The sequence below is a fragment of the Meles meles genome, chromosome 5, assembly GCF_922984935.1.
Source record: "Meles meles chromosome 5, mMelMel3.1 paternal haplotype, whole genome shotgun sequence".
Classification (NCBI taxonomy): domain Eukaryota; kingdom Metazoa; phylum Chordata; class Mammalia; order Carnivora; family Mustelidae; genus Meles; species Meles meles.
In genome coordinates this window covers 91,290,449-91,351,396 of record NC_060070.1, presented here as the reverse complement: position 1 = coordinate 91,351,396, position 60,948 = coordinate 91,290,449, and the positions used below count along the sequence as shown (strand labels likewise).

At 48.0% G+C, this 60,948-nt stretch overlaps 5 protein-coding genes across 9 annotated transcripts in view; 1 reads left to right on the top strand and 4 right to left on the bottom strand.

Moving 5' to 3' along the window:
* Nucleotides 1-437: 437 nt before the first annotated feature.
* CNPY3 (canopy FGF signaling regulator 3) lies at nucleotides 438-9,825 on the bottom strand. The gene is made up of 6 exons (XM_046004898.1): nucleotides 9,579-9,825; nucleotides 5,162-5,285; nucleotides 4,387-4,483; nucleotides 1,784-1,906; nucleotides 1,405-1,522; nucleotides 438-1,055 (listed from the first exon to the last, which is right to left on the bottom strand). The coding sequence occupies exons 1-6, from the start codon at nucleotides 9,739-9,741 to the stop codon at nucleotides 841-843; spliced, it is 840 nt and encodes a 279-aa protein (XP_045860854.1). The 5' UTR covers nucleotides 9,742-9,825; the 3' UTR covers nucleotides 438-840.
* A 2,301-nt stretch (nucleotides 9,826-12,126) lies between these two features.
* Nucleotides 12,127-17,460, bottom strand: PTCRA (pre T cell antigen receptor alpha). Its single transcript, XM_046006073.1, has 5 exons — nucleotides 17,403-17,460; nucleotides 15,050-15,082; nucleotides 14,122-14,442; nucleotides 13,185-13,229; nucleotides 12,127-12,539 (listed from the first exon to the last, which is right to left on the bottom strand). Exons 1-5 carry the CDS (start codon nucleotides 17,458-17,460, stop codon nucleotides 12,127-12,129), a joined length of 870 nt encoding a protein of 289 aa, XP_045862029.1.
* Nucleotides 17,461-29,253: 11,793 nt separating this feature from the next.
* C5H6orf226 (chromosome 5 C6orf226 homolog) lies at nucleotides 29,254-29,874 on the top strand. Its single transcript, XM_046005990.1, has 2 exons — nucleotides 29,254-29,354; nucleotides 29,394-29,874. The coding sequence occupies exons 1-2, from the start codon at nucleotides 29,321-29,323 to the stop codon at nucleotides 29,609-29,611; spliced, it is 252 nt and encodes an 83-aa protein (XP_045861946.1). The 5' UTR covers nucleotides 29,254-29,320; the 3' UTR covers nucleotides 29,612-29,874.
* An 872-nt stretch (nucleotides 29,875-30,746) lies between these two features.
* RPL7L1 (ribosomal protein L7 like 1) lies at nucleotides 30,747-38,226 on the bottom strand. 2 transcript variants are annotated; one of them, XM_046006626.1, is made up of 7 exons: nucleotides 37,853-38,214; nucleotides 37,118-37,226; nucleotides 36,281-36,444; nucleotides 34,137-34,274; nucleotides 33,268-33,377; nucleotides 32,861-33,075; nucleotides 30,747-32,439 (listed from the first exon to the last, which is right to left on the bottom strand). In XM_046006626.1, the coding sequence occupies exons 1-6, from the start codon at nucleotides 37,891-37,893 to the stop codon at nucleotides 32,867-32,869; spliced, it is 771 nt and encodes a 256-aa protein (XP_045862582.1). In that variant the 5' UTR covers nucleotides 37,894-38,214; the 3' UTR covers nucleotides 30,747-32,439; nucleotides 32,861-32,866. The 2 variants fall into 2 exon arrangements, with proteins under 2 accessions (XP_045862582.1, XP_045862583.1); XM_046006627.1 differs by lacking the exon at nucleotides 30,747-32,439 and having other exon boundaries at nucleotides 32,563-33,075; nucleotides 36,281-36,441; nucleotides 37,853-38,226.
* Nucleotides 38,227-45,535: 7,309 nt separating this feature from the next.
* The window catches only part of BICRAL (BICRA like chromatin remodeling complex associated protein), a 92,972-nt gene continuing 77,559 nt past the window's right edge, over nucleotides 45,536-60,948 (bottom strand). For all 4 annotated transcript variants that reach the window (XM_046004599.1, XM_046004601.1, XM_046004602.1 and 1 more), the window contains 7 exons: nucleotides 59,969-60,074; nucleotides 59,055-59,155; nucleotides 57,235-57,296; nucleotides 56,094-56,239; nucleotides 55,021-55,115; nucleotides 53,087-53,189; nucleotides 45,536-49,439 (listed from right to left, as the gene is read on the bottom strand). In XM_046004599.1, coding sequence (XP_045860555.1) covers nucleotides 48,652-49,439; nucleotides 53,087-53,189; nucleotides 55,021-55,115; nucleotides 56,094-56,239; nucleotides 57,235-57,296; nucleotides 59,055-59,155; nucleotides 59,969-60,074 — 1,401 coding nt within the window. In that variant the 3' untranslated portion in view covers nucleotides 45,536-48,651. The remainder of the gene's footprint in view (nucleotides 49,440-53,086; nucleotides 53,190-55,020; nucleotides 55,116-56,093; nucleotides 56,240-57,234; nucleotides 57,297-59,054; nucleotides 59,156-59,968; nucleotides 60,075-60,948) is intronic.

Here is a 60,948-nt window from a genome sequence, read left to right as displayed (position 1 = left end):
TCAGGGAACAAGGTTCAAGACCAACAAGTAGAGCAGATGGAGATGGGAAGGAGGGCGGATCTGGTGGGGTCATCAGTAAACAGTTTACACAACAAATGGGAAGGCCTTCCAGGAGAGAGGTGAGGATGGAAGGCAGCCAGGTGTCCAGGGCACAAGGGAGGCCTCTCCTGGCCTGGGGAGCTCAGGGAGTCCAAGGCAGCTGAGTGGGCAGCTGAGGGGCAGTCCAAAGCCCTGTGTTGGGCCACATCTCAAAACAACCCAGGCCCTCCCTGCACTTGCCGTTCCCCAGAGCAGACAGGCCAGCCTCGGTGATGGGAGGATGGGAGCTGCCGCTTCGTCCTCGGCCCCCCAAGGCTGGAAGGTAAGGGGCAAGGAAGAGCAACAAGGGCTCCAGGCCCCTCTGAGGAGCTGGAGGGGACTCAAAAATTGGAACAAAAAAGGCCAAAAGGTTTTTACTCTGTGAGCCCTGGGGAGGGCTGGGCAGAGTGCCAGGTGTCCACAGGAGGGGTCAGCAGGGGTGGGGTGGCCTGTAGTCTTGCTTCCCCGTCGGGAAGGTGAAGGCCAGGGTGCCCTCCCCATGCACCCCACACCTGCCCCTCCTGAGTTCACACCGGAGTCCCCCACAGGCGGGAAATCGAAGGGCCTGCCCAAATCTGGGGTCAGGAAAGCCGCTTGGTGGAGGGAGGAGGCGAGTTCTTCCCTGGCCCCGTGTCTTTTCTGGGGGCAAGCTGCCCGGCAGGGATGACCTGGAACAGGACAGCTGTCCGCCAGCCAGAGCGGGGTCCCGGATTCCTCAGGTTCCAGGTCAGGGGTCTCCGTTCAGGGGCCACTGGGTTAGGCTCAAAGCTCATCCGGGAGGCTGTGTGTGAGAGGGGACGCCTTCTGGATGCCCTCATCCTCATCGGGGCTGGGGTCTTCCTCCAGGCCACCTAGCTCCTTCCTCTGTTTGCTGCCGCCGCCCGATGCCTTGACCCTGCTGCTCTTCTTTTTAGACTTCTTCCCTCCCAGGGCGGCTGTGTCCCCCTTCTTGCCGGACCACTGCTCTGCCAGGCAACCTGGGGTGAAGAGAGACACCCGCAACGGATTGGTTTGTTGGGAGCAGAGCACTGACGGACAGGGGGATGAGGGTGGGGGCGGGGGTGGGGACACGGTACTGGCACCCTGCCAGTCCCTGCCGCCTGCCTCACTGAGGCCCTGGAGGGGTATCTGCATCCCCTTCCTGTGGTTCCGCACCTGCTTTCAGTACCTCTTACTCCACCCTGTCCCCTCAAGCTCCCCAAGGGCAGAGCTGCGAGGACGCCTTCTATTTCTTATTTCTCTCCCGACCTCATACCCACCTCCCTGAGGGGGAGTAAGCGGTAAAACGGGGGGCCCAGTGCCCTGCCCTCTCCCGCTGGCACTCACTGGTGTCCTTGCCCTTCAGCACGTGATCGGCGCAGAGGAACTGAGTCAGGTCTTCCTCCTGGTGGTTCCTGTACCAGTCCTCGATCACCTCCTCAAACTCTTCCACCAGCACGTCGCACTACGAATCACAACACGACGCATTGGCAAAGCCCCAGCACTGACTCGCTCCCGGGGGGAGCTCAGCTGAGTCTCACAACCACCGCAGGCCAGGCAGGTGGCTGTGATTCCCCTGAGAAAACTGAAGCGGGAGAGATGAGACGACTTGACCAAAGCCCCCCACCCCACGCCCTCAACTCTTGGTGGCCTTCCTCAGCCACAGACTTGGTCCCCACTCTCCCCTGTGAGGCAGGGCAGCCTCTGAGGGCTGAGAGGCCCATACCTGCTTCTTGAGGTCAGCCACCTCTGCAGAGGTCTCGTTCCACAGCTCGTAGGGGATATCCATCACCACCTTGACCCCTTTGTGGACCAGGTTGTGCAGTGTCTCAAAGGTCTCAGACATGCCCTGGAAGAGGCAGCAGGTCTGAGTGGCTTAGAGCGTTCTCCACCCCCCACCCTCCTCTCCGGGTAGTGCTGGAAGCCCGACCAGCCAGCTCTGAGTCAGGGCCCTCCAAGTCTTCTCATACTTGACTTCATCTTCCTCTCCCCTCTTTCAGGCCTGCCCCCCACAACCCCTACACACCTACACACACACACACACACACACCACCATGGCTCCCCACACCTCAACCTTCCAAAAAGGACTGTTATTTGCCTTCAGGCCCTTTGAATGGATACTCCTTTTCCAGGAATTAAGTGTGTCCTGGCTCTTTCCCCTCACTGTGCCCAGGAACACTCCCTCATGTCTAGACCCACTGCCTACTCTGGCTTCTTCCTGGGGCTTGTGTCTTTCCTGGGTCGGAAGGGGGCAGGTGAGGCAATGAGGACGCCTGGTTCTGCAAAAATATTTCTGCCAGCTACCTAGGTCTTCTCCCCAGAGATTCCATCTATACACCGTCCATTTCCTCTTTCCTTCCAGAGGTGATGCATGCAAATACAAGCCAATCCACATACAAATATATCGTCCTCTCTCGCACCCACTTCTTATACAAGTGGCAGTAGGTGTCAGCCACACTATTCTGTCCTTTGCCTTTTTTACTGACTAACAGACCCTGGAGACAATATGAATTCAACTCATAAAGAGCCGACCTCATTCTTTGTCCACCAAATGGCCATATCAATATATTTAGCCACCGGTGAATGAGTAGGGTGTTTCTAAAATTTATTGCTATGGTCAACAGTTTTAAACTGTTTTAAACATTTTTATATCAAAGCAAAACATGGATTTATTATTAAACAGAGTATAAAATTCGTACAAATTTTATTTTATTTTTAAAATATTTTGTTTATTTACTTGTCAGAGAGAGACAGAATGGGCAAGGGGAGTGGCAGGCAGAGGGAGAAGAACACTCCCAGCTGAGCAAGAAGCCTGATGTGGACTCGATCCCAGGACTCTGGGATCATGACCTGGGCCTAAGGCAGACACTTAACTGACTGAGCCACCCAGGCGCCCCTTTATTTTTTTATTTTTTAAAGAGGCTCCCAGCATGGAGCCCACTGTAGGGCTTGATCTCACAATCCTGAGATCAAGACCTGAGCTGAGATCAAGAGTCAGATGCTTGGGTGGCAGTCAGTTGGGCATCCGCCTCTTGGTCTTGGCTCGGGTCCTATCAGAGTTGTGAGATCGAGCTTGGCATGGACCCCTGCATCAGGCTCTGTACTCAGCAGAGTCTGCTTGAGACTTTCTCTCGCTCCCTCCCTCCAGTGCGTACATGCACTTGTGCTTTCTCTCTCTCAAATGAATAAATCTTAAAAAAAAAAAATTAAAAATTAAAAAAAGGAGTTAGCCACTTAACCAGCTGAGCCACCCACGTGCCACTAAATCTTAAAGATAAAGTCTAAGATTTCTACTGCTTAAGACTATCCCTCTAGGTTCCCCAGGGATTTCTAACTAAAAGACTCCATGAGAAGGGTACTTAGGTGGAGAACTATGTGAGGCAAGTCTCTTACCATACGGGCCTGGCACTGAAAATGTTGAAGCAAAGAACTGTGGGCTTCGTGGTAAGAAGCTTATTCTTTTTTTTTTTTTTTAAGATTTTATTTATTTATTTGATAGACAGAGATTACAAGTAGGGAGAGAGGCAGGCAGGGAGAGAGGCAGGCAGGGAGAGAGGAGGAAGCAGGCTCCCTGCTGAACAGAGAGCCGGGCTCGATCCCAGGACCCTGAGATCATGACCTGAGCTGAAGGCAGAGGCTTTAACCCACTGAGCCACCCAGGTGCTCCTAAGAAGCTCATTCTTCAGGGACAGAGGCATTTGTGCACAGAGTTAATTGCATTAAATGTCACACAGGAACCCTGACAGAGGTCCAGGTGAGTGCCCTGTGGGCCTAAAGGGATAAGGTGATCACTGCTGCCCCCAACCCTGCTGTGTCTTCTGACATCTCCTCTAAACCCCACAGCACTGCACTCTGAGCTCTCCCTGAGTCAGGCCTCCACGGGGATGGGGGGGGCACTTCGGATGGGGAGGGTAAGGGAGGGCCTGGATGGCCCAGTTCACTGGCACCCGGGTGGCTCAGTCGTTGGGCATCTGCCTTCGGCTCAGGTCATGATCCCGGGACCTTGATATCGAGCCCAGTGTTGGGCTCTCTGCCTGGCAGGAGGCCTGCTTCTCCCTCTCCTGGTCCCCCCTGCTTGTGTTCCCTCTCTCACTATGTTTCTGTCAAATAAATAAAATCTTAAAAAAAAAAAAAAAAAAAAGGTACCTATTGCCACTGGAAAGTCAGGGCACTCAGGAGGGGAGAAATGCAAACAGCAGTCGATAAAGATCGGGACAAAGCCAAGGACAGAAGCTCCCTAACCAGGATCTTCAAGTCACAGCCACATCAACAGACCACTTAGATACATGCAGGCCTTGCCCCGTGGGGAAGGACAAGCACAAATCCAACCTTGGCAAACCGGTTGCTGCCGGTCCTCTCCTTGTGCAGGCTGTAGTCCAGGAGCCTCTTGCAGATGGTCTCAGTGACTTCGATTAAGCGTAAGTCCCTGCAGAGACAGGAGCACAAGAGGGACTGAGCTCCTCTCCCAGCCCCAGTGGGTTAAGGGTCCGTCCCTCCAGCCCTGCTACCCCAACACCTGCGCATCTCACCAAAGGGAAGTCAGAGTTGGAAGGAAGATAGGTCATCTGGTCTGGGGGCTCTGAAATGCTGGAACACAGACCAGAGAGACAAAATGTAACAGCTCTATGGGAAGGCATCCTTTATAAAGCAAAATGATTCAATATTTAGATGTTTTTCTAAGGCAAAATGTATTAAATTTTGATGTCAAAATATTTTATTTTGAAAGGATGATCATGGCTGATGAAGGGTTTTTTGGGGCTTATTTTTAATATTTATTCCTGGTAAAATTAAAAGTGGGTAATCCTATATTATCAATTTTTTTTTTTTTAATTGCATTGGCCCATGAAATCCAAGAGTCTGGGATGAGATAAGGTCGAACCATCTTGCTTTGACAGTCTTTGACAAGTCTGAGGCTCCGTGGAAGGAAGGGATTTAAGAAGATACCACAATTAGTTGGGGTAAAACCAGCGGGCAAACTCAGGTGTTGGTGAGAAATGCCTCCCTTTGGTGGGTCTGCCTGGCTGGGAGGGAGAGGGAACTCCACACCACCAAAGCCTCTAGGAACAAAGTAGTCCAGGCCAGTGGGTACCCCGCCTTCACTTACGATTTTGTGTATTTGACGCCGGAAGCCTTCCGATCCAGGATGCCATAGCCTGTGTCGATCACTTCCTTGGTCTTGCCTGTCTCCTCAAAAGCAGACTTCAGCTCCACGGCGACATATTTACACACTGGGGGCGGGAGACACAGGACAGCCCACTGAGCCTATGTGAGTCTGACAGGAAGGAGCCAGCTCCCAGCCAGATATGCCACGGTGGGTTTCTCTCCAGACAGGATCAACACTCAGGGCAGGGAAGGAGTTAGCCCCAGACCACCACGTGGAGGTCACTGGGTGACACTTGGCTCCAAGATTTGCTGCTCCCTGTCCAGTCCCGGCCCTTATCCTACTGACTTCATTTCTCCCAGCTGCTTCCTGGCCCCCCACCCCCTGTAAATCATTTTAAATTTTCAAACATGTAAAAAAGCTGAATGAGTACAAGTAATTATACACCTTCCACTCATTTCAACAGTTTGTTCGTGATCTGCCACAATCTCTCTCCAGTATAAGATATAAAATAACAGGATAATACAGTAATATAGCTCAACAGCATATACACTGTTTTTGCTAAACCATTCTGAAAGTAAGTTGCAGACAACATGACCTTTCACCCCTCAAAATGTCTTCACGCATCTCTGGAGAACAGGGATTTTCTTCTACCAACAGTAAAAACATACTGATCCTCGGGAAATGAACAATAATTCCAATATCGCCTAATACTCAGTCCGTATTCAAATTTCCCCCATTGTCCCCAAATGTGTAGTCCGTCTGTTTTATGACTTGATTTCATATGCCTTTCTGGCACCACCATTCTGCGCCTACCAAGGTCATCTGCTCCAACCCCTCCAAAGGCCTTGTTCCCACAAGCTCTGTTACATTCATCCTCTCTTTCCTCTTACTCTTCCTCAGTTACTAAGCAACCCCTGTGTGCCAGGCACTGTCTGGGGATTCGCAGCTGAAAACAGGTTCCTCCCTGCTACATACAGTCCAATGGAGTGATTGCCGTGCATAAGGAGTGTTGCCACTGAAAGTGAGATTTGCCCGAGGCCCTGGGAGAGTGCTTCAGGCCTTCTATGGGCTTTTCTACCCATTCTCCCAACCTCACTTTTATTATTATTATTTTTTAAAGATTTTATTTATTTGAGAGAGAGCGAGAGACAGAGAGAAAAAGCATGAGCAGGGGTAGGGCGGAAGGGAGGGGCAGAGAATCTCAAGTAGACTGAGTCCAGAGCCTGATGTGGGGCTCAAACTAGGAGCTCGGGGCTCAATCTCATGACCCTGAGATCAGGACCTGAGCTGAAACCAAGAGTTGGCTGCTTAACCGACTGAGCCACCCAGTGCCCTACAACCTCACTTTATTTTTTAAAAAAAATTTTATTTATTTATTTGAGAGAGAGAAACAGAGCACAAGGTGGGGCATGGGAGAGAGAAGCAGACTCCCCGCTCAGTGGGGAGGCTGACACAGGGGACAATCCCAGGATCCTAAGATCAGGACCTGACCCAAAGGCAGACACTCAATTGACTGAGCGACCCAGGCGTCCCACAACCTCACTTTAAAAAACATCCTCCTGGGGCACCTGGGTGGCTCAGTTGGTTAGGCGACTGCCTTTGGCTCAGGTCATGATCTTGAAGTCCCAGGATCGAGTCCTGCATGGGGCTCCTTGCTCTGCAGGGAGTCTGCTTCTCCCTCTGACCTTTCCCTCCTCATGCTCTCTCATTCTCTCAAATAAATAAATAAAACCTTTAAAATAAATAAATAAAATAAAAACCTCCTCCTGGGGCACTGGTTCTCCCTCTGCCCCCCCCCACTCGTTCTCTCAATGGCTCTCTCTCTCAAATAAATAAATAAAATCTTTTAAAAAAATAAATAAAGACTCTTCCTTCTGCAAAGCTTTTCTAGACACCCCCCCCCCCAACCTGCTCTGATTTCATCTGGGTCTCTACAGGATCCATGTTCTAAGAGCCCTTGGTCACGTTGTGTCTCCCCAACTATAAGGGTACACAAAGTGAGTATCATGTATTGGACTTTTTCTGTATTCCTCTAGTCTGGGACTCTGTGTTGGATACTTAAATATTGCCAAGAGAATGTGTTTGTGGTGGAGCAGCTTCTGATGCCTCCGAACAAATATGATCTGTTATAATGCTGACAGCAGAATTTGGTAGAAGACCAATTTACCATCCAAAAAAAAAATCCCCCAAAACCAAAAAACAAAAACAAAACCATCCCCTGAAGGCTTGCTTGGTAAAATTTTATAACATACGCATTTAACAGATGGTTTGGAGAACTTGGAACACATGAAAATTCCATGTGATCTCAGAGTCTGCCATGAATTGAGGCGGCTCACCTCCCTGGCTCTCTAGCCAGGAACACCTGTCCCCCTCCCCCTCTCTGTTCTGCACTCTGGGTAAGCTCATCATTTTTCTGGCTTTTGCCCCCTTCTCCCACGCCCTAAATGTGTAGGAGTCCAGGCCCTGGGGAGCTGGAACCTCCTATCTCTCTTGTGCCCATCAACCGTAACCCTGCTTCTCAACTCTTCCAAACCTTACCTCTTCAAGACTCCCTCTGGGGATCCCACCCAGAACTAGACTTGGAGGAGACTCATGGCACAGACCCCAGACTCTCATGGATACCCACCTACTCTTTTTCCAGGCAGGTCCTCCTCCCTCTGTGCCAAGGCCTATTTTACTCAGGCTTTGGAGCCAGGAGGCAGGCTTTTTGGACCAGACACAGTCAGCATTTAATAATAAAGGTGCAACAATGATAAATAAGAGCAAATACATTATTAAGAAGAACCTAAGAGTTTGCCAAGCCATCCTGTAACTGAAAATCCCTTTAAAATTAATCTTTATCGGGATGTCTGGGTGGCTCAGTCAGTTAAGTGTCTGTCTTCAGCTCAGGTCATGATCCCAGCATCCTGGGATCAAGTCCCCAGTCAGCATCCTGCTCAGTGGGGTGCCTGCTTCTACCTCTGCCTCTCTCCCTCTCCCCTGCAACCTGCTTGTGCCCTCTCTCTCTGACAAATAAATAAATAAAATCTTTAAAAAAATAAAAGAAACTATTCTTTATCTATTACCTACAAAATGAGGCTGGACTAGAATGATCTCTAAGATGTTTGCCAGCTCTATGCTTCTGGGTCTGTGAATGCCTCCTAAGGGAAAGAAATGTGAGGTTCTCAGGCTATGAGAATAGAAAACAGAGGAAGTGTAAGCCCCAAACCATACCATATTGGTTAGGACTAGAGCAAGAGTGAAAGGAAAGCATCCCAACTCTCTGCCTTCCTATTTATGGAAGAGAGGGACAAGGTACAGGCTAGAACCCATACAGCGAGTGAAGTCGCCTCACTTCATCTTTCATCTCTCAAATGAAAGGATTATGTGTCCCAATCCACCCCATCCCCACTTCCCAGTGCTTAGGGAACATCTGGCCTGCTGTACGCTCTGAATTGGGATGAAACGGATTTATAGCCAACTTTCGGAGAGGTCTGGGGTTATGGAGATGGCAAGGAAGGAGTGACTGTGAAGGTTTGGGTAGAAAAAAGAAATGGTGTGCCGGTAGGGGAGGTGTGGGGATGGCGGCGGGGAGAAAAAAAGGTAGCCCATTCATAGTCCTGCATCACTGGCTTGGGTGTTGGTGGTCTTTTTCTCTCTCTGAAGTTCTATGCCTCCATCCCTGTATCTTTGGGATACACTTTCTCCTGATTCCTAAAATCCTCCTCCCTCACCAAATTCTCCCAGGCTAGATCTACTCTTATCCCAAAGTGGTCCTATTTTCCTCCCCATAGGCCTCAGACCCCTCTCCTTCCTCTACACCCACCCACAGCCCCCACTTGTTTGTCTTTATTTCAAAAATATTCCCTGGATGCCCACCAGGCACTGTGTGAATAAATATCTGAGACAAGGTCCCTGTCCTCGAGGAGCCTAACGCTAGTGGTGGAGTCTATCAATTATACAGATAGCTTGTGGTAAGGGCCCCGCCTAAGGACAGTCATACGGACCTTTTCAGTTCCTCAAACTTGTCCTTTGCTTCTTAGCCTGTAGGCCTCTGCATCTGCGGTTTCCTGAGAGACTCCCCCTTTTCATGTCTCTTCGCCCAGCTAACTCCTAATTACTGTTTGGTCCTCCTGTACGAATTCCTGACTTCCCTCTCCACACAGCCTTCCCCCCCCGCCCCCAGGCTAGATTAGATGCCTGGATCGTTAACTGCTTCTTCTGCACCGGCTTGAGAGCTCCAGGTGACCCGAGACCTGATCTCTTCTTGCCCCGCCCCCCGCGTCCCCAGTGTCCAGCACAGTGCCCAGCACACAGTAGCTTCAGTGAATGAAGAGGTTCCTCCTGTTCAGGGAGCCAAGGCCCTTCCATCCCCCCACCCAACTCCGCACGCCCCGCCTCTCTGGCGGGATTCTCCCCGCGGGCCCCGCCCCCTCACCTTCGCATTTGCTGGGAAGTCGAACCCAGTCGGTCTCCTCTGCGTGCGCCGAGCCGGGGCCCAGCTCCGGGGCCGGCAGTAGCAGCAGCAGCAACAGTAGCAGGGAGAGAAGCAGAAGACAGCGGGGCCCGGGCCGGGGCGCGAGCTCAGGCAACGGCTCCATGGTTTAGCCGGACCGGACCCCAGAGGACCCGGCTGCGCTTCCTCCCGCGGCGCGCGCTGGGCAGCTTCCCACTGCCGCTTCCGGGACTGCACACGTGCCTCGGCGTAACCAGGGCAACAGGGAGCCCCCCCCGCCCCCACCCGCTGCGGTCTCCGGCCACCTCGGCCCGCCCCCAGAGCCCAGGAAGGCCCGCGGACTACGCAGCCAATGGGCTTTCCGGGGCTTGCCCTACAGCGAATGGGAGGGCGATCTTTTTTCAGCCTCGACCAATGAGAGAGCCCATGGTGTCCTCAGTGACCTATGGCAGCATCTCTTCCCACCCACTAACGGATGTTCTGGGAGGGCCTGGAGGACTAAGGACGCGGAGGCGGGAAGCAGCGGTCTGGCCCTTGAATGGGAGGTGCGACTCTTGGATCCTGGTAGAGGTGCGGAAGGCTGTCTTCTCGGCCTTCTCCGCCTCCTTGCACGTCACCTCACTCCTGGGGTCGTAATGCAGCAAATACTTAAGCACCTGTTTTTAAATCTTGTTATTATTATCGTTGTTGTTATTGTTGTAATTGCTAATCACTAGTAGGCGCTGCGGGTGAGACCTTGGCTACGCAGTCCCCAGTCTTCAAACTGTCCTAGTGCCAAGTAATCCTAGATTGGTCCCCTGAGAGCTAGAACAAGTCGCCTCCTTTCTAAGCCTCAGTTTCTTTTTTTCTTCCCTCCTTCCTGCCTTTCTCCCTTCCTCCGCAAAGCAGGGATTTGGCTAATGAACGATTGTATTTCCCTTCCATCTCCCCAGCAATATCAGGGTGCCTGACACGAGGAGACGCTCGGTGGGGCCCCATCTTCTGTATCATCAAGAGGAGGACTTTCTGGGTCTTTGGGGCTGCTTAGACTGCCCCTGAGCTGTTGGAGCATAGTTCGCTCTCACCACCTTGGGGGAAAGAAGACTAAGGTAGAACCACTGGTCCAGCCAACTGTCCTGTGCTGCCCAGGGGACACCTAGGTTCAGGTGAAAGCTTCCAAGATTCCTGGGGGTTATTACTGGAGAGAGAAACCCCTGGAAAGCCTGGATCTCCTGCCAGTGCTGGAGAAACAGGCCACACACTCTACTGTGGGGGCCTTATATATTCTCAGCGAAAGAGCCCTTTTCAGGAAACAAAACAAGGGCGTTTGTGTGGCTCAGTCTCTAAGCATCTGCCTTCAGCTCAGGTCATGATCCGGGAATCCTGGGATTGAGCCCTGCATCAGGCTCCCTGCTCAGTGGAGAGCCTGCTTGTCCCTCTCCTACTTCCCCTGCTTGTGTTCCCTGTCTTGCTGTCTATCTCTCTGTCAAATAAATAAAATCTTTTAAAAAAGGAAGAAAGGAACAGGGTGCCTGGGTGGCTCACTTGGTTAAGCAACTGCCTTTGGGTCAGGTCATGATCCTGGAGTCCTGGAATGGAGTCCTGCATCCGGCTCCCAGCTCCTCGAGGATTCTGCTTCTCCCTCTGACCTTCTGCCCTCTCATGCGCTCTCTTACTTGCTCTCTCTCTCAAATGAATAAATAAAATCTTAAAAAGAAAAGAAACAGGGGAACCTGGGTGGTTCAGTGGTTTGGACCGCTGCCTTCTGCTAGGGTCGTAGTTTCAGGATCCTGGGATCAGGTCCTGCATTGGGCTCTCTGCTTGACCGGGAGCCTGCTTCCCTCTCACTCTCTCTGCCTGTGTCTCTGCCTACTTGTGATCTCTCTCTGTCAAATAAATAAATAAAATCTTAAAAAAAAAAAAAAAAGAAAAAAAAATTTCTTTAGTGCCTGACTCAGGCCTGATGCTCAATATTTGTTAAATGAATAATGACCCTTAATTCATTAACAAGGTGTAAGTTTGGAATTAACATCCATGCTCTTGGCACTGTACATGATCCTGCTACCCTGGGATCCTGGCCCTGTTCTTTTCTGTCAAGTCTGTACAAAACTTCATGTGGGGCCCAGCACCCCCATCTTCCTGGCTTCCTGGGCTCCTCGCCCTGACCTCTCACAGAGGCTGGGCCAGGTTGAGGAGACAGAGTGGAGGCCTCGTCTCATGCCTGGCTGTGGGAGGAGACAGAGGTAGGACAGCGTCCTACCCAAACCCCGGCATCACTCTGCAGTTCTAGAGTCTCACCCTCAGGAAGCCCTCTTCCTCAAGGGAGCCTTCCCAGATTTCTGGCTTTTCAAAATTTTCCAGATTCCCTCCTCCCAGGGAAGACATGAATTCAAATGTTTCGTTTGTGTCATTCACGTTCACTTTTAATTGTTCTCAGTTCTCTGCCCCTCAAATGTCTCTACCTGTGGCACACCACCCTCCTCCCTGAGGCCTCAGTCTGGGACGGGAAAGAGCCCTGCCCCGGAAACTTCCATCTGCAGGAGATGGCAGGTCACATACAAATACTGCAAGCCTTAAGGAACGAATTTCGGGGAGGCTCATGAGCACTGGGCCTAAGCTCGGTGGGTAGAGAGCGTCCCTTCCTTCCAGCCTGGGCCCCGGGGGGCTCCTGGCCAGAACGGCGGGGCCTCGGCGCCAGCGGGGCAGGGTCGGTGCGCCCCGGGCCGGTGGCCCCTCCAGCACAGCAGCCAATCCAGGCGGCGGGGGCTGAAGGCCCGCCCCCCGGCGGAGGCTGCGGGAAACCGCCCGGCGCCTGCGGGCAGGTGGGGGGCGCGGGGAGCCCGGGGTCCCCCAGCGCGGAAGGCGGGGCGCGGAGGCGGCTGCAGGTCAGGAGCACGTCCAACAGCAGCAGCTTGAAGAGCAGCAGCCGCAGCGCCCCCAGCCGCAGGGCCTGGCCCCGCGTCCCTGAGGGACGGAGACGAGCGGTTAGGGGTGGGGCCTGCTTCAGCCCCACCCGCAGGAGAAAGTTCTTCGGAGAGCAGGGGCGCTGTCCTCCGCGCTTGACATTCCTTCTCCCGGCCGTTCCCCAAAGCCTGGGAAAGTCCTCCCTGGTGTCTAGCCTCATTTCTAATTGGAAATAGTAACACATTCCTTCCTAGCCTTCATTTTATTTTATTCTCCCAAAACCAGGGGGATGCAGGCCAAGCAGGGATTAGCATCTGACGCAGAGAGTAACCGGACCCCTATTTTCTATGTGCGGAAGTACAACTGGACTCAGTACTCTGTCTGGTGGGTGATCTGGTCTCCCAGGGCTCTGACGCTGACACCATCTATCTGGGCTGCCCAGGGAGAGCTTCACAGAGCCCTCTGTTAGCTGTCGCCTACGCTTTTCAACTGGTGGCCAGGAACTAGTCTGGGGTCAGAGGATCCGCTCCCATCTTCCTGTAGGTAGACTGAAGCCCTGGCTTGTCAGTGCCCCAACCCAGCAAGGCAGCCTCTTCAGGAACCACTCACCAAGCCCCCCCCCCCCCGCCCCCTGCAACCCCAACACCAGTGGGACCATCATGCCAGACCCAAACAGGGCTGAAGATCCTGGTCCCCAGTACTCACCCCTGAGACGCTCCCAGAGGCAGGTCCTGGCTGAGGAAGCCTCTCCTGGCAGCCAAGAGGAAGAGAATGAGTCTTGTGGGATCAGCTCTGCCGTCCACCCAAGCTCTGTGCCCCAGACCTGGCAGGGGGCAGCCGCACATGGCAAGTTGCATAAATGGACAAATGAACAAGCACCAGGAAAGCTGAGCCCATTTGCTACAATGTCTCTGAGGGACTCAGATCTTTCTCTGTCCCCACTGTTCACTATTCTGTGTCCCCTCCCCCACCCCTTCCTCAGGGATGCTGAGGTCTCTCAGCACTTTTAGACGAGGACTTGGATTCTTAGCAGCCTCCTTTGAAAGGCAGAGCATTTAGTCAACAAACATTCCCATTTGGAAGATGCCAAAACTACCATAATCCAAAACAGGAAGCCAGTCATCTAATAATAATAACAGCTGGCGTTGGACACGTCCCTTAAACATCTCTGGCCTGTAAAATTGGGAAAATAATATGATTTTCTTCATGAATGTGAGGTGTTTCCAACAGTGCCTGGCACAGTAGATAATAAGTAGATGGTAGCGTTGTGTTATTTGATTGTCATTTGGTTCTGCTAGGTCGGCTGTCATAGATAGAGTGATATAGATATTAACCTTAGCTACATAAATCTAGATATCAACCCCAGCTAACAGGAGGGAGGTGGTGTAATTAACTCTTGGAGGTCATGCCTCAGAACCTGGATTTGAAGGAGATATTTGGGGGCTGGATATTTGAAGGAGTTGCAAACCCAGGACTCAGGGCCCTGAGGCCACCCTGCTCAGGCATCGCCTCATTCGGAGGGTTGACACAGGGACACCCACCATGCCCCCATGGGAGCCTGCCCTGTCTCCCGGCATATCCCGTTTCCAGAGTGTGTGGGAGGGGCAGGGAGCATCCACAGGGGCCTGGGCTCCGTCCCCACCTGACAGCTGTAGGGGCCGTGTGCTCTGGCTGCGGTCACCAGCCTCAGGCCCTGTGTGGCAGACCAAGTTTTCCCAGGCTGTCAGCTCCTCAGAGGGCAGAGAGAGTTGAGCCAAGCTAGTCCAGGTGCCGTCAGCCTCTGGGGAAGGGCCGTAGGTGAAAGCGTCCAGGGAGCTGCCATTGCCAGCGGAGAACCAGATGGGGCCCCCAAAGCCTGGGGGTGCAACATCGAGGACCAGGCAGACCACCAGTGTCTGCTGCTTCCCATCCACCAGCAGCGTGATTGGCGGGGCCAGAGAGGGGAACGGTGTGCCCCCCACACCTGCAAGAGATCATGCACCTGTGGGGGGCCGGTTTGTCCCTGTCAGCCTCCCATAATGGGCTTCTATCCTTCCATCTGGGTTTGCTTCCATCATCCATCTCTCCTCCCATCCACTCATCCAACCCTCTCTCCTTGCATTTGCCCATCTGTTCATCCATCCTTTCCCCAGAAACCATCTTTCCTACATCTACTATTTCTTTTTTTTTTTTTTTGAGATTTTTATTTATTTATTTATTTTTTTGAGATTTTTATTTATTTATTTGACACGGAGATCACAAGTAGGCAGAGAGACAGGCAGAGGGGAAGGGGAGAGTAGGCTCCCTGCTGAGCAGAGAGCCCGATGTGGGGCTCCATCCCAGGACCCTGGGATCATGACCTGAGCCGAAGGCAAGAGGCTTAACCCACTGAGCCACTCAGGCACCCCACATCTACTCTTTCTACCTTCCATCCATGTGTCTGTCCATGCTTCCAGTCATCCATCCATCCCATCTCAACCTATCTGTGCCAGGAACTGGGGATGAAACACTGATGAAGACATCCCCCCTGCCCTCAAGGAACTCAGTCCCAGGGGAAAGATAGCAGATGCAGCAACAAATTCTTACAATACCTGGTTGTGCCAGCGTCAGGAGGGTGGTTACCACTGGGGGGGAAGGGAAGGAAACAAGATCTGGAATGAGATTAAAGAGGGTTTTGAATGTAACTTTTTGTTTCTTTTATCTGATTCAAATATGGCAAAATGTAAAAATGTTAATCTGAGTAGAATATGCATAGGTGTTTATTTAATCATTGTCAGTTCTTTTCTGTAGGTCTTTTTTTTTTTTTTTTTTAAGATTTTATTTTTATGTAATCTCTACACTCAGCGTGGGGCTCCAACTCACAACCCAGAGACCAAGAGTCCTATGCTGTACTGATTTAGCCAGCCAGGTGCCCCTAAAGTATTTTTTTTTTAAAGATTTTATTTATTTATTTGACAGAGATCACAGGTAGGCAGAGAAGCAGGCAGAGAGAGAGGAGGAAGCAGGCTCCCTGCTGAGCAGAGAGCCTGATGCTGGACTAGATCCCAGGACCCTGAGATCGTGACCTGAGCCGAAGGCAGAGGCTTTAATCCACTGAACCAACCAGGCGCCCCCCCAAAGTATTTTTTAAAGACCTTTGTTCAGATATACTCTATGTACTATACAATTCACCCATTTCTTTTTTTTTTTATTTTGAAGATTTTTTTTATTTATTTATTTGAGATAGTGAGAGTGAGAGAGAGAGCACAAGTTGGAGGGGACAGGCAGAGGCAGAGAGAGACACAGGCTCTCCACTGAGCAGGGAGCCTGATGTGGGCCTCTATCCCAGACCTCTGGGATCATGACCTGAGCCAATGGCAGATGCCCAACCGACTGAGCCACCCAGGCACCCTACAATTCACCCATTTCAAGTGTATGTCTGTATTATTTCATAGTTAAAAAAAAAATTTTAAAGGGCGGGGTGCCTGGGTGGCTCAGTCGTTAGGTGTCTGCCTTTGACTTGGGTCATGATCCCAGGGTCCTGGGATCGAGCCCCACATGGGGCTCCCTGCTCAGCAAGGAGTCTGCTTCTCCCTCTCTTCTCTGCTTGTGCTCTCTCTTGCTAGCTCTGCTTCTCTCTCTCAAATAAATAAAGAAATAAATAAAATCTTTTTTAAAAAAAGGAAAAGAATAAAAGAAAAAAGAAATACCCAGGATGCAGGAAAGGACACTGGAGGATCTTGTGGGGAGGTCAGAGAAGGGTGCTCAGGAAGGGTTTCTTGAAGGTCAAAGAACAGATCTAGAAGCATGTGGACGGTAAGCAGCCTACTCAGGATTTGAACTCAGGTCTCTGATTCCCACTCCCATAGACCACCCCACTTGGAAGGATGACTAAGATTTTGCTACATGACACAGTGCATCAAGCCTGGGACATGGCCTCAGGCAGAGCTGGTTGGACTCCCGACGTCTCTGCTCAATTTACTGAATCTTAATTGCTGCATCAATATAACAAGGTTAATAACACCAGCCAAGTAAAAATTGTTGTGAAGAAAAAAGATCATGAATGTCAAACACCTTGGCAGAGAAGTATTAGTATTATTATCAATGCTGATATAATAAGACATGGTAAACAAAGGGGATAGAGAAAGCTAAGAGTGAGCTCCAGGACCCTCAAGCTCCTGAGCCTCTTCACTTATACCGACACTCGCTCCAGGTTGAGTTTAGCATGTGCCTCCTCCACGAAGCTGCCCGGGATTACTTCTCCTCACCCTAGCTGCCTCCTTCTCGGAGCTCGGACCTCTTGCCATGGGCTCTTCCTGCTCCACATGGATGTGGTTTATCTCCCTAGCAAGGGAGAGCTTGTGAAAATACTGGGGGCCAGCTTTAGATCAAAGATGACCTTCCCCCACCACATACATGCAAACATGCGAATGCTTCTAGTGAAGCTGGAATTCTCTCCTCTAAACACAAGTCCTTTGACCCCATCCTTGATCTTTGAAGGACTGAGGGTAATACCCTTGAGAAGTCACTGGGGCCTTGTCACCTCCCCGGAGAGCCTACTGAGAAGGGGGAGCAGGGAGTGAACATGAGACATTTTGAGCCCTATGGGAATAGGGCAATCTGGGGGCAGGAGCCCGGGACAGGAAGGACAGGAGAGGACCTTACAACATTGCCCTGTCTCAGCCCAGGCTACCCCATCTCAACCCTCCCTGGATGTCTATCCAGCTCGCTGTCATTTCTCTACACCTCCAAGAGGCGACTGCCCAACCAGGGACTCCAACACAGCAGACTCCAGGGAGTGGACTCGGGGCCCCAGAGTGAGGCAGCTAGAAGGCAGATGATGATGGCGAAGGAAATGGTGGGCTTATGATGAGACCCTCGCCTACCCAGGGAGTACCAGAGCTGGGGGTGGAGGGCTTGGGCCAACTAATGGGGCACAGAGTGGGAGGCAGGGAGGGGGCTCACCTGTGGGCAGGGCTGGACACCCGAGGGCCAGGAGAAGCAGCAGCCAGTTCCCGGCCATGGCCCTCCTGAGAGGAGGCAGGATCCAGCTGCAGACTTGAGGTGTGGGCTGTGGGAGGAGGCGCCCACAAGTCTGACTCCCAGGCCGCAGGCCCAGCTGCTCTACCACGAGCCAGAGCCGTTTCTCGGTGAGGAGCCCCTCCTGCCTCCACCCTGGCGCTCAAACTCGGTCCTCTCTCAGGGGCCCAGCAACCCAGGGTGCCCCTCCCACACCCTACTCCCTCCAGGTTGAAGAGCACGGCATGGTCAGCAAAGCCCTTTCCCTGTCACTGGCTCAGCCACCTACGGGATACTGAGCACCAGGCAGCACCCCGAGCCTTCCATTCAGCTCGTCACTCCACCCACCCAGCTGCTGTGAGCTCCGTTGCACATGAGGCAGCTGGGGCTCAGAGACATGGAGTGACCTGCTCGAGGCCACACAGATGGCAGGGGGCAGACTGCCCTTACTATAGCCCCAAAGCCCAACGCACTCATTTCCATGTTATTACAACACTTCATACCCACACCCACCCAGACCCTCCCATTTAAAAACAGAATTTATTTCTCAGAGCAGTTACAGGTTCACATCGAAATTTAGGGGAAATTTTGGAGATCTCCCATACATTCCTTGCCCCTTCCCTTGAACCCCTTTTTAAAAATAAACTCTTGGGAGGTCTGGGTGGCTCAGTCGATTAAGCCTCTGCCTTCAGCTCAGGTCATGATCCCAGGGTCCTGGGATGGAGTCCCACATCAGGCTCCCTCCTTCTCCCTCTATCTGTGGCTCCCCCTGCTTATGCTCTTGCTCTCTCTCTCTCTCTCTGTCATATAAATAAATGAAATTTTTAAAAAATTTTTTCAGTTGTGGTAAAGTACGCATAACATAAAATTTACCATTCTCACTGTTTTTAAGTATACAGTTTAGTGGTACTAAGTACATTCACAGTGTTGTGAGAACATCCCCACAGTCCATCTCTAGAATTATTTTCATCTTGCAAAACTGAAACTCTGTTCCCATTAGACACCAACTCTCCATTCTGTCTCCCCTCAATCCCATGGCAACCACCACTCTGTTTTCTGTCTCTGTGAATCTGACTGCCTCAGTAAAGTGGAATCATAGAGAATTTGGTTTTTTGTGCCTGGCTTGTTTCACACAACATGATGTCATCAATCATGTTGTGGCAAATGTCAGAATATCCTTCCTTTTTTAGGGCCAAATAATATTCCATTGTATGTATATACTGATGTAGGAAAAGACATTAGAGTTCAAACCTGACGGCCAAGAAAGAATTCTTGAGATGTCTTTGGTGCAAAAGGTGATTTTTTTATAGATAGTTTTTTTTTTTTAGAGATTTTATTTATTATTTGACACAGAGAAAGAGATCACAAGTAGGTGGAGAGGCACCAGAAAGCCCGATGTGGTGCTTGATTCCAGGACTCTGAGATCATGACCTGAGTGGAAGGCAGAGGCTTTAACCCACTGAGCCACCCAGGCGCCCCCTTTTGGTAAAATTTAAAAAACATAAAGAGGCTTATCTTACTGAGTCACTCAGGGACCTCAAAAGGTGATTTATATTAAAGCACGGGGACAGGACTCGTGAGCCAAAAGAGCTGCACCGGGGTCATGAGATGTGGCCCATTATATACTCCCAAGTTGGGAGGGGGTTAGGGATAGTATAAATCTCTAAGGAATTTGGAAGCAAGGTTTCCAGGACCTTGATGGGGCTGGCTGCTGTTGGGAAAAGGTAATTTATTACCATCTAATAAAACCTTAGTCACGAGACCCTTCAGATGTATATCGGTGGGCCATATATGCTTGGGGATGATTGCCAACAGGTATCTTGGAGGATTTAGAGATAAAGGAAATTTCTAAAGGAATTTTTATATGTTAAAGTAGACTTACAGGATCCTGGGGGTGGGTGGTGGGGCTAGGATTGCCTTTTGCCTTTAGCAAAGTGTCAACACCAGAGGCAGTTGAGTCCCTGGAGGAATGTCAGTCTTTCTGCCTGTTTCAAGGACTTCTCAATGGGCTGTAGGTAGTAAGGAAATTTAATAATTTCTCTTTTGCCTTTGTTCCCCACATGCTATACCACACTTGGCTTCTTATCCATTATCTCTTGATGGACATCTCTCAACAGTTGCTTCCATGTTTTAGCTATTGTAACGCTATTGTGAACATGGTGTACAGATATCTCTTCAAGACCCTGCCTTCAACTCTTTTTGTATGTGTACCCCGAAGTGGAATTAGATCACATGGTAACTTTGTTTTTAATTTTGGGAGGGAACTGTCATACTGTTTTGCAATTATATTCCGACAACAGTGTACAAGAGTTCCAATTTCTCTACATCCTTCCCAACACTTGTGATTTTTTTTTTCATAGTGGCCATCCCAGTAAGTGTGAAGCATTATCTCAGCGCGACTTCATTCTGCATTTCCCTAGTGATGATTGATGCTGAGCATCTAGGGCTCCCTGATACACATCTGTCATACCAACTTATATCCTACCTCAGTGTATGGAAGGCCACGGAGTCCCCACCAGCATTTGGCATTCCTTAAAAAAAAAAAAAAAAAAAATCCTAATTTAATCAGAAAATGTTATCAGTTCTCTGATTACAGCATTCTTTTCTCATTTCCTTGTTTCCTTCATTGTATTGCTTATTGCCCTCTTGTAGTCCTGGTGTTTTACTAATCTGTAAGGGCTTTCACATAGCAACCACACCAATCCTTGTGTATTGCACTTGCCGAAGCCATTCTTAACTCACTGGTTACTTTTATTTTCTTCATATTATTTTTTAATTTATTTGACAGACAGATCACAAGTAGGCAGACAGGCAGGCAGAGAAGCAGAAAGCCCAATGTGGTCTCCATCCACTGAGCCTGGGATCATGACCTGAGCCGAAAGCAGAGGCTTCAACCCACTGAGCCACCCAGGCGCCCCCACTGGTTACTTTTAATTTCGCTTTTTTTTTTTTTTAAGATTTTATTTATTTGACAGAGATCGCAAGTAGGCAGAGAGGCAGGCAGAGAGAGAGAGAGAGAGAGAGAGAGAGGAGGAAGCAGGCTCCCTGCAGAGCAGAGAGCCCAATGTGGGTGGGGCTCCACCCCAGGATTCTGGGATCATGACCTGAGCCGAAGGCAGAGGCTTTAACCCACTGAGCCACCCAGGCACCCCTAATTTCGCTTTTTTTCTTAACTGACTTTTTTTTTTTCTTGTATGAACCAACGCATCCATCTTTCCTAATGGGAATTATCACATCCCTTTTAAGTCTAGAAAATCCTTCCCTCTCTAGAGATATATTCTACCAAGTCTTTTTGTGCGCGTGAAGTTTAATCCCCACACCCCCACCACCATTTAACTCTATCAGCGATTAATTTTGGTGTAGGATAGAAGATACGCATCTAAATTTCATCCCCCTCCTCAAAGATCTAATCGATGATCTCAGGACTATTTTTTTTTAAAGATTTTTATTTATTTATTTGACAGAGAGGTCACAAGTAGGGAGACAGAGACAGAGAGGGGAAGCAGGCTCCCTGCTGAGCAGAGAGCCCGATGCGGGCCTCGATCCCAAGACCCTGAGATCATGATCTGAGCCGAAGGCAGAGGCTCAACCCACTGAGCCACCCAGGCGCCCTGATCTCAGGACTATTAATTGAATACGCCTTCCTGTCCCTATTATTTGTGAAACATTCTCTACGTTAGTATCTTTTATGTTGGCCGGTTAATTTTTCCTGGCTCCCCGGCTTCTTTATTCTGGTGCCAGCCTCACCCCACTTTCCGGCGGGACGGTTGCTTTAATAGCGTGTGGACTGCATCCTCCGACGTGAGGAGGGAGGCCCGGCCGCGCTGGCCCCGCTCCCCGCGCTCCCGCCCCCCGCGCTCCCGCCCCCTTCCTTCCCTCTGCTCCGCCTGGAGGCCTGCGGCGCCGCGTGTTCCCAGGCGCTGCCCGCGCCCAGGTGCGCTGGGTCCGCGCGGGCTCCCGCCGGGAGGGGTCGGGGGAGGCAGGTGTCCCTAACGACTCTCGCGTCCTCCAGCCCGGGGAGGTGCTGGCCCGGGCTCCGTTACCACATTACAGATGGGGAAGGAATCCTCTGGCCCCTTTAGGGTTTTAAGAGCTTCCCAGGGATGGGGAGGCACTGGACCCCGGTGCCAGCCGCCGCCCCTGCCCGCTCAGCTACCCTCACACTTAACCGCTTTCCCATGCTCCCCGCCACAGGCCGGCTTCCTTGCCCGCTCTCTCATAGGTCTGCTCCTTCCAGGAGCCCCAAGAATCTCCCTCTGAGACCACAGTCTTGCTGATCCGAAAGATGCCCTTGCTCAGGGCCCTGAGGTTGCCCCAGCAAGCCGGCCTTGAATCTCAAAGCTGAAATCCTTCTCCGAGTTCCTCACTCCGGATTAAACCTGCGGTTTGCTGACCCGCTGCTAAGAGCCAGGTCCTGTTCGCAGACCTCTCGTCTGATCCTCACAACCACCCTACCAGGTGTTCGAATCCGTGGTCACAGCTGGGGAAACTGAGACTCAGGAAAACGAAGTCACACGGCGGAGATTGTTACGCAACGAAGCGCGGGAGCTGGGAGTTCACTGCCGGGCCGGAAGTGTTTACAGGTCTCCCTCCAGAGTTCTTTTTAGGAGATTGTCCAGTCGGAGTACCCATCCGAGTCGAGTGCCTGATGCACAACGTATTAGCCCTGTCTCCCCCTTTTTTTGTCAAATAGAAAATCAGGGGCCCTTCTAGACTAAGATGAACCACATAAGACCTGAAAAAGAAAATTAAGGCGATGCCTGGGTGGCTCCGCAGGTCATGATCCTGGAGCCCTTGTATTGAGTCCCACATCTGGCTCCCTGCTCCGTGGGGAGCCTGCTTCTCCCTCGGCCTGCCTCTCCTCCTGCTTGTGCTGTCTCTTTCTCTGACAAATGAATAAATAAAATCATTTTTTAAAAAAGGAAAATTAAGGAAAAGTAGCAGTGTTTATTGGAAAAAGACCACCAATATGACCAAGTGATTACTGATTGCGAATCTAACCCATCCAATCAGAAGATTGCAACCAGTATGTGTGTGTGTGTGCTGAAGTAGCAAGAAGTCTCTTCCAGTTAACACTGACAGGAGCACCTATTTTCACTGATCAGAAAAAAAATCCTACTGTGATAGTTATAGTACAGAATAAAAATCACCTGAATGTTCAGTAACAAGGAAGTAGCTAGGGGTGCCTGGGTGGCTCATTTGGTTAAGTGTCCTGTCCACTCGGGTCATGAGCCCAGGGTCCTGGGATTGAGCCCCACATCCAGGTTCCCACACTCAGCCTGGAATCTGCTTCCCCCTCTCTTGGCCCGTCGCCCAGCCCATGTGCGCATGCTCTCTCTCTCTCTCTCTCTGCCCCTCCTCGGGCCCATGCTTTCTCTCTCTCCCCTATATCAAATAAGTAAATACAAATCAAAAAACAAAACAAAAACAAAAACACCCAAGGAAGTAGCTAAGTAAACTAAGGTGCCTCTATATGATCAAATATTATGCAGGTCTTAAAATATCCTTGTCATTTATTGGTGTCTGTTTTATTCCAGGAATTCGGTCTGGGGATAATAAGACAAAAAGAGATGCTCCCAGCAGTCAAGGAAGGCAAGCTCACAAACAGATCAGGGACTTGGAGCATAGCAGACACCATGACTGAATTGTGTGTGTGTGTGTATAGCAATAGAGAGTGGGGTTCTTGGAGAGGGAGATCATCCTTCTGGAGTTGGTGTGAGCATTAGGAAAAGTGATTTAGAAGCTGACACTTGAGCCAAGTCTTGATTCTTTCTGAAGGGTTTATGATGACATGGGAAAATGTTTCAATTATGATGCTAATTTAAAGAGGATTAAAAGATGCATATATAGTATGATCTAATGTTCACAGAGCCACCACCAGCTTAGGCTTGCTTAACACCAAGTTTAATTTATATGAGGAAGAATTTAGAGTGTTTTATCTTATATAAACTGTTGTTATTTGGGGTTTTCTGATGCTCACTGCCAAAGCCAATCCTAACTAAAATACATATTATAGGGACACCTGGGTGGCTCAGTCAGTTGCACATCTGCCTTCGAGCCCAGCATCAGGCACCCCACTTGGTGTGGAGACTGCTTCTCCTTCTCTCTCTGCCCTCCACCCAACTCATGTTCTCTCTCTCAAATAAATAAATAAAATCTTAAAAAAAAAATAAAAGGACTATTTACAAAGGTGTGAGTAGAGGTTGGAGGAATCACTGGAGCTGTAACAGCACTCGCCAGCTAATAACGGTGGGGTACTGGCACCCGAGGTCTGAAGAGGGGAGGAGGGGGAGTGGTTACTGGAACCCAGAGCCAGAGAGAGCTGTGTGGAGAGGGTGCCTGGTAGTAGATGGGACCTTCAGTTGATGGACATAGTCGGTGTGGATCCAGCAGCTAGGGAAGTAGGAGAATAAATTCCCTGACTTGGGCATCCTCCCATCTTCTGACCCCCAGCTGCTGCCCCCCTTGGATGAATCCAAGTGGAGGGTGTAGGAGTCTTTTGGTGCAGTTCAGCTTCTCAGAGCACCTGGCTGGTGTGTGGGAGGGGTGTGTGGGAGGGGAGTGGTGGGGGCAGTTCTGCAGGGCCTCAGGGAAGTACCTCTTTTTTTTTTTTTTTAAGATTTTATTTATTTGACAGAGAGAGAGAGAGAGATCACAAGTAGGTAGAGAGGCAGGCAGAGAGAGAGGGGGAAGCAGGCTCCCCGCGAAGCAGAGAGCCTTATGCGGGGCTCGATCCCAGGACCCTGAGATCATGATCTAAGCCAAAGGCAGAGGCTTAACCCACTAAGCCACCCAGCCGCCCAGGGAAGCACCTCTTATCTTTTGTCCAGATGAAAGAAATCCATGCCCCTAGCACAGAGGATGCACGGTGTCCCATGTACTACAATATCAGTGAGGGGGATGTCAATTTGACCATGCTCCCACTGAAACCTAAAATGTCATCTACCATAAGGGTTCTTTACCTAAGTTAGCAGGGGACACCTGGGGGTTATGCAGCCTAAGTTCAACTCACACTTGCCTGCTTTCACCCCCATGACACATTCTCCTTATCCTTTGCTGGCACCAGATTCTTTACCTGGTGGGTTGCTCAACTTTTCTTCTTATGGGGTCTGAGTCCTTAGATGGTCTTGACTTTGTTGGGTTGCTGAAGTGTCCTGTTAAGCTGAACTCCTGTTGGAGAACTAAGAAAAGATACCCTGGTGAATCCCCTGGGCTCCAAATCAAGCCCCATCTCAGATGCAGGAGCAGCCTACTTTTCTCTAGTAATTTGGTCTAGTCAACCAAGACATTGCAGAAGTGCCTTTCTCTGCATATTGGATCAGAATGGCCAGGGGCCATCTCAGCTTCCAAGTCATCAGTACTATGATTACTGTTTGGTAGAAGTGTTTCTCCCTTGGGTACTGGGATCACCAAGCTCCCTGAGTCCATTCCATTACTGGAATGGGTAGCAAAAAAATTTCTTCCAGTAGTTGGTAGCCTTGAAGAATAATCTCGAGGCGCCTCCCACTGCCCCTACGTCTTGGCTCTATATGACCGTGCATGGTTGTGGTGAAAAGAATACGCTGCAACCAGTAGGACAGCCCTTGCCTCTGGAAGGTGCAGCTTCTTAGCTATGTTCTAGACAAACCTTCAGCAGGTCCATCCACCATCCTATCTTGCCAGCTGCTTTTGGGTCATGGGGCATATGGTAAGACCAGTGAATTCCTCGGGAGTGAGCTCATTTATACATTTTTTGGCAGTGAAATGCATGCCCCAGTTGGAGGTGATGTGAAGTGGAATGCCATGGTGATGGGTAAGGTATTCATTCTGCCCATCAGAATGCCTGATGCTGGCAGAATGGTGGTGCTGACAGCAGCATTGGAGGCAGAGAAGGTGAATTCATACCTGGAATGTGTTTCTGTTCCCATGAGGGTAAAGCACAGCCTTTCCATGCTAAGGGGGCCCAATCGGATCTGTCCCCAACCCGGTGAAAGTTGTGGCCAATCAGGGACCCAACATTGGGCTGTAAGTCAGATGGGCCCTCAAGAGAGTGAGAGACAGAGAGCACAAGCTGGGGGTGGGGGGCGGCAGGAGAGGGAGAGGCAGACTCCCCGTAGAGTAAGGAGAGCCCAAGGTGGGGCTTGATCCCAGGACCTTGGGATCATGACCTAAGCGGAAGTCAGCCGCTTAACCAACTGAGCCACCCAGGCGCCCCTCCCATGTCTTTACGGGAGGTATTATAGCTACCTTGCCTTTGTCTGTTAAACAACACCACCTGGCCTTTACATGACCAGGATACCATTATTCCCACTGAGATCGTAGACTCTAATTCCACGGATTCATCCAGCACCCCCAGCAGCATCTCCAGCCGAAAGAGGACAGCCATCAGAGCAAGTCAAGGAGGTGGGTGGCTCTCACCAATGCATTTCTTCTTCATTTTCTTTCTTTCTAAATAAACTTTATGCCCAACGTGGGGCTCAAACTCTTGACTCTGAGGACAAGAGTTGCCTCCTCTACTGAGTGAGACAGCCAGGAGCCTCTCACTATTTTTTTTTTTTTAAGATTTTATTTACTTATTTGACAGAGAGCGAGAGTGCACACGCACAAGCAGGGGGAGCAGCAGGCAGAGGGAGAGGCAGAGGAAGGCTCCCTGCTTTCCCAGGGATGGAATCCCAGGACCCTGGAATTATGACCTGAGCCGAAGGCAGACCCTTAACCAACAGAGCCAGCCCGGTGCCCCTCACCAAAGCATTTCAAAGCATTAAGAAATGCTTTGGCGAAGGGAGGGTTTTCTAGACCCCATTAAAATATGTGCTGAGGGGTGGCTAACCAGGTTGCACATAATAAGTCCAATCCAGCATTCCCACCTTCCTGAAATTTTGGATTCCTTCCTCTACAGTACGCCAGAGAGATTCTGGCATTTCATGTTTCCTAACTGTAGGCTACCATTAAGTCCAGGCTTTAATTAACCAACCTTATAGACGATTGATGCCTCTCCCAGGTGCTCGAGCCAACACATTAAATCCCAAATCCTGGATGAGCATCCATGGCATTGCGTTTGGCCAAATGGAGCCTTAACATTCCACCCTCCTGGGTCTATTTCCCTTAGAACCCATTCCCACGCACAGGGCTCTGGCCCCTGCCAAGGGAGTTTAGCAAGGTCTGTACTTCCTTCTGCCTAGGCGTTCTGCTCTCAGTGTGGGCCTCGTGCTTCTCTGCCCAGGCCATTCTGCGATCTAATTTGAGAAGAGCCAGGGAAGATTGGAGGTGGAAAGAGTCCTGAAGCTGATGTCCGGGGAAACAGAGGCACTACATGTCTGCCCAGATGTCCCCATCTCCTCTCGGAGACCCACGCCTTCCCCCTCAGTGCCCTTGTGTCAGCACACTCCTGTGCCAACACTTCATTAGCACTGCCCCTTGGAAACCCTTACGAGGACATCCTGGTGCCAGTCCTCAGCCATATGAACCAGAGCCATCTCGCCTGCCATCTCCCTACCTCAACGACGCAGTACTCTCCACTTGACCCCTGCCACCCCCAAGGAGAATTTGGGTAATGGCCATACTCCTTATGCGGTGGATTACTGGGTGCATTGCTCCCTCGGCAAGGAGGCTTGCCCTGTACTCTCTGAATTTATGATCAGTCTAGTCTCAGTATTCTGCCTGAGGCTGTTCCTGGAGCCAATTTCATTACTGGTGAGTATAGACAGGAGACAGAGGGCACTTGCATATAGGGAAATTTGAGGAGAATTTAATAAAGGGACTATTTATAGAGGTGTGGCACGGTGAAGGGAAATCCCAAGTGACAATGCGGTACTGGAACTGGTAACAGGCCTGAAATCGTGAGGGAAGGGAGCGTTGGCAGGGCCCCCAAACCAGAGAGCTGGTGGAGGGACCCTGAAGCCAGTGGGAATCCCGGGGGGAGGGAAACTGAGGAATAAACACCCTGACCTTCTTCTTTCTTCCGCTGGGGCCCCCACTGGCCAGACCCCAAAGCCAGAGGTTAAGGGAGCCCATTGCAGTGTGTGTGTGGATGTCAGTGTGCAGAAGCTGGGTGGATAAGGGTGGAGAGAGGACATGGAGGGATCACAGAAAAGAGTCCGCAGTCACCCATCTGATCAGAATTTGTGGGCATCCCAAGACATTTATGATACTGACATTTATGAAGCATCCAGGCCAGTCATTTCCAGAATGTCTCTCACTTTGCTTGGTCTGTTCATTTCCTCAAGACTAGATTCAGGGGTGCCTGGGTGGCTCAGTGGGTTAAGCCTCTCCCTTCGGCTCAGGTCATGATCTCAGGGTCTTGGGATCGAGTCCCGCATCGGGCTCTCTGCTCAGTGGGGAGCCTTCTTCCCTCTCTCTCTCTGCCTGCCTCTGCCTACTTGTGATCTCTCTGTCAAATAAATAAAATCTTAAACAAACAAACAAACAAAAAGACTAGATTCAGAGTGAACCTTTCGGCAGGAATACTGAAGAAATAGAGTGTTCCTATCTCCATAGCGTCCTCCTCAGTGGATCACCTCAGGAGATGCAGGGCGCCAGTTCCTTCTGTAAATAGTAATTAGACTTCCATTACATGGAAGGTGAAGGCAGTGTGTGCCAGATCAGGCCAACTTTTAATAAACTTTGAAACTTGAGAATTATGGGCACTGGCTTTGCCAGCAGTCACAGGGACTGCAGCACACCTGGCTTGCCTTCATTTTTTCTCATCCTACTTGTGCACACCAGGAATAGAGTCTCCTTGGCAGGAATGGGGAGAGAGTGGCAAGGCTCTGTGGTGCTGTCGCTTACTCCCAGTTCTCCTGAGGCCACTGGCAATCTCTCTGTTTTTTATGTGGAGCTGCGCAGTCCAGCTGGGAGATGTTCCACTTGCTATGAGTCTCTACATGTGTCCCGTGTGTCCCTGTAGGTGTGTGAAGACAGGTACCTACTGAGGGTGTCTGACTGGCTCAGTCAGTGAAGCATGTGACTTTTGATCTTGGGGGGTCGTGAGTTCCAGCCCCAAGAGATGACTTGTTAAAAAAAATTTTTTTAAGGTTCTATTTATTAGAGAGAAAGAGAGAGCACAAGCAGGGGGAGCAGCAGGCAGAGGGAGAAGCAGGCTCACCGCTGAGCGGGGAGCCTGATGCGGGGTTGGATCCTAGGATCCTGGGATCATGACCTGAGACGAAGGCAGCACCACCCAGCAGCGCCCCAAGAGATTACTTTAAAAAGAAAATAAGGAGCGTCGGTTAAGCCTCCGCCTTCAGCTTCGGCTCAGGTCATGATCCCAGTCACTGGATGGAGCCCCGCACGGGGCTCCCTGCTCAGCGAGGAGTCTGCGTCTCCCTTTCGCGCTGTCCCTCCTCCTACTCGTGCTCTTCGCTGGCTAGCTCGCTCACTCTCTCAAACAAACACATCTTTAAAAAGACAAAAAAAAAAAAAAAGGAAGAAGAAGAAGAAAACAAAAGAGGTTTGTACTTAGTTCCTATGCATGTGTGTCAAATTGGGTCTTTTTGCCTGAATCAGCGTGTCCGCACGTACAGCCGGTTCTGTGCAAGCCTTCGAGTTCCTTCTAAAGGATTGCACTTTGCAGGCTCTGGTGTGAGCTAAATTTTCCGTGTGTGTGAAGGGTTTCTGCGAGGAGCTGTTGTGTGTGTGTGTGAAGGGTTTCTGCGTGGAGCTGGGGTGTGTGTGTGTGTGTGTGTGTGTAAGAGAAGCGGTGTGTGTGTGTGTGTGTGTGTGTGTGTGTGTAAGAGAAGCGCTCTGCGTGGAGCCGGTCGCGGTCTCAAGCGCTCCCCCTTCCTGGGCCAACTTGGTATGCTCTACGCACCCCCCTCCATTTCCTCCGACCGTGGTTGCACTCACCCCACCCGGAAGCGCACGCGGGTCGGACTGAGCGGCCAGGCATGGAGCGGCCCAGCGGTCGGAGCTGCTCGGGCCCTAGCATGGAGCGGCCCAGCGGTCGGAGCTGCTCGGGCCCTAGCCCGGCGCCGGAGGACGCAGCCCCTGCCTCGGTGAGCCTGGCGCAGCTCCTGCAGCTAGTCCAGCAGGGCCGGGAGCTCCCGGGCGTGGAGAAGCGCCACATCGCGGCGACCCACGGCGAACCCACGGCGTCCCGGCTCCCGCGGAGGCCCAAGCCCTGGGAGGCCGCGGGATCGGCCAAGGCCCCTGCGCAGCCCACCCTCGGGTCCGGGTAGAGGAACCGCGTGGAGGGGCCCTGCTCGACGGAGGCAGGAACTGCGCCTTCCTGATGGCACGGAGTGGATTCCTGTGGCTCGAGGTCCTTCGCCTCTTAAACCTGGAAGGCGTGACTGTGTCCTGCATCACCTCGGACCGCGGATACCGGCCCCGGTTATTCGTCTTTTGTGCATTTGCCCCAACCGGTCTCAGCTGGACTTTAGCCTCCTGGGAGCGTCCTTACAGTTGGCTTGTATCCGTATTTCTGGACCATCGTCCTCATTAAAAAAAAAAATTTTTTTTCAAATCCCATTTCAGACCTTGTATTTGGCAAATCTCATCCTTTACTGAGATATATCGATGTGTTTTCATTTTTAAACTACCACTGAGGACACACTGACAGGATCTGGCTCAGGGGTAACAATTCTGTTAGTGACTAGGAACTGACAGGATCTGGCTCTGGCTCAGGGGTTAACAATTCTGTTAGTGACATAGGAGAGTGTCAGTGTTTCTCTTCCGGGTCAGTTTATTCTGGCGGCTGTGGAAGTGGATTTGGGATCCACGTGTTGTTGATTCCAGCCATTCTCCAGATCAGGGGCTAGCAATACAAGATTTGATGATTACACGTGGCCCCAGGACTTCAAAGACACATTAAACCAGTAAAATCCCAAAGCATTAAAAAAGCCGATCAAAAGGGGCGCCTGGGGGGCTCAGTGGGTTAAGCCTCTGCCTTCGGTTCAGGTCATGATCCCAGGGTTCTGGGATCCAGCCCCGCATCAGGCTCTCTGCTCAGTGGGGAGCCTGCTTCCTCCTCTCTCTTGGTCTGTCTCTCTGCCTACTTGTGATCTATCAAATAAATAAAATCTAAAAAAAAAAAAAAAGCCGATCAAAGACAAAATCTCCGGCAACTAGTTGGATCAGGCTTGAAGTTTATAACAGAAGAAAAGCTCCTGCAAGCACTTTCTTAAGTTTGTCTCTTTTAAATAGGCCACGTGGCTCACTGCCCCTACTGCTTCCTGAAACTGAGGTCTGTTTTCCACATACATATAGTACGTGCGGACAGAAATACACGCTGACAGCCATGAACAAGTCACATACACAATCTACGTACCATATGAAAGGACTCCTTTTCCCCAGAAATGACAGTTCCACAACTTGTTTAGGAAATGGTATATTACCATTACACGATACAGCAGGGCATTAATTTTTTATAACATCTATTTCCATAAAATTTAAGTTAAAAAGTATTCTTTTGCTTAATCCTTTGAGCTGCGCTGAGTGAGGCACACACGTTAGACTAGAGAGTCCATTCTGCAGGCAAGATGGAAACATTATTCCTGTATTTAGTATAAAACAGATCTGTGACAGAAACCCTGCGCTTCCACACTCACAAATGCTTTCCCATGGCTTTCTGATACGTCATTTTAAAGTAATTTGATTTCATAATGCTTTAAAGTTTAAGTGTAAGCTCTAACATCTATTCTTGGCAGGTTAACTCTTGCGCCAACCAACCTAATTAATTACCTCACAACCTGGCACATTTTAAGGCATTGTTCTCATTCTAACTCAACCTCACAGCTATGTTTGAGGGCCCCATGAGCCAAAAGTGCAGCAAAGCTGATCTTAAGGGACCAGGGCACACAACGGTTAAGCATGTTTCCAAGCCTTGACCTATACCTGGCAAAGCCTCACCAACTACTCAGATGGCAATTGAGGCAACAAAGTGACAGAAGCAGAGGAAGGCCCACCTAGGAGGGGGACACAGATGATAAACACAAGCACGATCAGATCCCCCTTTTAGGGCTCAGTCCCTGGGAGCCTCGGTATTAGCCTATGGCATAGTCACCAGCGGGATAGACAGCAATACTTTTGCAGTCTAGAAAATGCAAGGAGAGGGTCCAATGAAGCCTAAATGACATCCATGCCAAAGAAAATCTCATCCTGAAGCCCAGCAGAAATAAATGGTGGGCATTTCCCTAGGGTAGATGGCATGGGAGCTCAGAAATCTACCACTGTGTTGCTAATAGGAAACACCCAATTGGCTCCAAGGGAGAAAGCTATCTTGGTAAGCCTTGGTCTTCCACAGGATACGGGACCAGAGGAGACTAACAAGGTCAGGGCCCAGATGACCAATGCAGGTAGTGCAGGACTTCCTCACATAACATGCATGGGTCCCTAAGAAGAGTCTATGAACACAGAAACTTCTAAGCAAAAATTTGAATATATGTATTTTCCTGTGAAAAGGGTCTTTCCCTTCTCACAGACCCAAGAATAGGGTAAGAATCTGAGCTAAAGAAAAGGACTAAGTCAATCACGGGCTAGGCTAAGGAAGCCACCAGATACACCTCAGGGCCATCCAAGTCTGAGACCTTGCAAAGCTGTCACCGAAAAGCGAGAACAGGGACTCACAGCAGAGACAACTGAGCACTGTTTTTGTGCTCTTCTTTATAGTTATATTTCAAGTTCCTTCCAAAAGAAGGCCTTAGAAACCCCCAGGTTCAAGTACGTCCCTGAGCTCAGTCCACTGCTGTCTTGTATCCATGCTGGGTATTCGTTCACCAACTTTCAACCCCAGGATAGAGGATGTGACACAGCAGAACTTCCCCTTCCGTGGCAGGAGTCCTTTGCTGACGTCAGAGGTGGTGGGGGCAGGCAACGTGGAAAACACACTGGAATTTTCCCTTGGAACTGGGCTGTGATGACAAATGCCTGCCACATCATCATCATTTTTTCCCCTTACCCTCCCTCTAGTTTCTGAAGATATAACAAAATAATCTTCTTCGAAGATACTGTTAACAATTCTAAGAGAAAAAACACATGCCACCGATGTGCTGTGCTTTCAGATATGCTGAGGAAGAAAAACACAAGTCTGTTAATTGAAGTTTAATGAAAGGTGGCACCACATATTAGTAGTAAGCAATTTCAAAAAGTTAAGATACTTCCAACAAAACAGATGGGTTAGATCATCACATCCTTTTTGAAATTGGTTTTTATTCTCTCCCCATTTCTAGGCAAATGACCACAGCAATACAGATTTTTTTTGCTACTCAACATTTTCTAGTCTGTAACTGCTGGAATACACATAGCCCCATGTCCTACCGAGGAATTCACTGCCCCAAGTACATTTCTATCTGTTAGACTTGTAGCTAACCATCTCCTCTCTCCTCCCAATGCCAGTCACTTTCAGATACTAGTATATGCAAAAAGGATTTTTAACTGGCAAAGCATGGCCCATCGAAAGTCAGCCCAAGGGCAGTTTCCAGCTTCACCTGGGTTTAATTCAACTGTCGAATGAGCTGATTGATGCGTTCACCTCGATAGCCAGGTAAGCCCACCTCCTTCAGGAAACCCACTCTATTCTTGGTAGTGTGACGGGCCACTGAGAGATGGAAAGGACGTAAGAATGCAGAGATCTCCTGGAAATTCTTCCCCGGAAAGGCAATTTCATGAATGAGGTCTTCCAGGCAAATAACACCATACTTCCCTGGGAAACATAAGGGTAGAGATTCCTTCACTCAACGTTTGGCTCAGTATAAACCATGAGGCTCTTACAAGCCCCAGATGGGCACTCTGGTGGTTTCTGGGGACCCCAAGAAGAATACGACCTAGATCTGACATCAAGACCACCAAAAATCCTTGCTTTCTACCCCTACTGACCCCTAAGTGCAACACTCACCCAGGTGCTCCTCAATCACTGTATTATCTGTCAAAGGGATGGTTTTATTCTTGACCTTGGCTTGTCCACGTTTCAAGATGAGTTCCCGGACAGACTTCAGATTCGGAAACCTATATGAGACCGAATGAGGTACAGTCCCATCAGGCCCCAGCATACGGTGTGGCCCTGGCCACTCAGTCCTGCAGCCTGGCTGAGGAGAGATTCTCCCACCACCCCTTCTTCCCACCAAGGTATCTCCTGCAATCACGATGCAGCCGCGGTGCTTGGAAGTACACAAGTGAAGAGGGCAGAAAACCAGAGTGGCCCTATGTAATTAGAAATTAAAATGTATGGATATAAACATTCACCATGCAAAAAATTTTTACTTTTCTAGGCGAGAATAAAATAAGTGCTGGCTTACAGTTCAGGACTCTGGCCTCGGGTGACCCTCTACCCAAGATGGGGCCAGAGTTTGAAATTAAATCCCAGCCTCTGCCAGGTTTTCATTTCATTTGAAGGAACACAACTTTTACACAAGCATGGCTCTTAACTTGCTTCAAGACTCCAAGAGTTAATTTCTCTTCTACCCGACTCAGCCTTAAGTGAACTTAGCCTGCAAGTGAACGCGCCCTGCGGGGTACTGTTCATGGTGTGTCTGCAGCAGCACCGGTACCTCCTGATCTACCTGCCCCGTGTTCCAAAGTTTCACGGCCAGCAGCTGATTTCTGGTGACCGTGGTCACAACAGAATGTTTCTTTGAAACAGCAATACGAGCTCCTAGGCTTGGAGGACAGCACCCTAGGCATCCTAATGTTCTCCTCATGCTCAAATACAATTTAGTATGAACATACACACACACTCACACACATACACACACACACCTTACTCACCCCCAGGCCACATAAGGCTCCACTACACGCAGCGTTTTTATGGTCTGGGGGGTTACTCTGAAAAAGACACCACTGAAAATCTTCTTCAGGCGAAGCCTTGCAATGGTCCTCTGCACCAGTGAACTCACCCCATTAATCCTGAAATGCAGAGCACAGGAAGTCAGGTTTTATGCAGTTTATGTCAGTCCAGCAAGCACCTACACAATGTTTGCCACTACAGGGCATCCAGAGAGCAGGACACAGACTGTGTCTTACAGGTCACGCCAGGAGCTGGCAGGCATATAGAGAGATCACTCTTACATGATGTGGAGCAACACCTGAGGGCTACAGGAACACAGAGATGGGCCCTGATTCTGTGTGTGTAGGGCTGTGCACGTCAAACCAAAGAAGAAGACTTGCTTCTGTGGGCAGTAAAGGCATGAAAGATTCTAGGTAAAGGATACACTCCATCTTCTTTTTGACAATCACTGAGAACAGCATACGGGGCAAATCTGAAAGTGTGACACCAGAGGCAGGGAAACCCAGTTAAGAAGCTAATGTGCTAGTCTAGGAAAGAGATTCTGGGAAGCGGTAGGAAGGTTAGTAACAACGACTCAAAAATATTTAAAGCCCACAGGTTTCTGGTTTGGGTGACTGGGTATGGGAAATAGGAAGAGGCAGCTGTACATGCAGGTAGACTGAGTAAAGTACAACTAAATGAGGAAAAAGCTTTAAGAACTCTCTCTAGCACTAAATATGCTTCTCTACTTGACCTCAGTTCAGTTCCTAGAAAGACTCCTTGCGGGGCACCTGGGTGGCTCAGCTGGTTAAGTGTCGGCCACTCAGGTCACCATTCGGGAGTCCTGGGATTGAGCCCCAGGGCAGGTTCTCTGCTCAGCAGGAAGCCTCTTTCTTCCTCTCCCTCTGCCCCTCCCCTCTCCTCATGCTGTCAAATAAATCTTTAAAAAAAAAAAAAAATTTGGGGGGGTGCCTGGGTGGCTCAGTGGGTTAAAGCCTCTGCCTTCGGCTCAGGTCATAATCCCAGGGTCCTGGGATCGAGCCCTGCATCGGGCTCTCTGCTCAATGGGGAGCCTGCTTCCTCCTCTCTCTCTGCTTGCCTCTCTGCCTAGTTGTGATTTCTCTCTGTCAAATAAATAAAATATAAAAAAAAAAATTTATTTATTTATTTGACAGAGTGAGTACAAGCAGGGGGAGCAGCAGGGGGAGAGAGAAGAGAGGACTGAGCAAGGAGTCCGACGTGGGACCTGATCCCAGGACCCCGGGATCATGACCTGAGCAGAAGGCAGAGGCTTAACCAACTGAGCCATCCAGGAGACCCTCAAATAAATAAAACCTTTTTTTTTTTTTTTTAAGATTCTAACCATTTGTTTGACACAGAGAGACACCGCGAGAGAGGAACACAAGCAGGGGGAGTGGGAAAGGGAGAAGCAAGCTTCCTGCTGAGGAGGGAGCCTGACTGGGGGCTCCATCCCAGGACCCTGCGATCACAACCCGAGCCAAAGGCAGACGCCTAATGACTGAGCCACCCAGGCGCCCCTCAAATAAATAAACTCTTAAAAAGAAAAGAATGGTCCCCAATTCAGAACTTTCTACATCTATGCTTAGAAAGTTTTCCCCCAGGTCTCAGCTTCAAGTTCCTGCTTTAAAGTGTCTTAAACCAGTATGGGGGGCGCCTGGGTGGCTCAGTGGGTTAAGCCGCTGCCTTCGGCTCAGGTCATGATCTCAGGGTCCTGGGATCGAGTCCCACATCGGGCTCTCTGCTCGGCAGGGAGCCTGCTTCCCTCTCTCTCTCTCTCTCTCTCTCTCCCTCTGCATGCCTCTCTGCCTACCTGTGATCTCTCTCTCTCGCTGTCAAATAAATAAATAAATAAAATCTTAAAAAAAAACAAAACAAAACAAAAAAAAAAAAACCAGTATGGGCCTGGCAGCAGTCGACCCTCCTAGCACTGGGTATATTTTCATGACTGTCTGCCTAAGGTCAGTCTCCTTAACCTTACAGATGAAAACTATGTTGTGCTCAACCCTGAATTCCCAGCACAACTTGCCTTAGTGGCTTAAAGCCTACTGTGTTCATCTCCCTAGAAAGGGGTCTAAAGCTGAACCAACAGTCTGCTCCAGCCTATGGAATCTGGCAAGTTCCCCACCTTTGGATGCGTACAACAAAGGCCAAGGAATGTTTATCTGGCACTTCCAGGCCACGAGGTTTCACTTCTAGTCGTCTGAGGCGCACCCTGTCACGTTGCTGCCGCCAGGAATCATGTAAGAACCATTCCAGTCGCTTAAACTTGAGCTGTTTTCCTTTCTTCTGCTACAGAGAAGGCAGACCATTGTCACCATTTTGTGTGTCCATTTTTTATTTCTACAATAGTAATTCATTAGTCAGTATCGACTGAGTGTGTTTCCCAGTGTGTTCCTTAAACAGAAGCACATCTTCTATGTAAGGGAAAAATGAGACACCCAAATGAAGGTGGACTTATGAAAACTCAGAAAGTACTAGGAAGTGCTTCCAATGAATAAACACGTTAGTTTACATGCCGTTAGCCAATGTTTACCAACCCATGTTTATAGAATCTAACACTGGGTTAAGCATCATAAAGTACAGAATAAGCATGAGCCCCTTTCATTGTCCTGACTCCAAAATATGTAATTTCCAAAAATGCTGAGCAAACAGCAAAAGTTGTCTGCCCTATCTGAAAAAAATACATTTTCTTCCAGGTATACAAGCATGTTTGGACTTTCAAATCACTTAGTATGAGCCTGAGTAGTACAATGTCTATTCCATTTTTTCCTTAACAAACTCTACTCGCAGTATTTTCCCCGCAGAAAGTGTTTTATAAATACCCGTTAAAGTAAGACATGAACCATATACCTCTTAGAATCTATGCGGAAAGGACTGTCCATACCAAATCTAGTTCAAACACTGTAGACACAACTCACCAAATACACATTCTAATTCCCTTCTCTTGGTTCCCCATCATTACCTCCTTCTTGTCCAAAAGTGCCTGCTTTGCTTGAGTGGCTTTAAGGGCCTGATAAGCCTTCCTCTTTTTCAGGAGATTTTCTGGAACCAATGGGATCTTTTTTCTTTGCCTGATACGGAAAATTGCAATCAGCGGTAATGTTTAAAAAAATAAATGTCAATGGATTTCTAAACCATTTCTTGGGCTTCGAGCAACATCACGCTCTTCAAATTCCTGAAGACAGACTTCGCTGAAACTTGTGATTTCTGACTCCAGTCCTCAAAACGGACCCCTTAACATTCACTCTTTCCTAAAGCAGTAAAAAGTCATGAACCCCCTGGCCACTAACCCCCCGTTTGCCTCCAAGGAGCTTTTACTGCCACAGCCTTTAAATCACACTAGGAGCTACGTGATTCTCGTAAAACCCCGTGGGGTTGGGACCGCTGCAGTTCCATCAGCAGGGGTAATACTTAAGCCAGGCTGAGTGAACCCAAGCCTGGCACTCTTCAGTCCGCGGCCAGAAACTCAATCCTCTCCGCTCGAGGTAACTCAAACTTGACGGCGGCTCCCTCCGTCTCACCGTCAGCCCGAACCCTACGGCTCCTTCCTCCTCATCCCACCCTCTGTAATCTGGAGCCTTTTCTAATCTTTTCCTTCGGTTCACAATTCTTATTTTCCGCCGCTAAGGAATAAACACTGTGGATGGTACCAGATGCTCAAGACCCCACTAGAGAGATTCAAAGCCCAAACACTCACTCTTGCTCCGCCATGTTTCCAAAGCTGCGACGACTGCCCATGCGCAGCCCCACCACGTGGGGGAAGAGAGGCCCGCTCTATGGTTACTTGACCATAGAGACCTGTCTTCCAGCTCCCGGTGTACCACCCCGGCGGCCGGCGGCCGGTGGCCGGCGCCCGGCGCCCAGCGAGCGGCCGCGAACTGCTGAGGTCTCGCTAACACAGGTTCCTGCTAAATGTTGCACAAAACGTTCTTCGCGGGGCGCCTGGGTGGCTCAGGGGGTTAAAGCCTTTGCCTTCGGCTCAGGTCATGATCCCAGGGTGCTGGGATCGAGCCCCGCATAGGGCTCTCTCCCCGCAGGGAGCCTGCTTCCTCCTCTTTCTGCCTGCCTCTCTGCCTAGTTGTGATTTCTGTCAAATAAATAAAATATTAAAAAAAAAAAACCCAAACCAACATTCTTCGCATTGTTTCCAAGCCCTTTAGGGTCTGTGTTATCTTCAAATCCCGCCCTGTTCCTTGACGCTGTGTTCGTTTGATGCGGCGGGCGGAGCTCAAAAACAAAGCCGCTTCCCTCTTTGCACCTATGACTTCCGGGGTGGAGGGCGCGCCGCTGCTCTGGGTTTTCCTTTGGCCGTGCAGTCCGGGAGGGAGGACAGCCTGGCGTGGTTGGCCCTTGCTGGGTGGAGAGAGCTGGAGCCGTGACTTTGGCTCTTACGTGTGGTTGGAGGTTTGCGGAGGACTTGGGGTGGGAGAGAATGCAGCTTCGATTCCATCGGCCTGCTGATCCCAGCGGACCTTGGTTTGCCTAATAGCGTTAGGAGGATGATGTGAAATACTCGATATAAAGCGCTTAGCACAATATCTGACTGTAAGCAGGCAACACTATGTTAGTTAGTAGTGCTGGATCGAGAACTAGAAATTCTTCCCGCCATCTCACAATCTTCCCTGCTGTGGCTCTCACCACGGAATTTGCTGCCTTCTTTCCTGGTCTTCATAAAACAGTGAAAACCCTCCAGCGCAGCGCTGTCTCCAGCATACTATGCATACTAATATGCATAGTAGTCCTCTGAGGGTCTTGTGAAAATGCAGATTTTCATTCAGTGGGAGGTCGAAGGGTTGATACTCCGTTTTTTTGTTTTTTTTTTTTAGCATGCTTCAAAGCTTCAGGTCTGCGATCGAATTTTAGCAAGGCTCTACAGTGATCTCTTTCCTTTCTCTGAATTCCTTCAACACATAATTATATTTTTAACATTTCTTTTTTTAAAAAATATTTTATTTATTTATTTGACAGAGAGAGGGAAAACAAGCAGGGGGAGTGGGAGAGGGAGAAGCAGGCTTCCCATGGAGCAGGAAGCCCAATGATGAGCTCTATCTCAGGACCCTGGAATCATGACCTGAACCAAGGCAGACGCTTAAGGACTGAGCCACCCAGGTGCCCCTATTTTTAATATTTCTTCATGATACTAGGAGGGCAGGGACCATAACTGCCTCGCTCATGGCAGTTGCTAAAGGTATAGCCGAAGCTTCTCAATCTTGGCACTACAGGCTTTTTTGGGCCAGATAATTCTTTATTACAGGGGGCTCTCTGTGCCTTGTGGGGTGTTTAGCAGCATCCCAGGCTTCTACCAACTACATGCTAGTAGCATCCCCATTTCAGATATGACAAAAATGTCTCCAGGCATTGACTGTCTAGCCCAGTATGTATCCCAGAGGCATCACCATGGACTTTATCCTATACTGTTCGACTTACTGCTTCCCTGATTAGATGGAGTGCTCTGAAGGCAGGGAACTTACCTCATGCTTTTTTGTCTTCTATAGCTCCTGTCACAATAGTGGGCACTTACAGGGACTTTTTAAATAAGCTCAAAGCATCGTATTGGTATGTGCTATGTAACTAGTCCAACCAGAAGGATAGTGCCATACACAGAGCTCATTACCTACGAATAAATGTCAAAGGACAACACAGTCTTTGGACTCCAAGACTGATATGAGGCTCCTCACTCAGCGTTTCACATGTGTCTTACTTTGTAAAAAGGCAAAAACAAGGATCACCAAAGTGTAAAACATTTATTAGATAGTAAACAAGGAACAAAAATAAGTCACTATTTTGTAATGGTATCTATGTGCAGATAAGAGGTAAGTTCTGCTGTACTGAAAGTATTAAGAAGAGGAGGAATTTCAGGGCAATTAACAATACCGGAGGAAAGAGACTTGGAGGCCATGATTTAGGAATGGTTAACCAATGCCAGCAGATGGTGCTAGGAGCCTACTTATTCCCAGTGCCTAAGCCATTGTTCCACAAAGATCCAGAGGAAAAGACGTCTTCAACCCCAAATTATTCACTAACTGAAAGCATGTTGTTTACTGAGCATTGACCATATACTCCAGCACTAGGCAAGATATAAGACCTTTTATTTCAAAGTGAGGATAGGAGTAAGAATGAGGAATGGACAGCCTCAAGAATCATCTTCTTTTTTAATTTTTAAAATTTTATTATTTTTTTAAAAAAGATTTTATTTATTTATCTTAGAGAGAATGAGTGAGAGAGAGCATGAGAGAGAAGGTCAGAGAGAGAAGCAGACTCCCCAAGGAGCTGGGAGCCCGATGTGGGACTCGATCCTAGAAGTCCGGGATCATGACCTGAGCTGAAGGCAGTCGCTCAATCAACTGAGCTACCCAAGGGTTCCCCCTCCCCTGTTTTTTTAAAGGAGTTTATTTAGTTTAGAGAGAGAGAGGAAGTTTAGAGAAAGAGAAAGAGTGTGCGTGCAAGAGCAGAGGGAGGAGCAGAGGAAGAGGGACCGGAAGACTTTGCATTGAGGGCAGGGCCCCACATGGGGCTTGATCCCACAGCCTTGCCATGGTGACCTGAGCTGAAATCTAGAGTCAGATGTTCAACCAAGTGTGCCATCCAGGTGCCCCCCCCCCATTTAAAAAAATTATTTAAAAAAGATTTTGCTTATTTTTGAGAGACGGAGAGAGAGTAGAGGGAGGGAGTAGGGTGGAGGTAGAGAATCTCAAGCAGACTCCCCTGCTGAGGGCAGAGCCCCAAGCAGGCTTGATCTCCCCATCCTGAGATCATGACCTGAGCCAAAACCAAGAGTCAGATGCTTAACCGGTTGAGCCACCCAGGTGCCCCAAGAATCTTATCCTTTTTAGCATGTTGCCATAGGCCTTTTTTCTTGACTGCTGTAGTTGTCCATTACAAGGGAATGATTAAATAAATTTTGGAAGACTTTGCAATTATATGCAATGAGGTAGGTTTTCATGTCCTGAAATCTTAGTGGTATTTTTTGTTTTTTGGCCTGCTGATCTCCATATCCATTTCCTAACAGTATCCTATTTCTCTTGTGGACTGGTCTCTCCTTCATCACGTACTTTGGCAGAGTGGAGTGGGGTATAAAATCTAAATGTTTGTCCTCCCAGTATATAAGCTGAAGGGATCTCTGGAAGATCTTTCCAACTCCTTCCATCTGTCCAGGGGAGGGGGCATAAGATGCTATAAACTTCTCTGGGTGGGGGGCACCTTGGTGGCTCAGTTAGTTTAAAGTCTGACTTGTCAGACTCCTGGTTTTGGCTCAGGTCATGATCTCAGGGTTGTGAGATTGAGCCCCATGGCCGGCTCCACACTTATGAGGAAGCCTGCTGGAGATTCTCTCTCTCTCCCTGTGCTGCTCCCCCTGTTCAGGCCTGCTCTCCCTCCCTCTGTCTCTCAAATAAATAAATAAATAAATCTTGTTGGTTTTTTAATTTTAAGATTTTATTATTTGACAGCGACACAGCGGGAGAGGGAACACAAGCAGGGGCAGTGGGAGAGGGAGATGTGGGGCTCAGTCCCAGGACCCTGGGATCATGACCTGAGCTGAAGGCAGATGCTTAACAACTGAGCCACCCAGGCACCCCAATAAATAAATCTTAAGAAACAAAAAATTCTCCCCTCTTGGTTTTGAATCTTGAGCAGGGTGGTGATGGGAGAAACACTGGAGGTTTGGGGTAAGACTTTTAAGAATTTTACCTGCGAAGACCTGGAGCTTCCTTGTTTCTGTCTTTCTTAAGACTAGTGGTTCTTCAGGGACGCCTGGGTGGCTCAGTGGGTTAGGCCGCTGCCTTCAGCTCAGGTCATGATCTCGGGATCCTGGGATCGAGTCCCGCATCGGGCTCTCCGCTCAGCGGAGAGACTGCTTCCCTTCCTCTCTCTCTGCCTGCCTCTCTTGTGATTTCTCTCTGTCAAATAAATAAATAAAATCTTTAAAAAAAAAAAAGACTAGTGGTTCTTCAATCTTCCCTTCAATCTTTGTCTTTCCTATAAAACTCCATTATGCTGGTTAACCAAGCAGATCAGTTTCCAGGCTATAATAACTCCCAGATATTTGGTTACATTTGAAAAAGCAAGATGCAGAATAGGATGTAAGAGAGTGGCTCCTGCTTGTTTTGTGGTTTTTGTTTTTTGGCTATAGATGTATTTATATGTAACAATTTTGGAAGTATATACAAGAAAGTATTGATGGGGGTTATTTTTGGGAAATGGGAGTGGAGCCTGAAATAGGAAGACTTACATTTTGTGCTATGTTTTTCATTTATCCTATGTGTATTTGTTTAAGAAAAAACCTGTTGGGACACCTGGGTGGCTCAGTCGGTTAAGCATCTGCCTTCAACTCAGGTCATGATCTTAAGGTCCTGGGATGGAGCCCCACATCCGGCTCCCTGCTCAGCGGGGAGCCTGCTTCTTCCTCTCCTTCTGCTTGTGCTCTCTTGCTCTCTCTCTCTCAAATAAGAAAATTTAAAAAAGAAAGAAAACAACTGTCTAGGTAACTATGTTCTTGTAATTTACTTGCTTGATTATTTTGATTTGCCTGTTTTAGAAACCACTTGACTATTTTTTTAAGACTCCGTGTAGGACATTTTGTGACTCTCTGGCTTGGCTCCGGGGTTCCTTTCCTAGCATAGTCTACAACGTGTTACTTCTGTATTGTCTGCACTTTGGGATTATCTGGAATTGTTTAGGAGATACTGGAGCAGTGCCTTCTCAGGCAAAACCGCCACACCTACTGCACCCAAAAGGGGGCGCCATCTGCAATTTCCAACATTGTCCCCTAATCTCTTTCTTGGATAATGAACCTTCTTGAAGTTGACTTCGTTTTGTTTCAAGTTTTCCTTGTTGCTTCCTCAGAGAGTGACATGGGGTTACCAGGAATCAGGTGGGAAAGAGATTAGTGTGAGAGCTGCCAGATGAGCCTAGAGTCGGGGAGGACATGACTCAACATCCTGCTGATGAAAGACAAGCATGAGGGGGCCGAAGTGTGAAGGAAGAGGGAGAAAGCCTGTGAAGGGCAGTGTGCTTCTGAGGGGCCAGGCCAGACCCGGGAAGGAAGAGTAGGAAGCAGACAACATGCAGGAGGTGTGACGAGGAGCAAAACGGAAAAACTCAAACCTCCCCTGAATTATTTCAGGAATAATGGCGCTTAGCTTCTCCCACCTTTCCCACTTCTTTGGTAACCTCATTTTACACCTTAAGGAGTGCAGGGCCAGGACAAATCTTCCTAGTTTATAGGCAAGGAAGTAGAGGCTGAGAGAAACTTAACACTAAGATCTCTAATTATGTGTTAGACAAGGTCCTAGAACCCATTTCGAGGTTCAGCTGCCAAAGGTACTTTCTGCCCACCCTGTTGCACTGCTTTCCTGGGTCTTCACAGAAGTGGTTTTTTCCCCGAGGATCTTCTTGCCTTTGCAAGTGTGTTCGAAGGCCAGGCTCCAGCACATGCCCATCAGAAATGTAGATTGGGGGGGCACCTGGGTGGCTCAGTGGGTTAAAGCCTCTGCCTTGGGCTCAGTCATAATCCCGGGGTCCTGGGATCGAGCCCCGCATCGGGCTCTCTGCTCAGCGGGGAGCCTGCTTCCCTTCCCCTCTCTCTCTCTGCCTGCCTCTCTGCCTACTTGTAATCTCTGTCTGCCAAATAAATAAATAAAAATCTTAAAAAAAAAAAGGAAATGTAGATTAGGGCTTGAAGGCCTTTTAAGGGCAGCAGCATAGACACAGGCTACCCATATTACAGAAACCACTTAAGACTACAAAGGTGCTCCTACCATTTGTGTAAACCAGATTTCCCCACATATTTAACCCTATAATTACAAAATGCCTTTACCTTTATTCCTGCACCAAGTATCAGGCGTTTTTCTCAAATGTAACTCGGGTTATACTGAGAAGCGGGACGTTGGAATATAGACAGCAACTCTACCGAAGTGGTCGGCTGGGAAGAATTTTAGCCTTAGTTTCTTGTCTCCTGAACTCCACTCAATTCCCATATATAATGCAATTATTTGTGTGCTTTTTTTCCTCTCTAGACTGTGAGCTCCTTGAAAGTAGGTGTTAGACTTGAATTATTCATGTATCCCCAGTGCCTGGCACGGCCCTTGTCAACCGCTCAAGCTCTGTACGGTGGCTGATGCTCTCCACCTGCCGCTGGATACCCAGGAGCCCTCACTCTGTCTCGGAGAACAGCCACGAGGGTGAAGCAGAGTCGGAGCGTGAGGCTAGCCCCTAGAGGTCAGCGCTGCCAGCGTCCTGTCTGAGCGATGCTGTTTCAGCACCCCCGGACTTGGTTTCTTTCTCTTCTCTTTGCCCCCAAATAATCCACTGGCCTCCTTCCTGGGACACAGCCCCCCCATACACAGGACTGAGGGGTTTAACCATCTGCAAAGGAGATGCCTGGTCTTTCCTCTGGGCTCGCCCCTGGGGAACAGAGGCTGATTGATCTTAATCAAGCAGCCCGGCCATCCTGCCTGCCTGCTTCATTCATGAGGCACTCCCATTGCCATTGGCCCGAAGGTGGGTAAGGAATGCCATGTTGGGCACACATTTGTTCTTAGCAAGAGAATCTCGACACCAGGGCAACACTGCAAAAGACATTAAGGGATCCATCCACTGATGTAACTATTCTAGCATTAAGGATTCTGACTGCTCTTAGTTCTAGGAGAACAACTTCCTGTTTATATATTGGTTACAGAATCTGGATTTCCTAACTGCTCCTGCTTTACCAGTGTGTGTGTATGTGTGAGGGGGGCACAATTAAACCATAAGGAATATAAGTGTAAATCCTAGGCCCCAAAGAAAAACCTAAGGAGTCTTCTACATTCAGCCCCAGAAATACATTTCACCCTATGGTAGTTTCCCTCACAATTTGGGCAGAGTCCCAACTTCTGAGGGCAAGAACTCAGAAGGGCCTCAGGGGGCTGATTTTACAGACAAGGTTACAGAGGTATTTCTCAATGGATCCAATGTGTGAATCCAGACAGAAACATGTTAATTCTGGATTAAATCTTGTGTAAAATAGTTTTCTGTCCCTATCCCTTAGCCTTCTTGTCCTTAACCGAAGCAAAAGAAATATGACTGAAGAAACCTCCTGAAGATTGAGGCTCATTTATGTAACTCCTCAAATGACTCTATTTTTCCTTCCTCAGTTAAGGACCCATGTGACGAAAGCAGGGAGGGAGGCCAGACATGTACATGATTAACCTTCCTCACTGACCAAACCTGTTGGATCTGAAACTGTTTAGAAAGGCCGACCAATTACACTCCTATCCCCTCACTAGTTAGGCTCCTGTTTGGGAACGATAAATCTATTTCATTTGAATTCCCACTGAACACTTACCCTTTTCTTCTGGGGAAAGAGCCATTCCTATTTGCAAAATCAAGACAATCACAGTTGCACATTTTCCCAAATCTTTGGCTGTATTGCAATGGTTGTTTCATTTCGTAATCTCCAACTAAACATTTCCTAACCATGGATTAACAATATAGTTACTGACTGGTTTCTTTTAACAGTATTTATCCAACATAACAAAATAAACTGCAATTTGTTATACTTTTTTTTACAAAACATTTTATAAATATTTTTACAAAATGTATACAAAGCAATTTCAAGTGAGACATACTATACAAATGAAGGTATTTAAGCAAATAAAGCCCACACCACACTGACAGTGAGTGACGCGTCCTCTATAAGTCAAGTCAGTCTGTAAGGCCTCCCTAATCTAACAAAATCTACTAAATTCTTCAGAGCTAAAATAGTTCTTTTTCGTAATTGCCAGTTTAAAATTTGCTTTATCTTTAGGCAGTACTTAAGGACACAGAAAATCAAATGCTTAATAACAAATGCACACTTTTCCACAACAATAACAGAAAAAAAAAAAAAAGAGAAAATGATTTTTGTTACCGAGTACAAGTAGTTCTAAAACTCAACCTTGACTAATGAACCTGAACAACTGAAAGTTGGCCGTCCGAGGCGGAGCTCCCTTACCCTTCGCCAGAGGGGGCTCAACACGCGAGTTATGACCCATGTGTGCAAACCGAATCACAGGAGTAAAACACATTTTCGTAATCTTCATTTGTCATTATCGAGAATCTTTCCTCCAGAGAAAGTGAACTTACAGACAAGGACACAAAAATTTACAAGTTTCATTTTGGTGAATTAGGCTCTCCGTTCGCTAGACAAGCGTTCGGGCTTGAAAGACCCTTTGAGATGGTGTTTAGAAAGGCAGGGGTTGGGGCAGTCGGGCGATAGGGAAGCAGAGGAGGTGACAAACGTACATGAAGTTTACCTTTGCTCTTAAGAATTCCACTGATTGGCAGTAATTCATGCAGCCCATTAGTTGCCTACGTGAAGGCTTCCAGGGAGAGAGTTCCACAATGAGAAGAATTTGATTAGGAGGGACCACCTTTCAGTCTTGCTAGGAATGAGGGGAGCATGAGTCCTAAGAGAAGAAGAGCCTACGAAATCATGGGGTTCAGGGCAGAGTGTTATCCCAGGGCTGCCCAAACAGAAAGTTCCAACTGGCAATACCAACTTATCCTTCTAATATGTTACAATACAGGAAAAAGGGGAAATCTGCAACTTGGACATTGGCACAAATAAGGAAAAAATGGGAACCAAATGGCCCAGATTTTCCAAGTTCTATCGGCTGGGGTGGGGGCGGGGGGACAAGGACAAGGTACTTTGCTTTTATGAAGACTGGCTGTCTGAGGGGGCTCCTTGGAGGGCAGTGCGGGCGACAGAGAGGGACAGGGAGAGTCTGGGTCTTCTGCTGCCATGTTTTCCAATAACCAGAAGCCTTCCTTTCCATGCAGGCCACTCTGGAGAAGAAGAGCCCAACGTGGTGACAATGGGGTCATCCCCGTTCTGGCAATACCAGAAACAGATGCTGGCACCGTGTGAGAGTGGAGACCAACGGGTGCACCTCTAAAGCCAGAGAGATCAACAGAATAAATGAGAGAGTGCATGCACATGGGAGGAAGAGTGGGTGTGTCCACACTGTCACCAGAGTGAGCTCTGGATCTGAACGGCTCCCGTACCCGCACGCACGCGTGGGGGAGGGCGCATATGAAATACCATTATGTCGCCTTCCCAACGATGGGAGAGACCGGCTGGTTACAGTGACGCTGAGGATGAAGGGAACAGCAGAGATGGGATGACCGGGGACAAGAACACAAGGAAGGAAAACGGGAAAAGCTCCCTGAAAAGAAATATAAATAAAGCAGTAAGTCATGTTCACTAATATGAACACGGGCCGCACACAGACCATGACAGGGCATGTCCTTTGGCTCTCAAGTGGGAATCCCGTGTCTCAGATCTTTTCTTTCAGTGGGGGGGCTGGCTGGTTACTTTGGTTTGTCTGTGTTTTGGTAATGATTGCTGCCGGGGGGGCGGGGAGTGACTACTGTTCTCAGACAAGAAGCATAAACAAGGCCAAAGTCCCCTTAAAGTTTAAGCTGAAAAATTACAACACAGTTTTCGAATGAAAGTGCTTTGGACGCTTGGCTGTTGGTAGGAGAGGGGGGCGGAGAGGTTAAATGAAAGGAAACCCAGCAACAAACAAAAACATACAGCATATGTTGACTATATCCAATTAGAAAATGCAAAACGCTTGTTTTTTTTTTCTCAATAGTTCACATATATATGCTTTTACATATATACATATTATATTCCTCAAGGCTCTATCCCGGCCTCCCCTGTACACTGTGCCACTTAACTGGTTTCCGTTTTCCTTTATTAGCCTGGTGAAATGATCTCAAGTCATGCTGTTGCAACTAAGAACAGAGCATTCCCTAGATGAAACTCAACACGCATCGGCTGAAAAGCATGAGGCTTTGCTCCGGGAGCGTCAGAAAAGCACTTGAACGATGAGCAAGGAAGCCCTGCACGTGCCCTGCTGGTGCGCTACTGGCTGCTTCTTGGGGGGATGGGGGGGGTGCTGCGGCGTCCCCGGCAGAGCAGCCGGCAACTCACCGCTCAGGGATGGCTGAGGGGCACGAGCCGGTGGTCCACCCTCCCGACGACGACGACGACAACAGACCCCAAACGGCAACATTTGGAGATGCGGTGGGATATTCTTTAAAAAGTAGCTTCTATTAGTCCTGTTTGATTTTCTTTAATAAGTCTGTTCTTTTCAAATGACTTATGATTGTCAGAATTTTACCCAGGGCCAAGTGTACTGTGATCTCAGCGAGTTAACGGTGTTTTGTTTCGTTTTAAATTAAAACACGTAAACAAACACAGAAATGACTATAAGCACTTTCGTAACACTTGAAATGTGTCGGGCCTATCAGACTGCTCTCTAACAAGGATTCGTTTCGCGAAGGGATCTCCCTGTAACCACGACGAGTATTGCTCTGAAACAAAGAATGGGATCGAGATCAGAAAGAACCACCTGTGATGAAAGATCAAGCAGGCTGGAGACAGGAGACCGCTTCCATTTGCTTTTGCCAGGAAAGAACGTGACTTGTCTGGGGCGGGGTCTCGGGGCGGGTAGGGAAGGGCTGTGGCTATTAACACTCCAGGATACTATTTACAGCTGCTTCTAAAATGGAGTCAGTTTCTACAATGCCTTCACTGTGGTCCGGGATGAACTTTTCCAGGCAGTTTTCCTGTGAAGCCATTGGAGAGAAGTTGGGGAAATCTAACTCAACCGAGCCGCTAACCGCGGGGTCACTCTGGGGCTGCCGCCCGGCCTTTTTGAGTTCCAAGATGTTCTTAAATGTTGTTTCTAAACTCTTAGTGAGCTGCAGATCTGGCTGGGGCTCGCCCGACCCTTTCATGATGTCTGTGTGTAAAACTTCATTCTTTGGAGAATTCCTCAGAGTTTTGTCCTGGAAGGAGTTGTTACACGTCATCTCCAAGTGAGAATCTGCTAGGATACTGGAGAGTTTGCTCTCAGTTCCATGATCCGCTCGGGATGAGGTTTTCCGGGGCCCTTCGGGGCCGGGAGAGCACTCGCTGGCCTTTAGGGATTCTCTCCGGCTGCCTTTCTCCTCCGACACACTCCGGTACTGAGCTAAGCCCGCCTTATCAAATTTCAGTGCTCGGCCGAGGCATTCAGTTTTTTTAGAAATGTTACCTTCTGCGGAGACCACAATGTGATTAGGCACTAGATGAAATTGGTCATGATTCGTTGGTTCTGCCAGGCCTGGTTTGGCTCGGTCTCGGCCCTGGGCCTTGGCCGTCAGGTGGAGAGAGCTGGCGGCTTTGCTGCCGTGCTGGTCACTCCGGCCAAACTGGGTCTCGGGAGCAGCTTTATCAAGTTTGAAGGAACAACAGAAATCAGCCTGAAAACCCTCTGGAAATGGGAACAAAAAGAACACTGAGTGAACTTGGCAGGAAGGACTCTACAACAGACGCCCCAGTGGGTCAGGTGCAAACCCAGCCCAGCCCAGTGAGCCAGTCCCTCGTGTCCAGGAATATGCAGGGGCACCACACTTGAAGGGGCTTCCTGGACAGCAGCCGGGCTTCCAGACAAGAAGCTTAACCTCTTTGACCAGGAAGATGCTTGGTGACAAATGGGAAAACCAGATGGGCCAAAAGCTCTGCTTTGTTTTGATTTCTTAGTGTTCTCTCTCTTGTTTTTTTTTAAAGTTTATTTACTTATTTATTTAAATAATCGCTACATCCCACCTGGGACTTGAACCTACAACCTTGCCATCAAGAGTCGCACGCTCTACCGACTGAGCCAGCCAGGCGGCCCGCTTAGTGTTATCTTTAGCTAGTTTTTTTTTTTTTTTTCTTTAATTAATGGCTGCTCTGAAACAGTCTGAAAACAGAAATTCGATGCTAGTAGAGCTGGGTTTCTCCTTTGGAGCAGAGGGCCCTGGAATGAGGCTTTAGGGCAGGGGTGGGAGTGGACACAACTGCTTGTCTTTGAGTGATGGCACTTGGGTCCCTGCAGACACGTGTGAGAGGACCAGGCGTTATAAAGCTGCACTTTGCCAGGAGCACAGAACAGAGAGTCGACACACATCCAGAATGGTATGTGCTTGGAAGGACAATGGCATGGGCAGTAACTGGGTCTATGAATGAGCCCTGCACTGTGCCAGGCTTGAGGAGCCCAGGATGGCCAGAGAAATGTTAGGACTGGGGAGGTTGAGGGCACAGAGGCAACTTGCTGTTACAGAAGGGCAGAAGAGGTGTAAGAGGGCTATGATGACACCTGTAAAACCAAAATGTGAATTTCTTCACCAAATCACAAAATGTGAGATGTAGGGGACACAGCCTTGACACCTAAAAAGAAGACTCCATCCAACAAACACCAGCTGTGTAGACACAATACACAGGGGGATGAAGCCCATCTAGGTCCTCGGGATGCTGGTGTCTGGGGCGCTGTGACAAAGCACGAGGGTTTATCTGTAAGTCCAATTCATCGTAAGGCAAGAAGAGACTGCAGGTTCTAGGAAAGAGGGACAGAAATATATCCTACATTGTTCCCTTTCTTTTTGGAAAGATCTGGGGATTCTCATAGCTGCATGGCATTTCTTTCAGACCTTCCCTTTAGACTGAGTGTAGGGATCATTTATTCTTTTTAGAGATTTCATGAGCCACACCAAACACAAGGCAGAACCTTGATATTTAAGAATCAAGTTAGGGTAATAGAAATAAAGTCACTGAAAAATAATAGTCTAACAGTAGGGGGATAGTTTATTTATCTTTTTACAAGATTAATTAATTTATTTGTCAGACAGGGTGAGACGGAGAGAGACCATGAGCAGGCAAAGGGAGAAGCAGGCTCCCCACTGAGCAAGGAGCCCGATGCAGGACTCAATCATGACCTGAGCCAAAGGCAGACTCTAACTGACCCAGCCACCCACACGTCCCTAGGGGAATGGTTTAGCTAAATTCTTAATGTATTAAAAATTGATTAGCTATTATTTTGAAGACTCTAGCAAGTGATAAGAACTTCAGATGTGTTAAATGGAAGAAAATTAGAATAACAAAATCATATCTAGCATATGATTATAACTATATGTAAAGGATATATGCAAATGGGAACCAAAACTGGAAGAAAACTGGGAGAAATAAGGTTTATAGGATGGTGCAAGTATGGGTAAAACTTATACTCCATGCATTGTTGTAATGTTACTTGATTTAAAAAATTTTAGAGGCCAGAAAAAAAGGAATTTTTTAAAAAAGTTTTATTGTTTTAAAATATTTATTTGTCAGAAAGAGAGAGAACATAAGCAGGGGGAATGGCAGACAGAGGGAGAAGCAGGCTCCCTACTGAGCAAGGAGCCCAGTGTGCAACTCAATTCCAGGACCCTGGGATCATGACCTGAGCTAAAGACAGACACTTAACCAACTGAGCCACTCAGGCATCCCAAGGAGGATTTTTTAAGAAAAGATATTTATTTATTTATTTGAGAGAGAGAGTGAGAGAGCATGAGAGGGGAGGTCAGAGGGAGAAGCAGACTCCCCATGGAGCTGGGAGCCTGATGTGGGACTCGATCCCAGGACTCCAGGATCATGACCTGAGCGGAAGGCAGTTGCTTAGCCAACTGAGCCACCCAGGGACCCTTAATTTATTTTTAAAATATTTATTTGAGAGAGAGAGAGAGAGGGAGAGAGTACACAGAGGGAGAGTGAGAGAGAAAGACTCCCCACTGAGCAGGAAGCCCGATGTGGGACTTGATCCGAGAACCCTGAGATCAGGACCCAAGCTGAAGGCAGAGGCTCAACCAGGTGCCCTAACCTAAGGATTCATTTTTAAAAGGCAGAATGTATTGGGGCATGGTGAGCATGGAGCCTGCTTAGGATTCTTTCTCCTCCACCCCCGCCTCTCTCCAGCTTCATGCTTGCTCTCTCTCTCTCTCTCAAAAAAAGAAAAGAAAAAGCACAAGACAAACAAACAAAAACCCAGCCCATGCAAGAAGGACACTTAGACCCTCCTCTGTTCCCTGAGAGCAGGAAATAAATCTCCCACATGAAAAGTGCCCTCCCTGTACCAGGAGACAGAGAGACATCCTTATTATCAGAAATAGGGAATTGAGGGCCCAGAAGGTGTAGAAGCAGCCCATTTTACTTTTCACTAATTTACCACTCCAGCCCAAATTCTGTTTAGAATTCCTTACTAACTGAAGCTCCAAGTTATGTCTTCTTTATCCTATCAATTCCTCACAGATTTATTGTCTGTTTGCCTAAAAAGTATACAAACTGCCTGCCTTGGTCCTTCTTTGGGGTTCAATTTCATTACTGGGTCTCTGTACCTGTGTAATAAAACTTTTTTTCTCTCCTGTTAATATGTCTCATGTAAATTTAATTCCTCCAGCTAGAAAAACCTTGGCCAGAGGAGACTTTCTTCCTGCCCTTTGGTGCAATCAGTGGGAAACTGGCAGGGGGAGAGAAAGGTACTAAACGGAGCATCTTAATTTACGGGCTTGCGGGCAGGGCCCCTAACAAAGCCTTGAACAGGGTAAGACAACTTGATAATTTGCTGAGGCTTACATGCTTCTGGGAAGGCTTCTGATTTAATTTAGTTCTCAAGAACTAGAGAAAGGGGGCGCCTGGGTGGCTCAGTGGGTTGAGCCTCTGTCTTCGGCTCAGGTCATGATCTCAGGGTTCTGGGAATCCCTGCTCAGCAGGGAGCCTGCCTGCTTCCCCTCTTTCTCTGCCTGCCTCTCTGCCTGCTTGTGGTCTTTGTCTGTCAAATAAATAAATAAAATCTTAAAAAAAAAAAAAAGAACTAGAGAAAGAATGACAAGTTTACGTTTATAATCGGGAAAAACAATCACGCAATGAACGTGGAATCCCAGTGTGGATTTTCTAGACTACAGACCCCACAGAGTATTCATGCACTGCTCACTCTGGGTTGTTTCTCCCCTGAATGCATTCTGTACCTTCAGGTTTCCCACCCAGCGGCGGTTCAGACAGATTTCCCATGGGCCGGCGGCCTGGAACCCCGGCAGCACCTCCCCTCCATTTTTCTCTGACATTTCTTACCAGGATCTACAAGTGCCAGACGCTTGTCTCGGGACAGAGAAGCTCTCTCCTCCTGGTTGAACATTCTGTCGATCATCACCATCTCAGCAGAGGGATTGATCCGCTGAAAACAAGACAGTCTGGTCATTTCAGATGCCTTTTAACAAAGTGCACCCATCCCACTGTGTCTCTGAAACTAACGAAGCACCCAGACATGAAGATTTGGTGTCTAGGTTCTAGTCACGTCCCATTTAGTTCCATTTATCCTTGTCGTGTAAGGATGGATTTTTTGAAATTGTAATTTTTGGGAAAAGGTGATTTACACTGATTTCTCGAGAGGATGTGAAAACTAGGCCTGCCTCCCTTGCTTCCCCTGCCTCTCGCTGCAGGTACCCACACTGAGCAGTTTAATAGGCTTTGCACAAAGTGGTTTGATGTGCACAAAGGCACTGACGTTCTTCGCTGTTTATTTCTGTATGCCAATGGTAGCTATGACACACACTGTCCCGTATGTTATTTCCCCTCTGCTTAATAATATGTTAGAGATCTTTTCATGAGGATGACATTTTTCTTGATATTCTACTATGCCTTCAATGTGTTTTTTAGAAGGCTTTCCTTAAAATTATTTTTTGCTGTACAGAACTGAAGCTTAAATTACATTTGTGAGTCTTATTTAACATGAACATTCATAGCAGATATAAGATAATTTGACCAAGTAAGTGGTCCATTCCTAAAAAAATGGTAGAGTTAAGTCTTTTTAATATCTCAGCATTTTTTTTTTTTCTGAAATGGTTATCAATATAAGAACAAAGAACAACTATTTCAAAGTTTGGAGGCACAATTTTAATATAAGTTATATATATATACACACACACATATATATATGTAAACACACACACACACATTCATACTGTATCATACAAGTACATAATGTAATTTAACTAAGCTCCCAAGGTATATCTCAAAGCTGATCTTAAATTGGAAACTGCCTGTTAAGAGGTCAGTTTACAGGTGAAACCCTGTATGATTTCAGAATTGCTTCTAAAATCTCAGAATAGTGGGCACCTGGGTGGCTCAGTGGGTTAAAGCCTCTGCCTTCAACTCAGGTCATGATCCCAGGGTCCTGGGATGGAGCCCCGCATCGGGCTCTCTGCTCAGCGGGGAGCCCGCTTTCCTCCTCTCTCTCTGCCTGCCTCTCTGCCTACTTGTGATCTGTCTGTCAAATAAATAAATAAAATCTTAAAAAAAAAAATCTCAGAATAGTTTTGGTCTTTCAATCATTTCCTGTGGCATCTTCTTTCTCTAATTAACTGGAGCTTTAAAACCAAGTTTAGTTTCTCTTTGGGATGATGAAAACTTTGTGGAATTAGACTAGTGGCTGACGGCTGCACAACCTTATGAACATACTAAAGACCATCAAGCTGCATATTTTTAGATCATGCATGAACTTTATGGTATGTTAATGATCACTCAGTTAAAAACAAGATAAAGCTAATTTCCACATCTGTCATCACCTGGGCTTTTCAGATGTTCCACTGAACAATTTTCCCCACATCTCTGGGCTGGTGAGAGGCAGCTGATAGCATCAGAGTGTGCATGGGGGCTGGGGGCCTCAGATGGTCCTAGTCTGTCCCCTAGCTCTGCTAATTGCTCTGCAAACCCAGTAGCTGCAGGACGTTTGGCAGATTACTTAACCAAAGCCCTGGTTTGCTCATTTAGAACTAGGAGAACCACAGCACTCATCGGGTGTGGGCAATCATGTCAAGTGCAGCAAATGCCAAGTTCGCTTGGCAGGAGGACCAGTCAGGTGGAAGGTTTTCTACGGTCTTCAGTATCTGTGCCTTTGAGATTATGCTGGGAGAATGTAATTCCCTGAAGTTTTTTCCTCTCTGAATTACTAACTGTGACCTGTGGGGTTTTAAAAAAATAAATACACTTGGTAGCATGAATTTTACCATGGCATCTTCTAGAAGCAGGCATCTGTATTTGTTAAGCATAGCTTGGGTCCTTTTTAGGAGCTGAGTGGCAACTGTTTCAAATTCATTGTCGACTTTAAAAAAAGAGAGAGAGAGAGAAAATGGTAAGAGAGTGCAATCACTCACTAGGTCTTTTCTTTCTCGGGACTGAAATGCATTACTCTTCCATTACTCAAACATGTCTTGCCTGTGACAGTCTTCCCTTCTTAGGTTAGCTTTCTTTGATTAAACGTGCTTCTGCACTTTCCCTCACTGTCCACTGTTAGGTGACTGGGGAACTCATTGCAATACTAGCTTATTTTAACTTTAATTAGGAGGCCAAAACCAGAATACTTTTAACATGACCTATAAAAGAAAATCATAAAGCATAGACATGCAATAAATATCAATGAATAGAGAAGATCTGTTAGTCTAGATGGGCAAACCTCCACTTCCTTCCAGTGCTGTGAGAAATGGAAACAGCTGAACAAGGAAATCCTACAGAGTGGACTGGGCAGACTGGTTTTTATGTAAGTAAGGACATAAACTAGTTCATGATATCTTGCAGGTCTCGGTGCTGTGGCTCTGTCCTTTGCCTGCCGGTCTCCAAAGGTTTCCCATTTTCTAATCACTCTGTGTCTTCACATCCCTGTGTCATGCTGGACCTGGACCCTATTCCCCAGACTCAGGAGACTGACTGGGACTAATCTGCGCTCAGATCAGAGACCGCAGCCAGGTAAGCAAGGCTGGTGGCCGCTGTGGGAGGGGTGAAAGCAGCAGAGGGCAGCATCTGCAGCTGGCCGTCCAAACAATGCTTTGGGTTCAGCACCCCCCGAATTGGTCAATAAAATACTCTGACCTCTGGGTATCCCCTCACAGAATATTGAGAAGAGTAAGTCACAACCCTAAACAGGGACCATGGGAATGGAGTAAATTGGGAACAAGTCAGGTCTACAATGAAAGACACGAACATGACCACCATCTGGGAGCCACAGGGCTCTCGCTCTTCTGTGGGACATCTGTACGATGGTGTCTGGTGTCACAGGGGCACTCTGGGGTGACAGCCTGTTTACCTTTCTTCAAGTCTTCCTCCGTGGGCATGGAGCCCTGGCACACGTGGTAGGACAGGAGCCTCTGTACCGCATCTCTTAGCGATCGGAACTGACTTTTATCGGGTGTCACAGCGTGGGCTTGGTCCCTCTGTAACTGCTGGAGAATGCTTTAAAAGAGGAATTGCCAATGTCAGTGGAGGTCCGTGGCAGGAAATCTAATCGTGATGGCTATTTGCATGCAAAGAAAGTCAGACCTACAGGAATGTTATTATTTGTAGGACGGTGGTTCCGTGTTTTCTTCAGGTTCATACTTTGTACACCATGGTGGGAGTACAGTTTGGTTGAACTGTCTCCATAGGGGACTCACACTATGACCTTGGCCTCAAAAATAACGGTGTTCCCACCAACCCCTCATGTGGGGGTGCTCACATGGATCTTGGCAATGCCTGACCGTTAGCCAGCTAAGCTTACGCTAATATTTCTGTTCCAAACACAGGAATTTATCAAACCACGCTTCTCCGCAGAGACCCTCTGGCCCATCAAAGGGTAATGTGGTATGCTAAAGACAGAGAACTATTCTCCTTCAGAACAAATGAGCAGACAGTAGACCCAAACTATAATTGGTACTTTAACAACATGAGGGGGCTGGGGGCACCAACTCCCGGCATAGTCAGATATCAGTATATTACCTGACTTTTCCAAAAGTTTACTAAGAGTCTCTTGTTGACTGGAAGGCTTACTGATTACACAGATGACTAATATATATTTTGTACAGTACATGTATTATTCTTACAAAAAAAGAATCTAAGGAAAATACTATTAAGAAACTCATAAGAACAGAAAATACATTTATAGTGCTGTGCTGTATTTACTGGAGAACATCTGCAAATAAGTACACCTGAAGAGTTCAAATCCATGTTGTTCAAGGGTCACTGTACTTATGGGTCCTAATAGAAGCAAACTGTATCATTATTATTATATTATATTATTATAATATATATAATATATAATATTATTATAATAAATATTACTAAAGTTATTTTCAAAGTATATTTTTAAAAATATTACATATATTATTATAACCTGACTTCGGTTGTATAGTGATTGAACATTAGGAATCTAGAGAAATGTTCAAAATGAGTCATTTCCAAGGGTCACTCACAAAGCTCCTTTAGTTAGCTGTTTTGCAGCAGGCCGCTTTTGTCCTCCTGAGTGACTATCCACCTGAGGACAAAACACATCTCTTAGTACTCCCTTCTGTAGAAAAAATACGCAGAATACTGTTACACATAAAGGACATGATGTTGTGAATATTTTCTTTTCTTTTTTTTTAAGATTTTATTTATTTAAAAAAAAAGATTTTATTTATTTGACAGAGATCACAAGCAGGCAGAGAGAGAGGAGGAGCAGGCTCCATGCTGAGCAGAGAGCCCGATGCAGGGCTCGATTCCAGGACCCTGAGATCATGACCTGAGCTGAAGGCAGAGGCTTTAACCCACTGAGCCACCCAGGTGCCCCGTGAATATTTTCAATTCCTTATCAAGAGCATGGTCTAAAAATGCAGAAGTGCCCTGCTAAAAAATAAAAAAGCAAAGCCATAGACCCACGTAGCAAAGTCACACTGTGTCAAGATCACGGAAGGCTGTGCGATCGGTTCCTTGGAAGGACGCAGCTTGTATTTAAAGCCTGAATCTCCAACTCTGTAAACATATCATTAAACTTTTGGAGAAGTATATTTTGTGGGAGCCAACTCCATGAACATCCGAAAATTCAGTCGCTGTTTCAGTCTAGGTGTGTGATCTAGTAGGGCATCTCTTTCTGTCTTTCTTTTTTCCTTTAAGTAATCTCTACACCCAACACGGGGCTCAAACTCACAATCTTGAGATCAAGAGTCGCATGCTCCACTGACCGAGCCAGTCAGGGGCCCACAGTAGCACTTGTTACATCAATGTTAAGGAAACAAACGTGACTTATGTCAGAACCTGAGAACTGAACCGGATTCTTCATGGAGTCTTCTAGGCAGGCCCACACTATAACAAGTTTCATTAAACCATTAATTGGGGTTTGATGGAGAAGAATCTAAGGGCTCAGTAAACTGAAAACAAGATTTTTTTCCTTTCTTTTTAGATCAGTTGTTGGGTTAAAACACTATAGGGATTGGCTATGTCATCACATTCCTGGTTGCTACAGCAGGAAAAAAACCTCTCGGTATAGGGGCACCTGGGTGATTCAGTGGGTTGAGTGTCTGACTTCACCCCAGTCATGATCTTGGGGTCCTGGATGGAGCCCTGCATTGGGCTCCACGCTCAGTGGGGAGTCGGTGAGTCTGGTTGTCCCTCTACCCTTCCCCCTGCCACCCCGCTGTATGCTTACTTTCTCTCTCTCTCAAATAAATAAAGTCTTAAAAAAAAAACCACAAACTCTCAGATAACTAAGATGAACAGATCTAGGGATGCCTGGGTGGCTCAGTCAGTTACGCAGCTTACTCTTGCTTTCCGCTCTTAGGTCATGATCTCAGGGTCTTGAGATCGAGCCCCAGGCAGGGCTCGGTGCTCAGTGGAGAGTCTGCTTGAGCTTCTTTTAATCCACCACCCACCCCTCTGCTCACACGTGTGTGTTCTCTTGTTGTCTCTCAAATAAATAAATTAAAAAAAAAAAAGAGGAACAGATTCACTTTGGCTATGACAATGAGTGATCATTCAACAGTAAACAACATTTTTTCTTGAGTACCTACTATGTACTGGCTGCTAGCGTAGCGCTAATTCATGAGGAAATGACAGTATTGTAATTTGAGAAACAAAATAGGCACATTAATCCTGCAAACAGTAACATAACACGGCCTGGCCTGCAGGGAAGGTCTTCAGTGAGCACACTTCTGTGCGCAGACGCCGGCAGGAAGCAACTACCAAGCTGAAGACGACAGGACTACATTTTCTCTCGGTCATGCTCAACAAAGAAGTAGCTACGCAAACTGTCTTCTACCTGCACAGCCGGCTGGCTGGGAGATGATCCAACTACTTTTTCCTGCTGTGGCTGCGTGGTTCCTAAGGACCCCGGCATGACTTTGCTTCCAGAATCCTGCCCTATTAGAATGAACATAAGCAACAGAAGCAGTTAATCAAGTCTCTTATACAACCCATAGAGCCCAGCGTATGTGGATTACTGACCATTCTGAAAGGGATTTCTATATTTCCTGCTCTGAGGAAGGAGAGCAAGAAGTACATTTATCTACAAAAGCTCTAGAGGCAGAGGTCAGGATTCGTAAAGCCTATTTAGGTAGTAAGTAGAAACAAATACATAAGAAAATGGTAATAAATAAAAGCTGTCAATGCAACAGTTTCAAATTATTCAAGGTCTGAGGACTAGGCCTCAAACCAGTAATCTGTCAGTAACACCGAACCCCCAAATGCTCATAAATTAATGGATGAAGGCCCAAATAGGGGGCTGGCTAGGGACGTTCCTCTCCAGTATTTAATGAGCAGTGCAGACATTCGAAGCTTTAGAAGAAATGGAAGACATAGCACACCCTATCTTTAGTCTTGTAGGGGATGCCAAAAATACATAAATAAAGTGACATGAGGATAGTTACAAAGTCACCTGTGCCATATGGTACTAGATTTTCTTGTTTCTGAGCAGCACATTTTTTCCCCATATAATTTAGTGTGTCATAATTAATCAGAAGTGCTTTTTTCTTTCTTTCTTAGCAGTATATAAAATGAAGGTACAGACACCACATGGTCTGTTATTTGGGTGGAAAGGACACAGGAGACATGGTCAGAGTGGGGATGAGGTGGAAAGGGAAAGGTTGCAGGCAGGATGAGGGATGGCAGAAGATGTCCTCTGGGTTTGGGGAGAGAGGGGACAGTGGCGGAGAGCTTAAAATAAAGGCTCCTGACCTGGCAGCGTGGTGTTCAGGAGGCCAGGGATCTGTGCCTGCCTCAGGCCATCCGTGGTCTTGGAAGCAGCAATGGGGGAAGTCTGATTCATACCTTTTTTCTGAGCCTGGGAAAAATATGGCCAAGAGAAGAAGTTAATTTCATGACTAAAAGCCTTAACAGATTGCCCCAAACACCAACCAAGCCTGTTAATGCCTACTTGGCATCACCTTCAGGTTAGACTACAAAGAGAAACTAGAATTTTACTCTACTTTCCTGTCACATGGGGAGGATTGCAAAGAGCACCCTTTAAGAATCTGTGGGCGTGTTGAATTTTCTGGACGCCATTCACAGGGATGCTGAGTGGACACCAAGCTGCCTTTCTGCCCCTGGAACTGCTGTGTTTGTGACGCCCAGATGCAAAGGCTGAGCCAGAAACAGTTTCTACCCCTAACAGTTTCTATTCCCAGAAATTTTCTATCACACCTGCAAGGATTATGACCCCGACTATCAGATCCTATGTAGGGTCTACACAGACTCTGAGCACCTGGTCAGGGCCCAAGTGCCAACCCCAAAGCTACTGTCAGCACTCACTGTTTGCTGTGTAGATGATCTAAAGCATGTGTCACCCCTGCCACCGGTATGTCTCTCGCTCACGTCAACATCAGGTGTAACTAGGAAATGTAATGTCAACTGAATGTTAGCCTGAGGAAAATATTATTAGAAAAATTAATCTGATGTTTTAATGGGTGTGTGCATCTTTTCTATAAATAGAAAAGATGAACTGTATGATGTTTAAGGACTGGTAAGTTCCTTTTAGCTCTAAAAAATCTGTTATCCATTTATTATTTATTTATTTATTTTTTAAGGATTTTATTTATTTGACAGAGAGAGAGAAAGAGAACAAACAGGGGGAGCGGCAGGCAGAGGGAGAAGCAGGCTGAGCAGGGAGCCTGATGGACCCTGGGACTAAAAGGCAGATTCTTAACCAACTGAGCCAC

Excerpts from the sequence above, each read along its gene's own strand:
- CNPY3 (XM_046004898.1), bottom strand. The coding sequence starts at position 9,741 with ATGGAGCCGTTGCCTGAGCTCGCGCCCCGGCCCGGGCCCCGCTGTCTT. Across the intron at positions 4,484-5,161 it reads GGCGTCAAATACACAAAATC|GGACTTACGCTTAATCGAAG; the intron begins GTAAGTGAAGGC and ends CTGTCTCTGCAG. Across the intron at positions 1,056-1,404 it reads GCTGAAGGGCAAGGACACCA|GTTGCCTGGCAGAGCAGTGG; the intron begins GTGAGTGCCAGC and ends TCTTCACCCCAG.
- PTCRA (XM_046006073.1), bottom strand. The coding sequence starts at position 17,460 with ATGGCCGGGAACTGGCTGCTGCTTCTCCTGGCCCTCGGGTGTCCAGCC. Across the intron at positions 13,230-14,121 it reads ACGGCCCCTACAGCTGTCAG|GAGAGGCTTCCTCAGCCAGG; the intron begins GTGGGGACGGAG and ends CTTGGCTGCCAG. Across the intron at positions 12,540-13,184 it reads CCTCTGGGAGCGTCTCAGGG|GGACGCGGGGCCAGGCCCTG; the intron begins GTGAGTACTGGG and ends TCCGTCCCTCAG.
- C5H6orf226 (XM_046005990.1), top strand. The coding sequence starts at position 29,321 with ATGGAGCGGCCCAGCGGTCGGAGCTGCTCGGGCC. Across the intron at positions 29,355-29,393 it reads CGGTCGGAGCTGCTCGGGCC|CTAGCCCGGCGCCGGAGGAC; the intron begins CTAGCATGGAGC and ends GCTGCTCGGGCC.
- RPL7L1 (XM_046006626.1), bottom strand. The coding sequence starts at position 37,893 with ATGGGCAGTCGTCGCAGCTTTGGAAACATGGCGGAGCAAGA. Across the intron at positions 36,445-37,117 it reads CACTTTTGGACAAGAAGGAG|CAGAAGAAAGGAAAACAGCT; the intron begins GTAATGATGGGG and ends CCTTCTCTGTAG. Across the intron at positions 34,275-36,280 it reads TTTGTTGTACGCATCCAAAG|GATTAATGGGGTGAGTTCAC; the intron begins GTGGGGAACTTG and ends TCTGCATTTCAG.